The following is a 72,089-nucleotide window of genomic DNA, read 5'->3' on the forward strand; positions in this document are numbered from 1 at the left end:
GTCTCTCGAACCCTCACTTTAGAGCTGGGGCTTGTTTATTTGCGGTGGGGAGAGGATGTGTGTATTTGTGGTTTCGATATCTGTTTTCCAAAAGGAAATCTATGCTACACCAAATAATCTTTTTGTGGACTTTGATCTGACCCTTTCGAGATAAATGTACAATGAAAAATTCCACGGAAAGATTAGAAAGACACCTGAGACTAATACCCACCTGATGTCGTGGGGCCACACCTCCTGGTTACAACCGGGAGGGAGGAAGCAAACTGTCATATTGATGTGGTTCTAAACAACAACTTGTGTAAAGGCCCAGGGGCACTCCGGCATTGACCAAGAGGAAACACATGTTGCACAATGATATGATCTTGTTGGTACAATTGTCAGAGAAGGAAACTCCCACAGCAAAGGGCATAAAACCATCAGGGCAGTCTGAGGCAGCTCAGTTCTGTGGTGCCAGGGAGTGGAGCAGAGCCCAGCCCTGCCCCAAACGCAGATGGGACCATGAACTCCAGCCACAGCTTCAGGCAGACCACCTTGGCCTCCTTCCATGGTACCGGCAGTGGCTGGGGTCAGGCCAGGTGCTTCCCCCGGGCTCCCAGCGTCCACGGCGGCGCAGGGGGCGTCCGCATCTCCCTTTCCCACACCACGCCAAGCTGCCTGCCCCATGGAGGGGCTTGGGGGCCTGGAAGAGGCAGTTCCCTCCTGAGCGGGAATGGGAAGGCCACCATGCAGAACCTCAACGACCGCCTGGCCTCCTACCTGGACAAGGTGCGCGCCCTGGAAGAGGCTAACGAGAAGCTTGAAAGCCGCATCCTGAAGTGGCATCAGCAGAGAGACCCTGGCAGTAGGAAAGATTACTCCCAATATGAGGAAAACATCAGCCGCTTGCAGGAGCAGGTAAGATGCTGGGTGACCCTGGAGCTCGAGATGGGGCTGCATTGCCAGAGGACCCTCAGGAGGAAAAATCAGTACAAAAGACAGTTTCCAGGAAAATGGCCAAAGAGCCTAAAGTAATTGTGCACAAAGGTTTTTAAGGATATTTTCTTATTACACCTTAAATTTGGACTTGGGAAACTCCATTTTGTATAACGAATCTCCTATACATGAATTATGTAGAAAAAGAAAGCAGCAAAAATTACAAAAGTACTATATATTATTTTTAAAATGAGACTGCCTGATTTTTCATACAGCGAAAAAAAAAATCTAAAACATGTGAGCAACCAGCTGCTGTTCAGTATCACTTATGACCCAACAACGTCAGAGTAATGACAGGGGCTGGTATGCGTGTTGCATGCTCCGTGCAGCACAAGGCCAAGAGACTGTTTACTTTCTCATTACATCAGTTCTGCTCCACCTCAAAGTCCTGGCGACAGTGAGGTTATCCATCAACAAAAGGCTCAGTTATACCATTCTGGAGATTATACCTGAAAGCTTTCACTCTACCAGCAGGTTGATCATTGTGACATCCTTCAATGTTTCTTTCTGGGGGCTGCTAGAAGACAAAGTTGCTCAGGGTTCTGGCAATGGCATATTGCTAGAACAAATAATAATAAAATGAGCATAATTTTTAGAATCTTAGAGTTGGGATGGGCTTCAGAGACCTTCTTCACAAAGAAATAACTTTTTAACCAAATATCAAAAAAAGCTAAGCACATCCCTTCTGGGCTATTTCGTAACATTAGCTAGAAGTAGAAGGATTCCAATCATTTCACAGGTTATTTTCTAAAGCTACCTAACTTCCCTCTTATTTTAAGCAGTCCCAGAAAATTGAAAATTCTTTGTAAGATCATGATTTAACCTACCCCAGAAAGGGCATCACAGGTTTCCAATATTTGGACCATATTATTTCACAACACTCAGTCATCCTTGCTTGAATGTAGGAAGGACCAATCAAGATAATATAAATCTGTCCTTGTAATGAACCCTAATTATTGAATAATCAACCTAATAACTGACTGTGTAATTACCTTAACTATATAGTACATGGTTGGCTTTATGAAAAAAACAAGGTGACTCAACAGTCCTCATCGTGTTTTTTGTTTAATAAAGTTGCTTTGGTTTTAGAATGGAGGGAATAGAAGATTTTGACAACTGGAGATCTAAGAACATGACCGCCAAAAGAAATGTGAGGTTAGACCTGGTCAAATAATTTAGGAGCTAGCAGAAGAAAGGAAGAAAAAAAGAAAGGGAGAAAAGGGTGGGAAACATTTGCTGAGCACTTATTATATGCCCAGGCATCATATTGGGTATTTAATACACATCTCAACGCTGTCCAAGAGCTTTCTGCAATGATGGAAATGTTCTCTATCATCTAACTTAATCCCACAACAACCCTGGAAGGAAACTAAAGCTCAGAAATGTGTAATAGCCATTCAAAGCCACCAACAAGAGGCCAAGGCAGCATTCTAACCCAGGTCTGTTTCCAATGGCCATGTAAATCCCACTACAGTGTGGTGCTGACCAGCCTGCCTCATATAAAAATGATATTCATTATTAATAAAGACAATGCATTACATCGTCATTATTAATCATGCAACATATATTTCGTACATATTATCTCATTTAATTCTCACAGCTCTGTAAAGCAGGTATTTTTATCCCCAATTTACAGATAAGGAGACTGAGGTCGAGTGGTTGTCCAAACTCTTGGGAAAAGAATTGAGGAAACCAAGTGGGTGCAATTCGGGGAGGGGGGTGCCATGCAGCTTGCCCACTCTCCAGATGCTGGGGATTCTGGGATCTGAGCTTAAACAGGAAGCTTCTTTGGTTTCAAATTCCACTCTTTTCTGGATTTTTACTTCAGATGTTTCATTTTCTCTGCATTTGAAGAAAGAAACTCTTTGAAGTTGAGATTGTCCATCTGTCCCAACCTCCCCTATTTGCAGATGAGAAAACAGAGGCCCAAAGAGATCCCACAGTTGCCTGGGGCTGCCCCTTCCCAGGTCTTGATGAAATGCTCTGAGTAGACACAGCTCTCTTCCACTCTTACTCTAGAGACAGTAAATGTTACTCCAAAAGTCAGTAAGAAATTGAGTTCAAAAAGTTAATCCAATCTTCTGAAATACAGACTCATACATAGCCATAGGGCTACCATAAATAAAACTCCTTGAATGAGTCTCAACGGTACTGTATTTGGCATTTTGGTTACAGTCAAAAATTCTATTTTCCTCTCCATGGTAGGAGATCACACTCCCTGGAGCAGCAATACTGCACTAATACATCAACCAGATTTTAAAAGAAGGAACTCAGGGCCTTGGGGAGAATTCAGGTGATTAATCACAACATTCGATGCAAATGCTATGCCTCATATATTATTTTTCAATCCATCTTTATCCAGTTATTACCATGAAGGTTGTCTCAGAAATAGTGGTTATATCATAATACTGTTATCAAGTAAGTCTGAACAGTGGGAGATAGTTTTAAATGTGCTCTGTATCAAGCACATTTCAGAACCCGCATTCACATATTATGAGAACGTTGGTTTGATGTGGGCTTTGCAATGAATTTAACTCAATTTAACTCAGAAATGCCAAATAAGCCCAACGATGGTATTTTTTATTTTCTGATTCTGTGGAGTGTATAGGGGAAGGCTTCTCTGGATGTCAATCAATACCTCATAGTATGTGTCAAATATAGTAACTCGGCACACAAATGAGTAAGGCTTACCCCAGGGTCCCCCAGGCATTCTGGGATGGAGCTACTTTTCATTTTGCATGTACTTAGATAATACAAATAATAAGGGATCTGGAGGCGAAAGTATTGGTAAGGATTCCCCTAAGCAGCATTGTAGAGAGACAGTATCCTTTTTGAGGGCAAAGGAAGAAGTCATAATACCATTTGGAAAATCCCATAAGGAGAAGAAGGAATTTGGGCAGGGGCAGCCAGCCTAACTATTTCCTACCATGAACAGCAAAAGTTTAAGGATGCATCTCAACGTATAAAACCCAGCGATGTAGCCAATGCAGTCATTGGCTCTAATTACAAAAGTGCTAGATTTTTAAAAAAGAAAACTGTATAACGTACACTTTTCTAAACTAATCCAGTTTCAACTAATTTTTCAGAGCACAATATGCCAAGAATATGTTGTTTTACATTATTTCATTTAATCTCTTCTAATTTTCATAACTCTTTGACAAAGTGGCTATTTCTATTGCCATTTTATGGATGAAGACACTGGGACGCAGCCGACCTCACTCAGCCAGTGAGCGCTGCAGCAGGACCCCAGGCCCTGCTCTTCAAGTTCCAGACCCAGTGCTCCTACCATCTCTGCATCCTGCCATTGTGCATTCATGATACCAAATTCCATGTGATCAGTGGAGCTTTAAAGAGGACCAGATTTTTAAAAGGTGCCTTTGTATTGAGTTATAGCTTTGTCCTAAGAAAATCCTTTCTAAATAAAGGAATCAACTGTATAAATACAATGGGAATGTCACAGGATTCTCTGACTCCAACTAAATCACAGAAGTTTAGAGCTAAGACCTCTAAGGTCACCTGTTTCTAGTGCAAACTCCTTATTTAACGAGTGATGAAACTGAAGCCCAGGGAGTGGACTGACTGGCCCAAATCCACACAGATGGTCAGGAACAGAGCCAGACAGAGAAAAGCTCCCAGTTTCTAGTTCAGCTCAATACTTGGTGCAAAAGTATTATCATACTTTTGACACTGAGACATCTTCTACCCCATTTTCCTAAAGACAGTGACATGCATCATATGTGTACTATTTTTCTACATATAACATACCTAGAAGTATTTACAAATCATACACACACACACACACACACACACACACACATTGCTCAGGTAAATACTTTCAACAATATTTTTTTTAGGATAAAAAATTATATAACCATCTGGTGAAAGTCTTTAACTGGAGGCTTTATCACCATTACATCTTATTAAGCAGCTTCATTAGATGGTAAAGAATTATTTCAGTCAGTATTTTAATAGCTATAATTGGAACCTTCTCATCAAAGATAAGTTATAAACATGTACACATACCTACAAGCTACATGTGTGGCTATAGTCACTTTGGGCAAAAAAAATAATTGTGCTATGTGATGACTATTATAAAATACATTGAAAATTAGCTTGTCAATTTTGCTCAGTAACACTGGTTGGAAATGTGAATGCTATCACTAGTAAGAATTATGTTCATCTAAAATAATAATTATCATGCTTTCAGAGAGCTGAACTAATAGTCACAATAAGAAAAGAGTCAGGACCCAAAGTCCTTTTAATATCGTCAGATGTGGATGAACTTAAGCAAAATGCTATGCCATGTTCATAACACTAAAAAGGTAGAAGACATTTTGAACAATTACAAATTCTTCCCCTTCCTAAGCCGTTCTTTCAGCAGTTGAATCAATCCCAGACCGTCAAAACTCAATGTAAAAAAAAAAGACAGTGAAATTGCCTACACATCAGATTCTTACTATAAAATCATTCTGTGCTTTGCATCTAGTATGTGCTCAATAAATATTTATTGATTTGGTTATTATTCATCGTTCCACTACCAGAAAAAGAAATTATCTGTGCTGACAAGTCAAATACCCAGGAAACTAGAGAACAGAAATGTATTTATCATGTGTGGGTGTGTCCACCTGAAATAATTCTTGATGCGTGTTTTACAGATAGTGGATGGTAAGATGAGCAATGCTCAGATGATTCTTCTCATTGACAATGCCAGGATGGCCGTGGACGACTTCAGCCTCAAGTACGTTTCTTCTTCAATGTTGTGTGGGTTTTTGTTTGCTTTAGAAAACAAAAACTCATCTTCCCATTACCCACATCTAAAATCTTATAATTAAAAGGCAAAGCAACAACAAATGTAATGTGTGGTACTCGAATGGACCCTAGTTTAAATAAACCATATATAAAACATATAACATGGCGACACTTCAATGTGAATCAAGAATTAGATGATATTAAAGAGCTATTATTAATTTTAGGTTTGATAAATATTATACTTATTTAGAAAAATGTCTGTTTCTTAAAGCATACATTCTGAAGTATTTAGTGATGAAATGTCATCATAGCTATAATTTTCTTTGAAATACTATAGTCACGAATATAGATGAAGCAAATATGGCAAAATACTAAAGGTTGCTAAATCCAGGTGATGGGTATATGGCTGTTTATTATTCTCTTCTTCCGACTCAATGTAAAAATTGACATGGAGTCACCATCATAGAAAAGCATAGCATGAAACAAACATACAAAAGGTGCCCTGTATGTATTCATTTTCTCTCATTAAACCTAAAAAATAAGGGATTCGCCTCTAAATTAAGGTGAATCCTTTCAAAGACCACGGCCTTCCAACAACGGGTGCACTCTTCTCTTCCTTCTAACCAAAGGTATGAAAATGAGCACTCTTTTAAGAAAGACTTGGAAATTGAACTCGAGGGCCTCCGAAAGACCTTGGACAATCTGACCATCATCACAACAGACTTGGAGCAGGAGGTGGAGGGAATGAGGAAAGAGCTCATCCTCATGAAGAAGCGCCACGAACAGGTAGGACCCCCACCCCCTGCCGCCAGGGGCACCTGGTAATGAGCACAGCTCTTCGCCTGCACATTTCAGGGCAATTCAATAGCTGCAGAAGAAACCACCACCTGGATACCACTCTTAGTGTCTCTCAACCTAAATAATCATAAAAAAATAAATATTTAATTTTTCCAATGTCAAGTTGATTCACATGTCAACCATAACAACCAAAATGCGATTATACTTAATGATAAGTTGTTCAACAGTTTTGTTACACAATGTTTACTTAGATGTATTTGTTAATACAATACTACAAGAAAAAATGTGTGAGACTGAACTTCCTACATTGACCTAATATGCAGCAAATTGGGGAACAATAGAATAAACAGAATCTGCTACAGACCAAGATAAATAAGATTCATGGCAAAAATTAAGAATTCTGAATTCCAGAAGCATTTAGCTGACTTTTAAAAAGTTGCCATCCATCTCAAGTCCCTGAGACTCTGATAAAATGATAGAAAAACAATTCCCATTTTAGGCAAACAAAATTGCTTCTGAACATCAAAGAGCCCAGTTTCTGAATAGCTGGTTAGACAATGATTGTTAATTAAACCTTTCCTGTGGCTGCTTGGTTTTCATGAAATCCTATGGGCGTCAGCCCTGCAGAGTCACAAGGCATTGACAAGATTTTGAAAGCCACTACACTTTCTGGCTTTTGTTGACTGAACTGTTTCCTAAAAGCTGTGGTGTATAACCTGAAATGTTCAACTGCTTAATTCATTGTGTGGTCGTTTCACCAATGAACATTTGGTGAAGAGGACTTTGCACACTGTGCAAGCATAATTCTTTCTGAAATATTTTCAACCAGGGACAAAATCAGTAATCGCAGAGGCTATTCAATTACCTGTCTCGTGCTATTCTTTATTTTGTAAAATTATTAGAGGAAAAAGTGCATATGATGTTTTGTCATCAGAAAGTAATAACTGAGAAACCAAACCAAACCAGCAAAAGTGTAGCAACCACATAAGCTGAATTTTTGAAACATCCATTTACTGCTGCCAATCAACACAACAATCCAGCCTCGTGATTGTCACAGCAGATTTGTTTGCTTTCTCTGTTGTTTAACAGGAAATGGAGGAGCAGCATGTGCCAAATGACTTCAAGGTCAATGTGAAGGTGGATACAACTCCGGGGGAAGATCTGATTAAGATCCTGGAGGATATGAGGCAAGAATATGAGCTTATAATAAAGAAGAAGCACCAAGAATTGGACACTTGGTATAAAGAGCAGGTAAAAGACAGGTTCCCCAACTTGCCAAAGGTTCCATTTCTATGTGGCCCCACTGCTGACACCTGTCTCTCTTGTTCCCACAGTCAGTGGCCATATCCCAGGAGGTGGCCAGTCCAGCAGTTGTTCAGAGAAGCCAAAGTGACATCCATGAACTGAAGCGTACTTTCCAGGCCCTAGAAATTGACCTGCAGGCACAGTACAACAGGGTGAGTTGGGGCTAGGAAAATCCTGGGTCCCACATCACCTCCTCCATAAAGCCTTCCTGGATTTCTCTCCCAGGCCACAATACCCCAGATCCCTTGGGACAATCTCTCACTTTCCACTTTCCATCCAAATTGTTCATGATGAGAATGATAATAAGAGCTATCATGTATTGAGTGTCCAGATGGTGCCAGATGTTGTGTGAAGTGGTTCATTGTATTAAATATCATTAATTCTCACATTGACCTTTCCAGGTAAGTCTTAGTGTGCCCATTTTAGAGATGAGGAGACCAACAGTCCAACAGTCAATTGGCCAAGGTCACATAGCTAATAAGTGATCAATGGTGAAACCAGTGATGTTTTGCGGGAAGGATTCTGGACCCTCATAATCTCTGTCAGTGCCCTCTCCACTTACAACCAGGCTGCCCCTGCAACCCCCAAGATAAAGAAATTCTGGTGTCAACATGGTAGGTGGCAAGTCCAGGCCTGGCTAACTCCAAAGTACTGCTCTAGTCATTATGTATGTGAGTAAGTTCCTATGTCCAAGTCATTTCTATCATCCTCACGGTTTAGGAAAATGCTTTGCATGAGTGTTATAAGCATTTAAAATTTATTAAATAAGGTCTATCATTTGATTCCCTTTATAGCCTATTGAATCTTCTAATCATTCATCAATATAATTCCTGAGTGCTACTCTACCCTTGGTCTTCAGAGGAAACAATGTGTTCATTTTTGTTGCAGATGCACATGGCAAATTACTGTTACGTTTCATGAATTGATGATGGTGAACAGTTATTAAAAATGTGCACTGTGTCTTGGCTGTGAGTCTATTTTAAAAATGTACGCTATATACATTGATAATGAGCAATGATAATGAGCACAGAAATAATTATAGTGCTTTTCAGCTTTCAAAGTATTTTAACATACACTATTTCACAATGACCCTGTGAGGCGGGCAAGGCATTCATACCCGTTTTCATGCACACTGCTGTCTGGCAGTATTCTTAGCACGGAAGATTCAGTAATGAAGGAGTTTATATTCTAGTGGGAATGACAGACCATAAATGTGCAAATCATCAAAATATATGTTAGATGGAGAAAACTGCTGCAAAGAAATGAGGGACGGGAGGAGGTAAGATGTGCCAGAGTGAAGAGCTGCCAGGTGATCGGGAAAGGTTTTACTGTCAGGGTGACAGTGAGCAAAGACTAACAGAGATGAGGAGGTGCTTCTGTGGCTATGGGATGTGTTCCAGGTGGAGGGGACAGCAAATGCAAAAGCTACAAGGCATCAGTATGTCCAGTGAGTTGGAGGGACAACCAACAAGCCAGTGAGGCTGCGGTGAGTGAACAAAGGGAGGAAGAAAGCAGAGAAGAGGAAAGTGGTGGGGAGGAGGGAGGGAGGGTGGGAGGGCAAGGTCATGGGGTCACAGTAGAGTCAGATAGTGTAGGGCTTCCTAGCCTACCTTGGAGGGAGGTCAAGAGGAACTAGAAACAGCAGGTATGGATGACTCTTTGAGGAGCTTTGCTGTAGGTGAAAGAGAACAGAGAAATTGGACGATAGCCAAAGGTAGATATGGCTTCAGGAGGGAAAAATTGTAAGATGGGAGGAATTATTCTATTTGAAATCTGGTGGGAATGATCTGGTAGAGAGGAGAACACTGATGATGCAGGAAGGATAGCAATTGCTGAAATGGCCAGAGCACAGACAGCTCATGCATAATAACTGGAGGGAAGCGAGTACCTGGACACGGATTCAAGTGTGTGGGTGGAAGTAAAGGGGGAGCGAGGGGGAGTCCTCTCCTAACTGCTTTCAGAGGAGAAGGCATAAAATAGCCCTCTGGGAGAATAGGAGAGTGACTAGACCAGGGAAATGTGGTTTAACTGCCAGTCAGCGTCAAGAGCCCCCTGCACTAGCAGCCACCGGGTGAGAGTGTCCAGCACAGATAAGAATTCTCTTTAAGATTAAAGTTATGTGCTCCAGAAACGCAGGTGCTAAATCCAAACAGAACCAGGACTTGAACCCAGTCCTCTGTATCCTAGCCCAGAAACTTCATTCAGCAGCTTTTAGAACTTCTTCAAAAATGACAATGTGTTACCATTGTCATAATCAAAAGGCTTTGCCAGAGACTAGGGCTGCCAGATTTCCCCAATCAAAATATAGGACACTCAGTTTAGTTTGAATTTCAAATAAACAGAAAAGATTTCTTTTAGTATAAGTATGTCCCATGCAATATTGGAACACTATTTGGGACATGCCTAACACCAAAAAATTACTCATTGCTCATCTGAAATTCAACTTTAACTAGATGTCCTCTACTTTTTTTTTTTTTTTTTTTGAGGTCCTTCTCTGAAGATAGAAAGACAGCAGTCTCATTTGCTATCTCCTTCTGGGAGTTGTCAATCTAGCCAGAGATAAAATGTAAACATAAGAGGTGAAGAACGGTTCAGAGCAAGGCAGCAGATTCCTCGTGCCCACATGAGTAGCACAGACAATAAACGCAGCAGGAGTGCCACGGGCTTGGGGCTCCCTGATACAACGGTTTTATGCCCAGAAAATGGGCTTCAAAAGTCCTAACCTGTAAGTCAGCCTACTTGTCATCTTGGTGTCCCCAGCAGCCACCGGGACTCCTAGAAGAATAGCTGGCATATGCTAAGTATACAACAAGCACGTGTTGTTGAATCAATCAAGCCATCAGTCAGCTAACGGAAGAAATATCATTGCCTCTTTCAGAAATCTGCTTTGGAAAACACGTTGTCAGAGACCCAGTCTCGGTACTCCTGCCAGCTGCAGGACATGCAGGAGATCATCTCCCACCACGAGGAGGAACTAATGCAGCTGCGCCATGACCTCGAGCGCCAGAATAATGAATACAGGGTGCTCCTGGGCATCAAAACCCACCTGGAGAAGGAAATCGCCACCTACCGCCAGCTCCTGGAGGGAGAGCGTGAAGGGTAAGGCGAAGTCGTCACAAGAGGAGCAGGCAAAGAGCTCTTGGGTGTGTGTTTCTGTCCCTGATAGGTTCTGTTAGCAGTAGTCACTCTAGAGACAGAAAGATTTATGTTGAATTTCTCCAGAAGATACCTATATCAGGTGGCATTTGATTAAGCAGCAAATGTGAATTAATCAGCTAATACTCCTAGGACACTGAGATTTAGAGTCTGAACAGTTAGAATTAGTGCATTAAAATCTCTAGAAGAAAACAACTAAGAGGTTTTGGCTATTGCATTTCCCAGTGGGAATGCACACAATTTTGGCTCCAAAAAAAGAAGATGAGGAACGTTTCAGCTTAACAGCAGGAAAAGATTCCTAAGAGGTTGAAATGTCTAGATTTTCAGTCTGATATTTCTGACCACCCTAGGAAATGACAATACTTGGCCATATAAAGGGCACATACTTTCTGTGACCCAAGAGGAAGGGTAAGTTAGACGTTTAAAAAAAATACATAAATAAAATGTTATTGGACCAAACCTTGAACAATCTGAGAAGCTCAGGGTTCCTAAGCTTGAGACCTGGACCGTGGAAGGGATCCCAGTGGAGGCAAAGTCCGCAGCTCTGAACGGAGGCGGTGGTTAGTGGACCTCAAGTGATCCCAGGGTTAGTGCGAGGAGGTACTCACGGCCTTCCGGATCCGGGAGCTTCTCCCATTAACTCATGACCTTGAGACTGCTGAGCTCAGATAATTATCCTCATTAAAGAGCTGAGAATTTACAAGCAGGCAAACAAAGTTAGTTCATTCCGAGTCTTTAGGATTGTTGCTAATACTAAGTGCGCTTTAACCTTTATCACTTTTATAGGACAATGGAAGAATCTAAGACGTGCATGAAAGGTAAAAAAAAGACTTTCTTTCATTGTTTGAATCTATTTTTTTTTTTTAACAAATCAGCATGTTTATCCATTCTGTAGCAGTCATAATCCTTAGTGTGCTCCCAAATGTCCTGTGTTCAAAATTTATTTCACTCCCAAATGGTCAGGAATTTTCAGTTAACAAATTAGGTAATACAGAATGCAGTGAGCTCTCATTATTGTCCTCAGTATACATGAAAGCTCTTTACAAGCAGTAAAGAAGATTCAAATAATAATTAATAGTATTATATCTTTATTAACTAACTCCCCTAGGAAATTAAGTGGAAATGATTTCACATCATTTTCCCAACTGTATTCTGTTGAACACCAGTGTTCCATGAGACGTGAATAGAGTTTCATGAAAGATGTGTTCTATGGCCAGATAGGGTTGGAAATACTGTGTACCATGACCCTCTTCTTGAGCAGGTGTGTTGCATTTCAGTGTGTTAAAGATGCAATAAATACTGCTTTGAAGAATAAAAGGAACAAGACAGAGAAAGTAACAATGACGAAAGTTTTACTTTGTTTAACCCAGTATTCCCAGACATCTTTGACCTGGGAAACTTATTTTCTCAGATTTCCCTTTATATCTCACTGGAAAATTCCAGCAGAACAGAGTCTGGGACAAGTGGTACTTTCTGATTCGTTTGTGGTAAACCTGTTCTAAGGCATTAGAGATTGAGATAATCAGATAATCAACACAGCTAGTCTAACTCTATCCCTCTGCAAGATATGACGGAAAGTCTCTGAGCCTCTCCTTAAGCATGTCCAAGGATGGGGACCCATTACTCAATGGGATGACCCAGTCTTCTGTTAGAGAGGTTTGATTTTAACAGAGTTCTCCTTTGTATCTCTGTTAATGGTTTCAATCCTTCCCTGTAGTCTAGGACTGGTTTATTGATGTGTCAACAAGGCACTTATTTGAGTAAGCCATATCTTTGAAAACAGCCATGATAAACATCCCTCGCTACTCACCTATCCCTCACATGGCACGCTTTCTAGATTTTAAAATGAGGTGCCCTGAATGGCATTTAGTGTTCTGTAAGCTCATAGGATCTGTGGTGCAAGTGCTCCAAAGCCCACATGCGCAGAAGGGACTCCTCGAGTGCTTGTGGTCAGAGGCGAGATTCTGAAATCAGGTGCACCAAGGATGAAGGTCTTGACCTCCAGAAGGTGACACTGTTCAGAGACCCTCATTTGCTGGAGAGTGGGAGGAAAAAACCTTCTTTGAGTAGATCCCTTTTCACTGCAGCAGAGCCCACCACATGGCTTGGTGATCATTCTGAAAGGCACAGAGCCTTCAGAGACTGAGGGTAGGAAGCCGACAACTAGTACAGTTCGTATGGTAGAGGGAGCATGGCAGTGACCTTTCCGGTGCTCTTTCCCTCAGTGTCTGCAGCTCCAAAGATCAAGGCCATCACACAGGAGAGCATCAATGGAAGAATAATTCTCTCCCAAGTGAACGAGATCCAAAAGTGTGCATGAGGCCAATGAGAGTTTCTGCCTGTTGTAAAAACTATTTTCCCCCAATGGAAAGTCCCCGCCCAGATACTAATGAGTGAGTCCTAAAAGGTATCCTTGGAGTTATCAAACTCAGAAACTTTTATTTCTGTTCTCCTTAACAATCTCACCAGACTTCCCATAATGCTCTTAATATATTGCACTTTTGAATCTAAGTATGAGCTTATGAATTTAAAGCTCTACTTTCCTACTACAATCTTCAGATTCCCATCATTGTGCATCTGTTTTGTAGCCAATAAAACTCCAGATCAGCTGCATCATGTCTTCTTTTCTATGTCATTAGGCAAGACAGCACCCCAATGTCTCATCCTAACAAGGGTTCCTCAGGGCATTGTCTGTGAAAGATCCAGAGGGATCTTAATGCTTCAAACACATCCACGGCAGCCAAACATGGGGCAGCATTGTCACCACGAAGCCATGCAACCTAGGCATGAGATGTGGTCCATGAGGCTCTCCAGGCTTCTGTCAGAGGGAAGGGAAGGACAGAAACAGAGAAAAGGAAGCCCAGAAAGCCTCTCTGGGAATATGAGATGACCAAAAATTATCCCATCTCACTTTAAAAAAGAAAAAAAAGCTGAAGGGCTTAAAAGAGATTTAAAGCTAGAAAATGAGATTCAGAAAAAAAAAAAATCTTCATTACAGAGGAATGTTAAGACCCTAAAAGAGGAAGTGATTCATCCAAGATCCAAATTGCAAATATTAAGATCCAGAGTGTTATGCTGAGCTCTAGTAGATGCCTAAACCTACTCTGTCGCTCTGCCCTCTGAAGAAGATGCCATGTTCTCACACCCTAGGAGCGTGGTCATTGTTCTGAGGCTGGTACAGAGGAGCTGCCTCAGAGAGAGGAAAGCAGAGATCCACGTATCCATTAAGACATCATCAGAATGTTGTACATGGAATTATAAGATATTAACAACTTAAGAGACCACAGGCACGGAATAGTCAAAACCTCCCATTTCACAAACAAATAAACTGAGGGCCAGAGCAGTGAAGGTATTTACTCAAACACTCACTGACCGGGTGCAGCGGGGTCTACTGACTCCTGCATCAGTCGCTTAACTAAAAGTGGGTGTAATTTAGTGCCCTTGTCATCTAACACATTGGCAATGCCCTGTATATTTTTTTTTTTGTCTCTGTGTTTTAATACTCTCTTGGAAAGGATTGCTTTTGATATTTTCTGTTAAAACTGGATTCATCTTCTCTTTAAGGCAACAGTTGGTGTTTCTGATCCTTAATGCCCAAAGAAGAGAAAACCAGCCCCTGACAATCTGAAATCAGGCAAAAAGAACCCAGGATAACAACCACATCATTGCAAAAACGTATCATTGGTTTGACTAAAACACACGAATCCCCTGGTGTAAAATTATAAATTTATCTTTACTATGTGATTATTTCAAAGAGGCTCAAAAATAATCAATACACAAACATCTTCAATGAGTTTTCTTTGTGCAGTATTTGTACGTGGTGGCTTTTGATGTTATTTTGGGCAAGGATGGATCCATATCAGACTTCATTAGTTCTCTTTTTCTATTTCATTTTACTAAAGAAAATCTCATGTTAATAGGGTACTATAGTCTCAAAGCAGATGTAAAAAATGAATTTTTTCTCTATTTTAGCACCAATTCATTCTGCTATTTTGGACATTACCTCTTTCTTGAAATCTAGAAAATGTGCATAAAATACACATTTTTCTCAAGGTGAAGTTTGAGCACTGCTAGAAAATCTTTTCAAGAATATTCAAAAAGAAAATGACCAACTGAAGAGAAAATTATAATATCAGACCCAGAAAAAAATCACTAACCTTCCATTTATAATCATAGTTTGCATATGATTTGGTAATAGAAAATCATAACATATGAATAATTTTTTACCCAAGGACCTAAAATCTTCTAAAGTCTTATTAATTTTCACAGTATCAATGAAGGTGACCAGCTATTCCAGTTTGCCCTGGAAACTCCCCAGTCCCAGACAAACTGGAGAGGCTGGTTACCCTGTAAATAAGGAATTGCTGCTGTTTCACTAAGAAGAAGGAAGTAGAGAGAAATTAAACCATTCACCTGAATAAAGAGACAATTCCATGATTTGGGGCTCTAGGTAACATAGACCTTTCTCTCACATTGAAATCAGCCCAAAAATCTTTCAAAATTATAAATCAATTAATGCCTGCATGTTCAGGTGAGTTACCAACTAAAGAAGTTTTTGTTTGTATTTGGTTTTGACCAGCGCACACCCAACCCACATCAAGGAGGTGGTAATAAATTCTACTGTTTTCATTCCAGAAACACTTTGAATAAATAGCAATCATCATTCTATTGCCCAAAATCCAACTAAACAGTTGGCTCATCCAAAGAAGTATAAAGTATTAATTTGGAATTTAATATTTATGTCAACATATTTGCCCACAGTATCATAAAAGGGCTGAGTGGATAGATATATCTAATATTGCTCAATCCAATCAAATACATGCCTTTATAGACTCATTTTTCTGTTACTATTTTTACACACCCATCCTGTTGATGATGTGTGAAATTGGGATCTAAACTTTGTAAAAATCCATTATTAAAGAGTGTAGCAACTGCATGGTTGGGGGAGAAGTCATAAAGCCAAGAAGAGAGCAAGGATGTGAATTATGGCAGCAAAACGTGGGTAAGAGAAAGGGACCCAAGAAAGTTTCTTTAGCGTGGACGGTTCCCAAACTTGGCTCACCTCATGATCACCTGGGGAGATATGAAAATTCTAATGTTCAGGCCACATTCTGGACCAATTAAATCAAGATTTTTGAAGGCTGAAACCCAGACATCAATATATTTTAAATATTCCCAAGTAACTACAGTGTCCAGCTTCACTTCTTACTGATATTCAGGTGAGCACTTTATTATTTGTTTGTATGTTCCCCATATTACTAATTGTTGATACTTTCCATAGGAATTAATGACAACTAATAGAAATATAAGAACCTCCTTCATGTCACTCCCAAGTGCTTGTGATTAGAGTTTCATTTTGCAGAACTGTAGAGAACTGCTTCCAGGAACCACAGCTGAATAAAAACTTGGAAGTAAGATGAATGCTTCACTTCAAAAAGTATTTCACAAAACTCTGCATACATATTTAATATTTCCACCTAAGTCTAGTAAACTCTCTTCTAGGTGCTTAATCAAATATTTTTGCCGAAGTGTTAGGCCCCTGTAATAAGTTTCCATGATGAAACTTTGCCGTGTCATTTTAGCCTCCTCATTTCCTTTACCTCTTAGATTTTTTTCTCAGCCAAGTAAAATAGTAACATATGCAAATAAAAGACTCATCAGGAAAACATCTCTAATCCAAGTGACTAAACTGAGACAGAGTCTCACTCTGTTGCCCTGGGTAGAGTGCTGTGGCATCACCACAGCTCACTGCAACCTCGAACTCCTGGGTTCAAGCCATCCTCCTGACTCAGCCTCCTGAGTAGCTGGAACTGTAAGGCACGCTCGGCTAGTTTTTCTATTTTTAGTGAAGACAGGGTCTTAAACTCTTGCTCAGGCTGGTCTTGAACTCCTGAGCTCAAGGGATCCTCCTGCCTCGGCCTCCCAGAGTGCTAGGATTACACGCATGAGCCAAAAACTTAATTTAGGAAACACATAAGCAAGTTTTTCCTTAAAAAATATTGAATTCAAGAGTGCAATGCACACCACCCTAAGGATGGACATATTTGAAACTCGGACTTGGGGTGGGGGACAAGGGCAACATACGTAACCTAAACATCTGTACCCCCATAATATGCTGAAATAAAAAAAATTGAATTGTTTTAATATTTCCCAAATGCAAATTTTATATTTCTCCAATGGCTCATCAAGGCATTACATGTAAATTCAAATCAAAAGACATTAGCATTAGATGAAAACATGGAAATCCATTGATTGAATGTTCTTGTTTGAGAGATGAGGAAGCTAGAGACTAGAAAAATCAGCCGATCCCTCCTGGGACTTAGGTCTTGTTCCTATTCATTCCAGCATCTCTGACATATGGAAACATCAGAATTGAAGAAAACATCATATATGTTTAAAAACTCATAGCAAATTTAAAATAACAATTCTAAGTATATGAACTATGGAAAAGCCAAATTAAGGTAAGCATTCTTAAGCTGGAACCAATATACCTATAAAAATGCTAATAATTGCAAGGAAAAAGTAAGCCAGAGGCAGGTACTAAAGATTGGATTTTTTTGGTTCTCTTTACAAATTATATAACACAGATTATATTTAGAATAGAGACTTTTAAAAGTTTACCCTGTGTGAAATAATATAGCATGCCATTTCTTTGGGATAAAAATAACATAATTCCAACAATACTGTTTGTGGACATTAAGCAATATGATACTCTCGTTACACGTACACCTATTTAGTCTTTCACAAGAGCAAATGGATACTGAATTATGGTATCACTTTCTGAGCATGCTGTAGATATTGGTGGCCCCAATGAGTCCGTACCACCAGCACTCATGCCTTTCTGTAGTGCCTCCCACGCTCACTCTGGGCATGGCTGTATGACTCGATTTGACCAATAGAGCATCAGCAAGCATGACCCAAGCAGGGGCTTAGTAAAGGCTTGCACACTGGGGTTTATCTTCTTGGGATGCCCCCTCTAGAAAGCCAACTACCATGCAAGCAGTTCAGTTCCCCAGAGACCACCATGCTGGGAGGAAGTCTAAGCTAGCCTCATGGGAAGGCCACTCCAAGGAAAGCTGAGGAATCTAGCCAATGGCCTTAACTGAGGCTCTAGACATATCACTCAGGTTGAGCCTTTCCAGTCAGTTCCCAGCCATTCAGCCCAATGCAGCTGAGGCCCCAGACATTGCAGAGCTAAGATAGGCATGAATCCAAAATGCTGACCCACAGAACTGCAAACAGACAAAATAGTTTTTGTTAAACCAGTAAGTTTTGGGGTGGTTTTTCATGTAGCAATGGATAAGTGAAACAGAGTATTTCAAATAGAAGAGTCTACTATTTGCTCAGTGACAACCACTGATTTAAGGAGAACTAATCCATTTGCATGCTACCAAACTTCTACCAGGATTTCAGTTATTTTAACCCTGAAATGGACTTCCACAGAACTCCTGGCCCAATAACCATAGATGAAGCATCAAAGCTTGCAAGAGAAAAGCCAAGGTCTACTCTCTTCAAAGACGGTAGAGAGTAAAGCCATTGCCCATGCAGGGTCCCAGCTGTGGTGATATATATATTGGTTTTCACCCACAGTTCCCAGCACATAGCTCCTTCAGTCCTTGGTATAATGTTGGGGCGCTGTAGGCCTCAGAAGACAGACTGATCTCTCTCTCTGACCTTCTCCTGTCCTCTCTAATCTTATTGTGGGTCAAAAGACCTTCATTCCAGAGAGGGTCCTACCCCACACCCAAGAGGAAAGGATGCTGCACAGAGAGGCCAAGAAGAACCTGAACAGACAGGCCGTGCTGAGTTTAGACCGTGCACTTTTTGTCTAATCACATTTCTACACAGTTGTCAATCTTGCCTATGTCATGAAGCCTCATAAAAACTCAAGAGGACTGGATTCAGGGAGCTTCCGGATAGCTAAATGCATGGAGGTTCCTGGGGAGAGCATGGATGCTCTGAGCCCCTTCCCCTGTACCTCTCCCTACTCATCTCTTCATCTGTATCCTTTGTAATGTCCTTTATAATAAACAAATAAATGTATTTGCCTGAGTTCTGTGAGCTGCTCTAGCAAATTAATCAATCCCAAAGAGGGAGGGGCTCATGGGAACCCCAACTTCAAGCTGGTGAGTCAGAAACTCCAGAGGCCCAGACTTGTGACTGGTGTTGGGGTGGTGGGCAGTTCTGGAGACTGAGCCTCACCCCGTTGATAGATAGTGTCAGACTTGAATTAGAGGACACCCAGCTGGTGTCCACAGCTTGCTGTGTAAGGAAAAGTCCCCACATTTGGTCACAGAAATCGTCTTCTGTGTTGTTAATCATTGATTGTTGTAGAGTTTAGTGGAAAGCATGGTTTGAGCAGTGTTTTTCCGAAAGCACCAGCTCTCCTCCCTGCCCCTGTACAAATGGGGTCCAAGCAGGGTGGCTCCAACCTGGAGAGAGGAACAGTTCCTGCTCCTCACTAGATCATGCCAAGATGCCCAGATAAATTCTTCTCCTTCTTATCTTTGAGTTTCAATTCCTTCTAACTCTATCTTCTAGTTCCTCATTCCAGGGACATTAACAATTTCTCTATAAATATTTATGCTTACAATATCACACAGATCAAGAGTTTCACTGAAAGGTGATCTGTTTTCAAGGTAGGTAAGCAACGTCTCCTTCACCAAGAAAGTAGGAGGCATTTACAGATTAAGATGATCATGATTATTACATAGCTCCTGGTTAGAATGTTTAAGTTCATAAGTTGGTAAGATCCTTTAATATAATTCATTCATCCTTGGCATGATTCTTCACAATGCTATACTTCAAATGCTGTGCTCTTATATAGCCTTTAATCAATAATACTTTTAAAATTTTTGGTGTTTACATAGCCTCTGAAGTGTTTTGTTGATTATTTGTGTATCATGACAACATCGATTTTCCAACTTACTACATACCTGAGTTCATCCCCATGGGTGTGACTCATCCCCCATCTAATTCATTCTATTACAACATCTACCTGTCACTGTCATTCTTAAGAGGATTAGAGAGTTTCTAAAATATATTTGCAGTGAGGTCATGCAAAAAGGAAAAGACAGTGCCTCCGACATACTTAACAACCTGATGACCTAACCATACTTAGGAGTTTTACTTAAGAACACTGTGTGTGTGTGTGTGTGTGTGTGTGTGTGTGTGTGTGTGTGTGTATGTGTGTGTGTGAACATTCCAGTACATGGATTGTCCTACGCACCAAAACTTCTCTTTGAAATTTAAATGAGAATTCATCTAATAAAACTATGAGTCATCTAATGCTAATTCCAAGGTACACATACGCAACAGAGCACCTACACATGTGATATATATGCACATATAGTAGAAGAAATTTTTTAAATAATAACTATGTTTGACTGAACTCTACATTCATGATCTCATTTGTCACAACCCTGCTGGGTGTTATTATCCTCCTTTTACAGTCGAGGAAACTGAGGCTCAGATGGAGTGCATTAACTTGCCTATGGCCACACAGCTATAAAATGGTGGAACCAGAATTTGGACCCAAGGTACTTGCTGTTTGTGTCCCACAAGTCACAAATGGTTGCTAAAGAGTTTTGTAAAACCTCAACGTGGGCAACACATTTTGATGAATACTTGCTGACAGTTTTTATCTAAGGTGAGACTCCAGGGACAAGAAATCTGAATTTTCTATTTTGAAATCAGAACTCATATTTTTCAGAGGGAATTAGTGGTCTGACATCATTTGCATGGTACTAGAACAATATACATGAGTCAGGAGTAGACACTCAGGACCAGAGGACAGGTTTTTATGACCTAGAGCTACCTTCTCATCACCAAAACTTTGAAGTATCCAATCCTCTGTACACAGAGGTGTCCTCTTAACTTGCAACTGCCTTAGCCTAAAACTATACCAGTCAGCACCAGGGAAGCTAATGCTTCCCCGAGAGCTTATCAAGTTCCAAAGCTGGAGGATCTCACACCTTAAATATCTGTCCAGTTAGATCCTACAGTCCTAGTTTCTGTCAAAATCATCTCTCCCCACACACTCAGAAAACATGAACGAATAAGAAGGTCAAAGAGGAGGTAGTGATAATGGACAGGCCACAGTTATACCAAATATCTCCAACTGGAAGTTATCAGCTGGAAATATTTTATCCATAGTCTTATCACAAAAGCATACGGTGAAGATTTCCATGTATCACCCACAGCACCATAGGAGCTGGTCACCACCCAGTCCAAACCACTGCCTAACAGTGCTTCTCAGATCCTCGTGTGCATACAGAAAACCTGGGTTCTTGCTCGAATGCACATTCTGCTCTAGTTGCTCTGGGTTGGGGCCCAAGATTCTGCATTTCTAACAAGCTCCCGGGGGACGCTGAGCTGCAGATCCATGGACCACACCGAGTAAGCAGTAAGATGATAGACGATCTCAATCCATCAGCCATTTGACCCATCCCCGACACCAAATGTCATATCTATAAGCCAGTCTCAGTAGATTCAATACAGATTGACCTAGACGAACAACACAGCAGGAAAGGTGACTCATTAGAGCCCCTCCAGCACAGCCTTGCTCAAGGCAAGCTAACATTGAAAGACCACAGATGACGCTAGGCCTTGAAGGAAGGTGTTGCTCAGGTTTTTGCCAAGAGTAGAAGACAGAATGAAGTCTGGAAATTAAGGAGATCAATCACCTTGTCCCAAATTATTCCTGGACTCAATGCCTAGTACAAGCTATGGGAAGTTCATAGCAAATCGGATCCATTGGACAGGATGAAAAACATCATCCAAGGTTGTCTATTGCATTAGTTAACACAGCACTAGAAAGTATACCTCTATCCACAAATGAGTGAGTATTCACTTATAAAAATCTTCCTAAATTCTCTACAGGGACCATTTATGTATTTGGTGAGCCAAACAATGGCTGAAGTTTTTTGAAAAAAACAACAATAACTCTAACTGTGATATTATATCCTATTCCACACTGAACTAAATCAGCCTGGACTGGTTGCTTTCATGATTGCTATTGATGTCATTATTTCTTTGTTTTCAAAAAATTCATATTGGGATGAATGGAGTTGGAATAAAGAACCAACGCAGAAGTCATTATTAAACACGTTCCTCATGCCTGCTATGGTGCCAGTCGCCACTAGGAAGGCAAAATAAGGAAGTGAAAACTTCAGAGAAGGAAATTAAAGTATGCAAAACAATCCCTTTGCCCAACTGCAATTCCTGTCACCCATAATCATAGTAAGTAATCCTAATAATTACTACCTTTGCTTGTATTATGATAAGGAAATTGATTTGAAAGAGACAAAAAGAAAACCTGTCTCTTCAGTAAAGCTCCTTCCGCCTCCTTGAAATTGCCTCCCACACGCAACGAAAACTTCATAAAGCCACGCGTGACGCTCCTGCCCAGTTCCACCGAGTCAACGCCTGTGACTGGCCTCACACCCTTCTCGAGCATCCAGAGCCTTCCCCAGGAGGACCCAGCTTGTTTTTCCTGAGGGCGGCAGTCATTACCTGAATGGCAGGTTTGCAAGGCAAGCTGCCTTAATGTGTGGCTTTGTAGACATCACAGCTGGGTTGTCATTAGTGTCCTCTGAAAATAATAATCAGCTGGTAGACCGAAAAAGGGCATTCTGAGAAAATTCATTATTACAAATGTTTGGGGAAGCCATGGAAAACATAATTTATTTATTTTTAGTTAATAAAAGAAAGGGTCTGCTTATACACACCACACAAGCATAACAGTCGCCCCAGAGTTTATGAACTGCACTTGGCTACAGCGCTAAGCACTAAGGGGTGCACATAGTAGTTGGCAGCCCTGGCGATGGAGGTAGCATCTCTAATCATTCCTGCACGTGTGGGAGGCTAAGCCGATGGTAATAGGTCTTACTGTGGGAACACGGCCGTTCACGTTTCTCAGTCTCCTGTTCTTCTCCCTACAAGATTAGGTGGTTGGAAATTTCTGGAAGAGATCTCTTGAAAGGAAACAAGCATTGTCTGTCTCTCTCCTCTGTCCCCACCTCAAGTGTGGATGCACCAAAGGGTCGATTGGGCCTAAGAGAGGAGATGACAGAACTCGAGTCTTCTCTCTCCCACCCAACCCACACTACCCGTCAGCCAACCAGAGGTCAGGGTGACCAAGACCCAGCTCTGTCTCAGACCACGCTGGGGCTGCCTTAGAATAGCCGATGTCTAGAGTCAGTCCCCGGCCCCATCACATGAAGGAGAAGGAGGAAATAAGTCCCCTGTGACAAGCATCTGCCTGCTACATGTATTTATGGCAGACACAGGGTTCAAACCACATCCTCCAGGAAGGCAGCCGGAGTCTTCAGGCAAGTGGCCAAGGGAAGCTGAGAGCTGGACGTCTGGGCAAGCCAGAGGCCCATCCTAGTGGTTCAATACTGGCAGGCTGGGCGAGAGGGACCCACAGACCCCACAGTGGGGGAATTATGGGGTGGAGTCTGGGGCTGGGAGCTCATGGCTTTGATCCACTTCCAGAGTCTTCCTGGTATCTGATCCTCCCCACTTTGCCCCACCAAAAATGTGTAAGGAGAAGAATTCATAGCCAACTCCAATAATCCTTTAGAATAAAACTTTTTAATTGCTCTCTGCTATTCTTGGAGGGTCCAAATGATATCTGGAAGGGGCTTGGGCATCGTTTGGGTCCCACAATAGAGGGAGGTTTGGGGGCCTCTCAGATATTTGCTTCCTGACCCCCACCTTTGTTTTGGTGCCTCCAGAGCCTCTGACATTTATATAAAATCATCTCAGTACAAAAGGGACAAAGGTCCAGTCTTCTACTTCCAGAGCTTCTCCTTCTCTTGGTCCCTTCTCATATCCTCCCCTCTGCAGTCAGCCCCAGCAAAATGCTTCTTCTGGGGGAGGAAAAGGAGCAAGTAACCTCCTGCCACCAAAAATGGAGAGAGGACGGGGAACTTTACAATGAGTGAAGAGGAACCAAGACTGCAGGCAGAAATCTTCTCTCTCTCCCCCAAGCCCTCTCCAACATGGAAGAAACACAATCCATGCACTGAAAAAGTACAACAGAAAGAAGTGTTTAGGAAGGCCAGGCAGTAGACAAAAACGTTACAGTTCCTGCCCTTACAATTATCCCTTTTCTAAGTGCTGGCTCCCTTTACAAGACAACTTGTCAGAGTTTATTTCCATATTGGCATTCATATCCTCAAGGCATCCAAGTATCCTGTGGCTCTTTCAACAGATCAAAAGGTGGAAAGAAAAATGTTCTTGGATCAACTCCTAGAAAAATCTTAAACCAGATTTTCCTGGGCTATTTCAGGCCAGTCAGTGCCTGTTATAGATTGTGGTATCTTTCTTTTAAGATATGAATTAAACAATGTGATGAACGAACAGATTAAAAGTTCACAATTCCAGGCACCCTGATTTCTAAACTGCTGTGCTATCTACTTAAGAACTTCTATGGCCTTTGATCATTCTCTCTGCTCTTTGGGGCTACTGCTTTTGTTACAGGGAAGGCAAGAAAGCATGGGCTTTCCAAGCAGAGGGCAATGACTCTTGTCAGGAATGCTACAAAGGAGGACCAGGCATCGAGAAAGGAGTTGAACCAGAGGGACTCTCAGATTTGATTTTCTTCTTAATTAGAAAAGAGTTTTAAGTTTATAAAGAATATAAAATAACAGATATACGGAAGGTATTAACTGTTTTTTGACCACCCATAGATGTCTATAAGTCAGGGGTTGGCCAAATTAGAAATAAACTTGTGTTAGGACACAGTTACGCACATTTGTTTGCATATTGTCTATGGTTGCTCTTGCATAATAACAGAGATTTGAGTAGTTGCAACAGAAGTCTCTCTGCTCACACAGCCTAAAATATTTTCCATCAGGCCTCCACAGGAAAAAAAAAAAAAAATCCAACCTCTGCTATAATATTAGAGCAAGAGAAAATGGGTTGAAATTACAGCAGGAACAGTCAGGCCTATCTTGATCAATATCTTTGCCAATGGAAGGGGACAGGCTATCAAATCTTTAGGAGAGTGGAGAGGGCCTTGGCCTCTTCCCACACAAGCATGAGAAAAACACCTGTATAGTTTAGGGTTAGTGTAATAATTTAAAAGATTGGAAAGTATCTGCTTTTCCCCCCAGATAATTCATGCTTATGGCAAAAATTAAAAATCAGATAAAGAATATATTTTGCTTTTTACTTTTAAATTTTGAATTTTAATTTTAAAATTTAATTTTGAATGTTAAAGAGCTAAATGTTTTTCCTAAATGTTTTTCAAGATGACTGGTCAACTGTTGCTCCCCAAAAAGTAGTGCTGTTCTTTACAAAATGCCAATTTGAACAAAGAAGGATAGTATTGGTGACTCACAAACCAGTTTCTCTGGGAGCCTAGGAGAGGTTGCTTGAGCCTTTTTAGATGTGAAGAGCAAGAGCACCCCCTGCTGGCCCTAGAGGTAATGGCCTGAACTCAATATCCTTTTTCCTGGTCGCGGCTCAGGTTAAACAAAGATCAATACCCACACAGTCTCACAGAGGAATAAAGGAATATCAAACATTCATAATTCATGCCCAAGAGACGGTATCAATTTGAAATTTAAGTAGTTTGTATTACATGTACGGTAGCAAAGAACAACCACAAAAACAGGGGATCACTAGGTTTTCACTTATCTCCCTTAAATCTCCCTCCCCACTAAAAAATTTTTTAAGACTATAGCTTTCTACAACATTTCACTGAACACAAATTCCTGGAACAATGAACAAAGAACTTTATTCCTCCTTTGGAATAGAATGCTGGCCAAGGGTTTTGCTCAAAACAGGTTGCACTATATGAAATTGCCAACATTCCACTCTTCTGACCCACAGTGGTTCAACCTGAGCCTAATCAGTCCATCAACAACTGGCAAAGACATACAGGAGATCCTGAGGTGTGACGCTCGGGGCAGGCGTCCCTTCTTGACCGATGGACACGTGGTTGGAGGCTGGAATATAGGACACAACCTCTCTTGCCTCACAATTTTCCCAGAGCCTCCTCTGAATTCCTCTGCCTGATAAAAGAGGCTGGAATTTTAAAGCATCTTTTTGTCATTTAGGCAACTCCAATTCACTTGATACACAAACTTTTTTAAAAAATATTTTTAACACCAGTGTTCTAATAAAGAAGCTTCAGGAAAGAGGAGGTTTTAAAATCATGGTCTCATCGTTGTCTCCCTCCTTCGAGTTCTGCAGAACAGGAATGTTTGCTAACGGGTGGAATAAAACCCCCATAGACTGTAACCGTGGGTGCCAGGTGGTGACTCTGCTGGGAAGACCAGTGGAGGTTGAGGACTGGGGCCGGGATAGACACAGTGTCAAGAACCAGGTGTAAGAGGACAGGGATTTCTGATTTGAAAGTGGGAGGGTCTGAGATGCAAAAACATTTAAAAGGTAGGAATGCTAAGCAAATGAACATGTGGACTCATTCATACATCTGAGTTTTGCAATAAAATCAATTAGAATCTGGGTTTCATGACTACGGTGGTCCATTTTCCAGTGAAATGTCAGCTACAAAAGTCACAAAAACCGCAAGAGTCATAGGAAGAGTTTGAAGTAAAACAACAATGGAAGAAGGATAGGACAGCAACTCAGTCACACAATTGGCATTAAAAAAAATTAGGCCATACTTTGAAGGCAAATTCTAAGTAGATTGATTTGAAGAATCAAGTGAGAAGAAAGTACGGGTGCCCGTACCCTGAGCTAATCCAATACTTGGACACATTCCTTAAAATGTCCATGGTGATTTAAGGCAACAGTCCTTAGGTTAAAAACATGAGAATCACAGCCTCTGATTTTTCAGATTTGAAAACACTGTGGCCAGAATGTAAGCTGCACATAGTGAAAGCCTGAATTGCACCCTTAGCCTCCAACATTATGCCCCGCAGGAGATCCCGATATGCAGTTTAAGGATAAGAACTACTGGCTGACAGGTTTCTCTTGAATCTAATTATAATTCAGTATAAACTTGGGGGAAGGAAGGAAGGGAGGGAGGGAAGTGAGGAAGGGAGGGAGGAAGGGAAAGATGAGAAGGGAGGAAGGAAGGAAGGGAGGAAGGAAAGCAGGAAGGAAGGAAGGAAGGAAAGGAGGAAGGGAGGAAGGGAGGAAGGAGCCCCAGCAGCTACACGATATATCCAATACAAGAGCAAATCAAAAAGCCAGTCACCCAGCAGAGGGAGCAAGAGCTAAATAAATACTATTTTAAAAGTCATAACACGGATTCTTAAGACTTTAAGACCCAAATTATTTCTTTTATCTTCAATGATATTATTTCCTGAAAGGTCATGGTAACAGTCATCCTATGTCTCTTTACCCTAAATCCTGTGTTCTTTCCCTGAACAAAGCTGACATGAATGATTCTTTTATGTTCATTTACCTACAGAAACATGCAATCACATTTCTTCTTTAAAGAACATGGCAAGATACATTTTAATTAGTAGGAGACATAAAAACAGGAGGAATTAAAAATACAAAGAAATATTTTCCTCTTTAAAACAGATATTGGACTCCTCATATTCATTCATTCATTCACTTAATAACCATCAACTCTGTGTTTACTACGTTAGATGCTGGATCTTCTAAGGTCCGCTTAGAGCCAGCCCTTTATTGAAGCTCTGGATATTTTAGCCCATTCTTCAGATAGCCCGTTTCATGGGATACACACTGGATACTACCGTGCTGTGTTTCCTTACGTGGCTGCGGGTGCTACACTTGTACAATGGGTAAGATGGACAGAATACTTCCAGATGAACCTTCTAGAGCACTGCACCGTAGATGCTTACTTGTTCAACACACAGTTGTTGGCAAAGGTCCAGTCCTCCAACTTCAAGGGTCAGAAATTTGATTCTATCAGTCCACTCCAGGTTGCTCAGCAGCTAAGAGAATGGAGCCTTATCAACCCAGTGAACAAGAGACTTCTCTTCATTTACAATGGAAGTCGTGTTGTTATTGTTGTTGTTTTACTATTATCCAATGCACCTTTGTCTTGGGATCAATATGCCTGAAAACTAAATTAGATATCAGAAAATTGTTTGGTGCTCATGAAATCAGGGTATGAGGCTTGAAAGGCATTTCTACTAAGGATTGTGAAAGCTATTTCAGTACCAAATAAGTCTCCAGTGATAAGAACACCACATCTGCCAGATGGTGTCTGTTGCACAATAACTCATGTCTCTTCTGGTCTCTGCCTTCTCCACTTCAGCTGGGTGTTCCCATTCACGCGCGCCGCAAGCCCTCGGCGAGTCTCTCCACCCAGACTCTGAACCCTCCAGGGGACAATAGACGTGCTCATTTTGTAGCAGGACGATTCCAGGCTCTCAGAATTCCTAACAATTGGATCGCGTGGCTGCATGAACAGAAGGCAACCCCGGCTACTCAGACCCTGCCTGGGTTCTGAGTCCTGAGCTCCCGACACCCATTCGGGAGTGTTAGGGGGTCTCTCTCTGAATCGTGACTAGTTTGTCCTTTCAATTTCTTTGCATTCTGTGCGTGTGTTTTGCCACTGATACTACTTTCTACTCTTAATGATGAAAAGAAAAAGATACATTTAAAAGTGGTGTATTATCTATTCTGTTCACTTAAAATCAGTATTTATAATGCGTGGTCTATATGTCACTTTTTAAAGATGTGGGGAATTGCTCCATGGACAAAGGTCAGCGGCTTCCTACCTCACACAGAGTAAAAAGCCAGAGCCCCGCAGGGCAACCATGTCCGCACCCCCTGCTGTTTACCTCCGCACTAATGGCTTCTTTACTGACCACTCTCCTCCGTCCCTCGGCACCAGCCCTGGGCCCCGCTGCCGCATCCACACTCACACCCCAGACCTTTGCCCCCAGACTGCTATACGGCTCTTTCCTCCCTGTTTTCCATTCAAATATCACATCCTCATCACTCGGTATACGAGGGCCCCTCCCCGGCTCTCCTTTCCTATCCTCCGACACACGCTCTTCACCTCTGGCCCCCTCCCCTGGAACTAAGTCCCACCAGGACAGAAACTGTTGTGTCTCTTCAGTACTGTACCCCAGCGCCTACAATAGCACCTGCCACACACTTACATTTACGCATATTTGTGAATGAATGAATGAGTGAATGAATGAATGGAACGTTAAATACAAGAGTCACACTAAAAAATAGCAGTCCCTCACCTCCCCACTCCTGGATCTTCCTCTCCAAAATCTTTTGAACTATTTCTTCTAGTATAAACCTGCATATTTCTAAAGAATATGCTTCTACTGCTATTCTTTGATTCATCAATTTAAGATAATAAAGACCTAAATTCCTATTGTGGAAGATGACAATATAGTATTCTTACACCACCCCACACCTCCAGTTGCTATTTCTCTACCTTTCTGGTATGATTATATCACATTATCTTATAATGTACATTTTATATATTTACATTATATATATATTTACATTTCGTAGTCTAAATCCCTCTGCTGGCATGAAGCCTCATGAGCAGGAATTGTCTGTTTGCTCACTGAAGAATCCCTACGGCCTAGAGCAGTGCCAGGCTCATGGCAGGTCCTGAGCAAGCATTTGTGGAATGAATGGATGAATTCTCAGATTTATGGACGGTGACTTACCCACAAGTGACTCACCACTGCACTCTCAGATGCACTGGCCAGCCCCAAGCCCCATCTGGTCACCCGGCTAGGGCTCTCCCTTGAACTCTGCTCCAGCTGTTGACACCTTCAGGAAACCTTCAATGACTCTCTTTCATCCAGCTTCACTTGGGCATCCCTCCTCTATATCCCCAAATCTTTTCATTAACATTCATACTGATTTCTAATTCTTGATTTGTCAATCACCTTCTCCAACTAGGCTGCAGCCTCCTTGGCATAATGGACTGTGTCTTGGTGAATTCTGAACCCAACTGTCTATCACAGAATCCGACCCATTGTAATACTGACAGACTCTGGAGCAGTTCTGAATGAAAGACACATGGCCCCACTGGCCACTTTGAGGCAAGAGAGAAACGACTTCTTCCTGTCCCAGGCAAGCCGTTATCACCATTTACAGCACAAAATCTAGCTTGCTTGCTTTTTCTTTCACTTTTCACTTTCCTGGATTAATAAATCCCAGGTCATCTCGTATACTTTATTTTTTTCAATCATTTAGTTTCTTTCTATCCCCTTTCACATTCAAATCTCCCTCAAAACTAAAAATAAATCTCAAAACAGTCAGAACATCATGACTGCTTTCAAAGTTAGAATTATTACCTTATAAAACATGGGATTCAACATTGGGCTCCAGTTGACAAGATAAAGCAACAAAAACTAAAATGCACCATTGATTCGAACACCTTCCTGCACTGCCACTCCTAATACTTTACAGCAATGGTCCTCAAGCTTTGCCATGCATCAGAATCACCTGGAAGGCTTGTTAAGACAGAGCCACAGATTGCTGGGCCCCCATCCCTAGAGTTTCTGATCTAGAGGATCTGAGGTGGGCTCTGCGAATTTGCAGGTGTGTTAACTAACAAGCTCCAGGGTGCTGCTGCTGCTGCAGTTTAGGTACCACGCGTGGAGAACACCTGCATTCCCATAACTCTCCAAAAGGGCTCAGGCACTAAGTTGACTCACCTGTGAACAGGTTCGATTTCCCTCCCGCTTCCTCCCCAGCAACACCAAGACAACCAGCTGTCGAGCACAGGATTATGGCCCATCTCTAACTTTAATACGCCACAAATCACCGGTGGATCTTGTTAAAATGCAGATACTTATTCAGAAAGTCGGGGTGGGAGGGGGTCCCAGAGCTACATTTCTGGCTCCCAGGTGATGCCAATGTTGCTGGTCTATGGACCAAGCTCTGAGTTGAGGACATTACAAATCATACCAAGTAGATTAGTATTGAAATAAAATGACTTTCTGAAGAGTCAAAATTTTGAGTAGGTTCACAGCACTTCATTCAGGTCTGAGCACTAAAACTACTAATATCCTTTTTTTTTCCTCATGAGTCAACTTGAAAATATACTTTTACTCTTTGTTAACAATTCTGACCAACTAGAAACAAGTCAACATTTTAACTTTCACCCATATAAAACTCCCAATATGAATGGGCCCAGCTGACTCGTTGGCACTGCCCAGAGGTACCTGAACTCCCGTTCAAACAGTGCAGATAATCGCGAACCCGCAGAGATGGCTGGAGGGTGGAGCTGTATATACATGTCGATTGAGAAACTTACTCTTTGTCCTGTGCTCAGTGGTATTTTGTTACCTAGTTACAGCATTTATTCTTCCAATGACATCCTGCTTCGCAACATCATTATCTAATGCATTATCGAGCTCAATTCTCCCGAAGGTCTGTGTTATCTCCTTTTTTTTATTTCTTAAGCTGTAAAGAGATTGTGGTGATGGGAAAGTGAAAGAGAAAATTAGTTCCTCATAAAACCTACCTAACCCACGGATTCTATTGTACCTGTAGGTGAATGCTAAGTACACGTTTAGTCCTACATAATTTGCAGGGCCCAGTGCAAAGTGGAAACGCAGGACCTCTTGTTCAAAATCATCAAGAATTTCAACACCGTGACAGCAGAGCATGAATCCACGTGCCAGGCCCTTCTGAAGGCCCATGAAGCCCATGCAGCCGACCCTAGGCGAGAGACTCTGACATAATGAAAAACCCATGAATTTGGAAACTCTCACTCTCTTCCCTTCTTCCCTTCTTTCTCCTTTTTGAAACATATGTCAGAAAAAGAATAGCTATGATGAGAATGGTGGTGTCATTCATGATGTGGCTGAATGAAAACATTCCTGTCTCGTCTCCATCGTGCCTTTCCTTCATTGTTTGCTAAATAGCTCAACCTTCCAATTAAGAAAAACTTAACCAGATGCCATGGATTTCAACAAAGGCTAAACTGAATTCTGCCTTTGGTCTCTGCCTTTGGTCTGGTGGTTTACCAGATCTATAACAAGGAAATGGACTGCACAAATATGACCAGAGAGGTACGTGTGTAGTCTCCTCAAAGAAATTCTCCAAGCCCTTCTCAAACTTTGGAAACTCACCACGGATGGTGTTAAAAGGCTGATTCTGAGTCAGGAGGCATGGACGGGACCCAGGGCACACTTACATGGTGAGGCCACAAGGCCAAGGACCACACTTCGAGTAGCAGAGCTCTGCAACTGCCCTGTCATTTAAGGTAGACACTAACAACAGGGACCTACTAAGCACTTGAAATGTGGCTTTTCCGAATGAAGTTGTGCTGAGAGTGTAAAATGCACACCAAATTTTGAAGACATAGTCCAAAAAATAAAATAAAATATCCCATTAAGAAATTTATATTGATTCTACATTTTGGACATATTGGGTTAAACAAAATATAGTATTAAAATTAATTTCATTTGTTTCTTTTTACTTTTTTAAACTGGCTAATAGAAAATTTAAAATTACATGTGTGGATCACTGTTGGACAGCACTGTTCTAGGAGGTGAGTTGGAGCTTTACTTATCCATCTTCTCCATTTGATTATAAACTCCCTGGGGCAGGACCAGCCCTAGACTTCACCGAGGGAGGGGACAACTTGATAGCTGAGTTCATCTGTCAAGGTCTTACCACCCCAACGCACACATGGGGGTGGAGTAGGCAGGAGGACGGGACCTGGTCTTATGCATCTTGCTGTCCTCAATGTCCAGCATAGAGTCTATTATGTAAGTGATGCAGGGATATCTGATAGGTGGATGTTTTATGTGAATCTTTCATAGCTCCTCCCACTTATGGTGCTTCTGGGTCACATGGGCACAATGAGCATCAGTGGCACAGTGCCACTGGCCCAGTGCAGATGGAAGGGTAAATGGTAGCGGCCCTTTTCTTGCCGCCATCATCACGTTTAGGATGACCGTACCTGTGCAACAACCATGGCCGCCACTAGAGCTTCAACTCACTAGGTGCTGACTACATATCAGGTATTGCGCTATGCCTTTCAAACATGGCATTGCATTTAATCCTCACAAGATACTATGCTGAGCGTTAGTACCATCCCCCACTTTTTATAGGAGGAAAGTGAGTTCAGAGAGGTTATGACCCTTGCCCAAGTTCACACAGCAAGCAAGTAGCAGAGACAGGATTCAAATTTAGATCTCTAAAGTCTGTGCTTTCCATCCTGGGTGTCCACATTTACTAACAGAGTGTTCAGAACCGTCAGTGCAGCAAAGAGGCAAATGAGAAGTGGGACGGTTTGAGTCATGTCCACACCAAGAGAGACATTCTTTAATATTTTTCCCTAGTCTGCTTTTAAATGTACATATATAGTATTTCTCAATAAATTAAAAAATAGAAAAGATAAGTCATCAACCTATTTTTGTCTGAATTAAGGAACATGTAGATCTGACGCATGCTTTATACCAGAATGTTGTAAACACTCGTCTATGTATATGTGTGTGTGTACACATATGGTGTATTGCAGTTCTTAATACTGAGGGCAAATACATTCACAGGGAAAAAAATAGAAAAATAATTCAAAATCAATTACCAATGAATTGTTTTATAACAAAGGCACAAGGCACACGTTTTGGAATGATTGTTGAAAGATTTAAAATTTTTGAATCAGGATCAGGTTTGAAGTCTTTTTTTTTTTCTAATTGACTTTATTCTTTCCTCCTCAAAAGAGATGGTTCATCCCAAAAGGAAGGTTTTACGGCAGCGGTTTTACTTTGGGATTACCACCTCTCTATATAAATATTTCAGTACAATTTCAAAACTCCAATATGCTGAAATAAAATAAATAAATAAATAAATAAAGTTTTTAAAAACAGAAAAAAAAAAAAAACTCCAGAGCTTTGAAATAACAAACTACTTGCAAAGTCCATTTTGATAGAACCATAAAGAATACAATCTTTGAAAGATTTCTTGTACTTCTACCAAAAGAGATTTCATTCACATTTCTCCGTTTTAAAATGTTGGATAAAATTTCTGAACTACTAAGATGCAAATGACAGAGACAAAACAACCATAACCATAAAAAATCAGATTAAGAACCATGATTTAAATACAAGAGTTTGACAAGCCAGAATAACTGGTTTCCATTTTTAATCTTTGATTAATTGGTAATTGCTTCTAGGGTCAAATTTGCAGTATAGTTTTTCAGTTTTAACAATGTTAAAGCACAATGTTAGTGTTATCTAGGGGACGGGGAAAGAGTGTGAACTAGAGATTAAAACCCTGAATTCGGTCGAATGCCATACTTATTACGTCCAATAAACATAAATAGCAAATGAACACACACTGCAGTAAACACTGTGCTCTTAAAAAGTCACCGGATAAATCTTTAACAAAGCCTCAAATGACTTAGGAACAAAATAAGTCCTGTAGTCAGGAATAAAATGAATTATTGGTAAAGATCAAATTGCCCAGAAATATCGTCTGTCAACGTTTTTGTCAGTTTCTCAGAACCAATATATTGTTCCTTAATTACTCTAGGCTTCCAACCCTTGGTCCTCCTGACAGCTCATTTCACAGAAATGTATTTATTTTGAAAAAGTGTATGTAGCTACCAGCCTGTCCACTCTATCAACATAAGACTTGGCCATAAAATCCTATTATATTTGGCCTTGGGCAGCAATTATTCAATAATCCTCAACATGTGTGTCAAACACATAAGAAATTGTTCCAGGCTTTTCTACCTTTTCATTGCTTAAAAAAAAAAAGTAGAAAACACCAAACAAGACCTTTGTGGAACCTGAGGCGTCAAAAATCTGAGTTGCATTGTGAGAGTCGAACGGTAACAATTCATTCTTTAAAAGAAAAAAAATTAATAAACCAAGTCTCCACTGACACCTAGTAAGTCCCCAGAAAGGTATAAAGACCCTGATTCATAAAACTAGGAAACATATCACAGGAATAAAACCCCAAACAGCACGTAGGAGTACTCTCTGCAACAGTTATTGTCACTGGGGAGTCTGGTTTTGATCCTGCTGGTTCTCTGCTTTCACTTTTTAAAATCAGGTAAAATGGGGGGTGGGGGGTCCTCACAGAGGGGTTGCTGCTTGTGACCTGGACCCCTGAGCCTGCAGATGGACTCACCCACTTCTTGACCTGCAGGGTCCCCTCGGTCTCACTGTTCTGTTCTCACATCATCTTTCTTACTTACCCACACTGAAATGGTGCCGATCTTTATTCGGAGTACTCTGCCTGCTTCAGAGTTGTTAAGACATAAAGAGATTTAATGAATGGGACCTTTCGGGCCTCGTTTCCTCCCTTCTCCACTCACTGTTTCCTTTCCAGCCCCCTCTGCTCCTTGTCCTCCCTCAGGGCCCTCCCTCACGCCCCGCGAGCCAGCGCTTCCCAGCCAGGCACAGATCACACCCCCGGAAAGGTCTGGGGTGAGTATGTCCCCGCCGGCGCCCCCTCCTCAGCCTCTCTAGCATTCCAAATCCTATTCATACCTCACATCTCACGCTGATCGCCAGCCCTCCACAAAGCCTTGCATGGTTTCTTTGGCTGAAAGACCTCACGTCCTCTGATTTTTCACAGTATCTTCTCAGGACTGAGGCTTCCTCCTTTTATATGTGCCCATGTCAGTGTCTCCGGTGCCAGACCATGATCCTCCAGGCTGCGTCTGACCACCCAGGAAGCGTTCCACAAACACTCGTGGAAGAATAAATAATGTGAGGCCGGTGCGGTGGCTCACACCTGTAATCCTAGCACTCTGTGAGGCCGAGGAGGCGGGATCACTTGAGCTCAGGAGTTAGAAACCAGCCTGAGCAAGAGTGAGACCCTGTCTCTACTAAAAATAGAAAAATTAGCCAGGCGGAGTTGTGCTTGCCTGTAGTCCCAACTACTCGGGAGGCTGACGCAGGAGGATCGCTTGAGCCCAGGAGTTTGAGGTTGCTGTGAGCTAGCCTGATGCCATGGCACTCTAGCCTGGGTGACAGAGTGAGACACTTTCTCAAAAAACAAAACAAAAGAATAAATAATGTGATTAATTTACCTGGATATTTTTCTTTTTAAAAAATCAATTGTCGACTAGGTGTGGCAGCTCCTGCCTGTAATTCCAGCAGTTTGGGAGGCTGAGGCAGGAGGATCACTTGAGCCCAGAAGTTCAAGGCTGCAGTGAGCTATGATGATGCCACTGTACTCTAGCCTGGGTGACAGAGCAAGACCCTGCCTCTAAAAAAAAAGAAAGAAAAGAAATAAAACAATTGCCGAAACTTTATTTTATCTTTTGCCAATTGCCCTGTTCAGAAGATGTTGATCTTTATAGACAGTTTTCCTAAAACCTGTTTACAACTCTTCCTTCAAAAATTAGATATTACGAAAAGCCTGCAATCTCTCTCTCTCTCTCTCTCTCTCTCTCTCTCTCTCATCCTCATTTCAAGCTCCATCCTCTTACCCTGCAAATTTTCAATATGAAGCTTCTCTTTTTATCAGTATGATGTTTTGTATAGCTTGTGTGGTTTTTTTTAACTTAAATGTGTGCACATTAAAAAGTAATGACATAACACCCTACTGAGCTAAAATGTGAACACATCTGTCGTTTGTGTTCTAAAAAACTAATTAATAATATTTCTCTTCATCTAGTTTGATGTATCCGTATACACTGTGCCTTGCTCTAGTATTTTGGAGCCAATGATCACTGCCATATCTTAGAGCGTCTGTTTCAATTTTGTGCCATTAGGAGCAAATGAAGGAACATATTGAAAGAGTTAGGTCTCTAGCCCCAGGGTGGAAACTAGAATGTGTTGAGCATAGACCTTATATTAGCTTTCAAGCAGTAATTCAATTGACGAGAGTTTTGTTTATACATCAAGGTGGTGTTTGCAAGACAGTTTTCCTCGCTCATGCAAACATACTGAAAATCAATTTAGAGAGCAAATATTATGTTGCTTAATTTCAACTTTCTATATTTGTATTGTTGCAATAGGCAAGCCATTAGCCTAGGTACGCCTCAGCTCTCTCATTTGTAACATAAGGATGGCCTACATGATTTTCAAGGTCTTCCAGATTTGAGAGCCTATATAGTTCTCTGTGTTTAAAAACAAGTATCATGAAGAATAAAAACAAGATGACTTGCCTCTTGCTTATTTGTTTTCAAAAATAATAAGTTTGGGTTGTTTAAATAACATAAAAGTATATCATAAAACCGAATCACTGATCATTTCTTCTCTTAAAATATAGTCCAAAAAAGTTCAATGTTAACTAGTTATTATCACTTAGCTAAATGATAATATTTCGCCAACAACATTTTAGCCTATAGCTATGCAATATTTTATGTAGTCTTCAAAAATTGAACTCAAGCACCATAAACACTACATTTTTAGGTTATCACAATGAACAAAATGCTCAATAACGTGACAATGCAGCAGTCTAGAGAAAGAGAAAAACTCCAGGCAGCAACGAGGTCTATGCAACGTGGCTTCTCCCGGGAACTCGTGGTCTGTCTGTGCAGAGATTTGACTCCAGAGTTTTGGAAGACACAGTGAACTAGAATTATGGTGTAATAATTTATATATAAGGAATAAATGTGAGAATCAACAAGATGGGAGGAAACCTTTCCTATATACTTTATTATGCACTCCTGGCCTGGTCTCCAGATCAGAAAATTCAACAGTCTTACTCATACAGGCGTTCTCCACTCAGGTCCAACACAGGTTCCATCCACAATTCAGCGTGACCACAAATGAACACGTCACGTAGCCCTTTGCCATGACCCCTCCCCAAACCCTGTCCTAGTGGGCCCCTGCTTATAGCCAATATTCATTTAGATTTGGCCACATATGTAGCACTCTATTTCTTCATCAACCCGTTTTGCATCTCAGAACTTCCAACTGACCGGCACCCAGTGAGTATTACTACCATGTAAGCTTGGGCGAGGAAAACACATTTCATGTAACCAAAATGTTTGTGCCCCCATGATATCTTGAATTAAAAAAAAAAAAAAAAAAAGAACTTCCTACTGAAATCACCTTCCTTCTGCTAAAATACATTCTTTCAGATAGCTTTTTTTTTTTTTTTCCAGCGTATTATGGGGGTACAGATATTTATGTTACTTATGTTGCCCTTGCCCCCCCCCCAAGTCCGAGTTTCAAATATGTCCATCCTTCGGGTGGTGCGCATTGCACTCTTTGTGTATGAAAATACCCGTCCCCTCCTCCCCCCTCCCCCCCCCCCCCCACCCAACATCCAATAGATGTTATTCTTATATGTGCATTTATGTGTTGATCAGTTAATACCAGTTTGATGGTGAGTACATGTGGTGCTTGTCTTTCCATTCTTGGGATACCTCACTTAGTAGAAATCTAGAAGCTGATGGCAAACTCAGTTTCTGTTATCCTGAAAATGTCTTTATTTTACACTCCCTCAAAGATAATGTCACTGAGTAGGAAAATTTCAGAATGGCAGTACTTCCTCCAGCACACTGCAGATAATGTTTCGTTCCCAGTGTCCACTGTCGCTCTCCAGGAGTTAGCTATCCGTCCAACCACCGCTCCTTTGCTGGTGAGCTTTCTTTTCTCCCTACCTGCCTGTAAGATCCTCTCTTTATTATTTGGTTTTCTGCTCTGATGTGTGTAGTTGTGATTTATTGTTATTCACTTTGCCTGGAATTCATTAGGTCTCCTTAATGGAGAACTTGTTTCTTTAAACAATTCTAGAAAATTCTCAATTTTTATCTTGTTGAATGTTTTCTTATTCTCTCTCGTATTCCTCTGGAACTCTGATTAGACATAATTAGACTTTCTAACTCTAGCCTTCATGCCTCTTGGCTCCCCCTTTGTCACTTACCTGCATTCTGAATAATTTCCTTAGAGCTATCTTTTTGTTCAATATATTCTCTATTTGGCCTTGCTTAATCTGTTGGTGGGCCCAACCACTGAACTTTTAATTTTAATTACACTATTTATTTCTTCTAGCTTATTTTTCAAATCTTCCTGGTACTTGCTCCAATTTTCAAGTTTATCTTTTATTTTCTAAAAACACTTTATATTTATATTCTCCCTCCAATAATTCCATAGCCACCATGAGACAACAAATCCACTAACTCATTGAAGCACAGCTGAAAACTACCAAATTAAGTAGAAACGAAAACCTAAATATGCCCGATTAACTATGCAAAATATAATAGTATAAGTTTACTATATTGACCTCCTTGTACTCATCCCCCAGCTTCAGCAAATCACTCATGGCCAAACTTCCTTCGTCTATACTTACACCTTCTTTCTCCCTGTCTGAAGAAGACAATCACTCCAGAGATTACAGACTCTAGTCTATCATATCCAAGCTGCAATCTCTTGCCTGTGATGGAAAAAAAGGAAAAAAAGTTGAAAGTCCTTTGAAAACTACAGTGCTTATAATAGCTCCCCAACTACTGGCCCTGCTTAATATTAATCATTAACATCCTCCGTAGAGTCTGTCCTAGAGGTCAAAACGCACCTCCTATTAAAACAAGGAAGTTGGGATCTAGTAAGTATTTATTTATAGATGCAGTCATCCAACAGCCTGAAATATCAGGAGCTCTAAATTCGTGACTTTGTATACGAACAAGGGTCAACAAAGGATGTTTATTCAATCCTCAGGTATAATTCAGAAAAATGAATTGCTGGGAAATACTAGCTTGATTTCTTGTGGTCACATTATAAAACAAAATAACCTGACCAAAGCATAAAATTGCATAGAGGAGCTGGCAAATTCTCCTGCCCTTACATAAACAGGTGGAAGCTTTTCCAAGAGGAATTTTTCTGCCTCAGCAAATTAGTAGATTGGATGACTGTGCCTCATAATCATAGCCCCATTGTATCGTATTTTATTTTAAATTTAAAACTTCAAAAGCCTACAAAATCTAGCCAAAAATCAGTAGGATAACACGTAGACAAAGTTATATCTCCGAAAAATTAAAAATGGGATTTTAACTCTTTGACTTAAACATAATAGATCTAGCCATAAGGAAGAAATGTGCTAAAAAAGAGAATAAAAATTATCATGTTTAACAACTACATTTATCTTCCTTTCCAGTTACAAAGCTAACTGTTGACTTAAATAATGCTTGTACACACCTTGATCATATGTGTTAGCATATAAAACCCTTAGCTGAGACTAACTCACTGCAAAACTTGTGTAAATAGTATAATTGTCCAGTGACTTTAATCAAGCAACCTCTTCCTACCCCCTTAATCAACACCAACAACCACATTCATTTTGTGAATATATGTATAAAGAACATGGCTCATGGGTTTATAAAAAGTTCTTCTTTATTATAGATTTTAGGTGTGACATCTCTTAACAAAGTGACTTATAACTTTAATAAATAGCAATTTCTGCTTTTGACATGTTCAGTCACTGGTGTGAGCCCTCAGTATTGGCTGATGAATATATGAATGGATAAAAATATAAGAGCTGTCCACACATACACCATAAAATGCATGAAGTAGGTTTAACTTTACATCTCGATTTTTACTCTTGTGATATAACTGAGATAAAATCTAACACAACATATTATTTGAAAGTATACTGTCTATAAGACAGAAATAATATGATCTGATCTTACTTTGGAGGAAAGGTGTTTGTAGAAGAAACTTAAACTCGAAAGTAAAAAGCCACGGTTTCTAAAGAATCAAATCTTTTATTTTTAAGTGACTGGCTTTCAGAGCAACAACAGCAACAACAAATGAGCCACTAAAACAAGACAAGTAAATTCCACATTCCATGTTTTTCATTTTTTGTTTGTGTTTGCTTCCTCGCTTGCTTTAAGGCTATACAGATCTCAATTCCATTAAAATATCAGGATGATAATGAATGACTTTTTGGTGACTTTTCCAATCTCTTCTAATTAATTTGATTAAGGAAGCAATTTAAATGCTTCAAGGGAGGTGTGAATTTTCGGCCGGGGGTTTGAATGAAGAGAAGCAAGTGAATAAAGCATTTATTGGGTACCTACGATCAGATCCCCACTGGTGAGATGGAGCCCTTGTGTCTGGAGGTCCACACGCACACAGTGGCCTCCCGCTCGACCCTGGAAGCTGGGTGTAGCCTCAAGGCACTCCCCATGCTGTGATTGTGGGGACATATATGGAAGACCAGGGGTCCGGGGAAGCTTCTGCTACTGAAATCCTTTAGGGAATTCTCTCTTGCAGGGAGCACCTGTAGCTTCAGAATGGATAAAACAGAGTCTGTCTCCTGGCACCTGTTGAGCTGACCTTCCTCGAGAAAGAAAGACCCTCCATGCACCATGCCCGGGACAAAGCACTATGTGATTTTATTCTAAGATTCTTGGTAACAGGACCTAAAGTCGAGCAGTGACTGAAAAATTAAAATGCATTATCTAGTCATAGAACATTAGAAACAGAAGAGACAAACCTCCAAAATCATCTAGTCTACCACTTACCTAAATTCATTTGATTCGTTTTCCCAACCTACATCTCCAGATGTATAAATATTTCATTCCTCTTTTAAATATTCAAGGTTTTGTGTTTGTACAAAATATTTTAGTAGCCTTATAAAGTAAGATGTCCAAACAGGCATAAACTTGAAAGCAAAAGAAAAAAGCATAAAACAGCAGTTCTGAAAACTAATTCATCAGTACAAATAAATCATTGTCCTTTATCGCCAGTGTGACTTTCAATTATGTGCCCACGTCTGTCTTTTTAGATACCTAAATTATACATGAAGATTGCAAATATTCTTTGTGTGTATATTAGGACCAAAAAAAAAAAGCCTGCCGAGACACGTGCAAGGGCTAAAAGAATACCCCTTCCTGTATCCTTTTGTTAGCTCTGTTTGAAAAAGAAATCACCCCTGAGAAAAGCCTCTAAGAAATGCCTCTAGTGGTAATTTCTAGAATTGAATTAAACATATTGCTGTACAACGGGAAAAAAAAAAAAAAGGCAAGGCAAAGTGGACAGTGGTGCCAATCCCAGTGACATGTGACATGTCAGCGGAGGAGGAGTTTCTTTTCTGTGGACTCCATAAAAGGCCGGCTCAACACCCACCACTAGACAGACTCTGCTGCAACCATCCTGAAGCAACATTTCCTTCGTCCTAGAATCCCCCAATGATTTTAGTCGCAGAAGCTTCCACGGAAGCCTGAGTTCCTCCTTGCAGGGCTCTGCACTCAGCCCAAGCACGAGGGGCATGCTGCGCCTCGGGGCTGCACCCAGTGTCTATGGGGGTGCCGGGGGTCGCGGCACCCGCATCTCCACCCGCAGACACATGGTGAGTTATGCGAGCAATTTCACCGGCGGCGGGGACCTGTTTCTTGGTAATGAGAAAACGATCATGCAGAACCTAAATGACCGTCTAGCAAGCTACCTAGAGACGGTGCGGTCCCTGGAGCAGTCCAACTTCAAACTTGAAGCGCAGATCAAGCAGTGGTATGAGACCCACGCGCCCAGCACTGGCCGGGACTACAGCGCATATTACAATCAAATCAAAGAGCTGCAAAACCAGGTGAGGGATGATGCCTGTGTTTCTACTCTACTGTTCAGCTTCATGATAGATCAAGAGGGCATTTGTATTAGGTGGGTCCAAATGGCCTTGGTAAAGCAAGTTAGGCTGAAATGCTACATCTGCAAACGTTCTTTCATCTACCCTTAGTGCCGGAGTACCTGACTCTATAATGGGATGACTTTAAATCATATGTTTTAAATTTTTTAATCTAACTACATACAAAATATGAAAATTTTATCCTCCAGTCTCATAATCTGTATCTTTGTTAACAGCTTACCACATCAGGGCTAAACAGGTAGTAAACGATTTTTCTGAAAAGACCTAAAAATTTTTTATGTGATTAATCTTTCTTAGTTTTTCACCTAGTCCTCATCAACTTTTGAAACCCCAGTCAATTCAGAGATTTTTCTCCTTTTGTTTATTTAAATGTTATAATATGAGTATTTGAATGCTGTATTATAGATTAAATAATTAAGGGATTCAGGGTGGAAACAGGGCACAGGGGTCTGGGTGTGAACGGTACATGGGTTTCTAAATGCTCTGTTTAATAATATGATCATCGTCACCAAGCAGTTCAGAAACTACTTCTACAGTAATAAAATGTTCTATTGCCCTCAAGTCACATTTATTTCAATCATATCATCACCTGCTCCCACGTCATTCAAAAAAAGTGGAGGTCTCCATTTTACCAGTTGCACGAATAAAAGCAGAAGACTTTGCTCCCAATTGGAGATTTCAGATATGACACAGAGCACTTACTTTGCTTTACTGTTCTTATCTAACAAGAAACCTGTCCTTTCATTTTCATTTCTATTTTAAGATTCATATTCCTTTAGAGTAAAGCTACTTACTTACCAACAAATCTCTTTTTCTTGAGTTGTATTGGACGTCAGTGCGATTTGATTCAGAGACTCTACAGGAAGTTATTTTGGGATTTCAGGAACTATAAGCATGTAAAGCAGTGGTATTTAAATTGTCCTTCCTGCCAACAGCCTACCCTCCTCAGACTCTCACCGAAAATGTTCAAAATAATCCAACCTGTCTCTGATACCTATCTCATGTTTCTGACTCTACTTTGGATCATCTCGAATACACAGGCACAGCCACCTGTTTCCTTTAGCTGGGCAGACCCACCATATGAAGGCAGCCCTCTCTAGGACCAGATCCGTTGAAAGAGACATGTCATTTTAACGTCTTCTACAAGTAAATTTTTGATCTATTTGCATCTTGGAAAAATCACCCATTAGTTAACCACTTCTTAAGATCCAGGCCTCATCTGTCCTGATATTCCTACTGCCTAACACAACTCCCATCATATAGCAAGTGTTCATTCATTCAGCAACACTTAGTGAATAACTAGGTGCTCGGCACCACGCTGGGCCCTGGGGAATATGGTGGTGAACATAACGTGATTTAGGAGAATACAAGCATCAACAAAGGCAACTACCACACAGAGGGATAGTGAGAGCACAGGCGGATCACCCAGCTCAGTTTTGAGAACATCATTCAAGGCTCCCTTGAAGCAATGTCGTTTAAACCGAGGTGTAAGGGAGGAGTGGGAGTTCACCAGGTGAAAGGAGCTAACAGGAATATTATTCCTGTTATTCCTAATATTCTAAGTAGGAATAACATCAAAGGCAAAGCACTTAATAGAGTTTGATGACTCAAGTTTAGTTAAATTCTCCTTTTGTAAAATCACAAGAAAGTAGACCAAACCCTGGGGTCTAGAGTTGCATTTTACAACCCTATTATGTTAAATACTATGTCATTATTCTGTCTATTTTCATGTGGAAATTCTTGAAATGAACATCATTTTTGACCTAAGAGTGGTTGTATCTGAGGATAAACTCGGTCTTTGTAAAAACTCCTATCCAGTTAAAAGCGTCCTTCTCTCTTATGTATTTTCCAGATTAAGGATGCTCACCTGCAAAATGCGCAATGTGTCCTGAAAATTGACAACGCCAAACTGGCTGCTGAGGACTTCAAACTGAAGTAGGTTCTCTAAGACATGGCAAAACTTTCTGAAAAAGAATTCTTTTTAGTGTGCTTTGTGACACTCAGCTTTCCATATTATTGTTGGTAAAGGAACTACCATTAAGTATTTTGGGAATCTTAAGGTGGAAAGACATTAGAAACCATGTGGTGTAGCCCAGCACTCAGGGATGGACTTCTCTCTCCCACAACCCTAAGATTTGATCACCCAGCATGTAACTGAACACCTTCAGTAACTACCGCTGTTCTGGTTGGTTAGTTCTGGTTGCTAAAATGTTCTTTTTTAGTAACCTGGCATCTACCTTTTTACCTACTGAACCTAATTCTGCCCTTTGGTGTAATAACAAGGCGATTTATAACTCCCCTTCTGCCTAAGCGCCGTTCTGTTATCTAAAGACAGCCTATGTCTACACTTAGTAATTCTCCAAGCAGTCAAGCGATTACAGGTGTATGACCCAAGCTCCAGGGGTGACTTCTGATGCTTTCTAGTTCACCTGTGTTTTACGGTATGGTCTGACCATCAAAGAAACAGACCAATCTATGGTTAATACGCTTCAAATTGTGTTTACTTTTTTTGTAGTCGTCACACCGCAGTTGATCAGAGCTGTTACTCGTAAATTGCTTCCATGTTAGGGCTTCCTCATCCTAAATTTATATAATGCATTAACACCAAAAAGTCCTCTGTGGTTAAAAGGGTAGCATTTTAATGCTACCAGGGATTAAAAAGAAGCAAATGGGAAAACAGATCTGAAGATTAAAGCAGTAAAATTCATTAATTCCGATTTTACTAAGTCAGCATCTGAGTGTCCCATTGCATTATTATTTTTTGAAGTTTGCTGTTTTAGAACAATGAGTGTATATAAGATTGTAGACTAGAATGTATGACTGTCTGAGATAGTTCACTTTGGATGTATCGGATTACAAAGTAATAAAAATAAATCAATCATAGACATTTCGTTAAGTAAAACTAACCGTCATGTACTATCAATCATAACCCTTTGCTAACACAGTAATTAAAACAATTTTTAAAATTTCTTTTTAAATATATTCTAGAATTTAGAAACTTTTAAAGTTATTTCAAATTGCCTTTTACCAGTCACTCCAAATCACAGGGATGATATTATGAAACAAATTATCTGACTCTAGGTTCTTATGCACATTTCATGAATGTATAAAGGAAGACATTATAAAGTGTTGAAATATCTCCTGATATAGAACATAAAAATATATCTAATTATATTAGATTACCTCTCCTATAATCTCTTCGGAAGGACTGTTATCTCTGCATGCCAATTACTTCGCAGGTATGAGACCGAGAGGGGCATGCGCCTGACACTGGAAGCCGACCTCCAAGGCCTGAATAAGATCTTTGATGATGTAACCCTACTCAAAACAGACTTGGAGCTTCAAATTGAGAATCTGAATAGAGACCTGGCTCTCCTCAAGAAGGAGCATGAGGAGGTGAGGAAATACTCAGAAGTGGTATTGGGAATGAGGCTCTAATAATAATGAGGAAGAGGAGGAGGAACAGGACGAGGAAGAAGAGTTGGTGGTGGTGACAGAGATGATGAAGATGACAGTAATAATGATGTAAGCCTTAACTTCTTTTCATAAAGTTGCTTTAGGTTAAATAAATAACTTAGAGCAGAACCTGGACCACAGTAAAGCCCTATATGGGTTCTTATTTTCTTTCTTTTTTACTTATTCCCCATGAAAGAAGCCAGAAAATTTCTTATGTCTTTTCTGCCCAGCCTTATCTGAAAATGTGTTTCAGACTAAAATCAGTCAGGATTTTCACTCCTATAGGAAGTCGATAGCCTGCGCAGGCACCTGGGCAACACTGTCAACGTGGAGGTGGATGCTGCTCCCGGCCTGAACCTCAGCGCCATCATGGATGACATGAGACAGAAGTACGAAGTCATGGTCCAGAAGAACATTCAGGATGCCAAAGAACACTTTGAGAGACAGGTAAAAGCATAATTCTAAAGTGTCAGAGGATACAGAAAAGCTGTCCTCTAGAAAGTGATAACTCATTTTCCCTCCCTTCCTTCCTTCTTTCCTTCATTACTCATTTATTTTTTTTTTCATTCTTGGAATTTTAGACTAAAACTCTACAGCAACAAGTCCAAGTGAACACCGAAGAGTTAAAAGGAACTGAGTCTCAACTGAGGGAGCTGAGACACACCTCCCAGAGCCTAGAGATAGAACTCCAGTCCCATCTCAGCATGGTAAAGCACATCTAACCTCCATGTCTCAATCCAGTGTGTGTTTACTAAGTGTCTGTGTTAGGAACTCTGCAAATGCAAAAACCAATAAGAAATAAACTTTGCCCTTGCAGAGCTGGCAGGGAAACAGGTCAAACAACTGATCACAATTAAAACACAGAGAAAAATCAAGAGAAGGGCAATGCACTACACAAAGGCAGAGGAAAGAGAACTGGGAGATTTCACAGGGAAGGTGGCATTTAAACTAGATCTTAAAATTTGAGATGAATTTTTAAGCTGAAGAGTAGGAGTAGAGGCATTCCAGGCCAAGCAAATCAGTCATGATAACCTCAAGTCGCAGTGGCCCACGGCAACTCTACATCCCTCATGAGTTGGCTGCAGCTGTGCTCCCGGACATTTCCACTCCCAGGGGGAGGCTAAAGGACTAGATCCTATCTGGGACATGCCAGTGTTGTGGCAGAAAGAAAGAGCAATGGCGGGACCACATGATAGCTCTTAAAGCTTCTCAGAAAAGGCATTTTTCAGGTCCACCTGCATTTCATTAGCCAAAGAGAGTCACATGCCCAAGCCTGGTGTCAATGGGCTGAGGAAGTCTAGTCCTCCACTACAGAAACACCACAAATCACATGGCCACTCCTGAGGAAGGAGCTGGAGGTATAACCCCCTCACAATGTAGGGGAGCAAATATCAAGAACAGTAACGTGCCACCCTGAGAGAACAGTGGGTGCAGGGCTAAAGACAGACAAAGAAATACTCCCAAGAGCTGGCTGGCTGAGGTTGCCTCATGGGAAGAGTGGGAGATGGAGCTAGAAATACACACGAGGCCCACAGTGACTGGCTGCAGAAACTCTTCTTAAAGAAATTAAAATTAACCCACCTCTTAAATCAAGTCCTTAAATAAGAAACTCCCTCTTCTTCTTGTGCTCACAGAAAGAATCTTTGAAGCACACACTAGAGGAGACCAACGCTCGTTTTAGGGGCCAGTTGGACAACCTCCAGGCTCTGCTGCAATCTCTAGAGGCACAACTGATGCAGATTCGGAGCAACACGGAAAGCCAGAATGCTGAATACACCATTCTTCTTGACTTAAAGATCCGGCTTGAGCAGGAAATTGCTACTTACCGCCGCCTTCTGGAAGGAGAAGATGTAAAGTAAGGCTCTTAGCTTTAAGGGATATATGCCAATGTCTGTATGCTCTCCTATTTCAATGTCCCTGTCACTTGTCACCCAAAAGTCATTACACACACACACTACCATCAACAATAATAACAATAAGACAACAAAAATAAGCCAAAAAGTACACACACACCCAAAATATCAAGCACAGCCTTGAGGTCATGTGGTAGGACTGAGTTAGAAGATGGCTATCTAAATGATACAGATTATGCTTATGTTAATTTTTATGATTAATATATAATTGAAAGAACAACTTTTTGGAAATTGTCATTGAGAGCTCATGAGTTCAATAATAGGCCACAGAGATCCGTGGGAGCCAGTTTGAGAACCATCAGTGTGGTAGTAGCAACTGTTCTCAGATACCACATGCAAGAACATCAACAAGGTAACACGAGATTTAAACTTGCATTATTTTAATTATAAAAACTTCTAGCATGTGTGAAACCAGTCCATTCTGAAGCTGTGTATTTTTCAAGTTAAAAAGTAAGACACTCAAGTTTGCAATAGCAAGCATTGTAAAAGGGAAAGAAATAGAAAACAGTATAAAAACACACAAAGACTTTGCTTTGAAACATTAAAGTCAGGAAGGCACTCCATTTTCAAAATGGCAATAACACATTTTTCTGTTTTTTTCTTTTTTTATTTAAAAAAAAAAAAACCAGAACTACAGAATATCAGTTAAACACCCTGGAAGAAAGAGGTAAGTTTCTCAATGTTTGCACATTTTTTGTAATATTCAGCAGCTGTTCATCAACCATGTGCCATTGGTGAAAAGTAAAGGGAGGCTGTCTTAGTCTGTTTTCTGCTTCTGTAACAGAATACTTGAGACTGGGTAATTTATAAGTAATAGAAGTTTATTTGGCTTACGGCTCTGGGGGCTGGGAAGTCCAATATCATTAAGGTGCTGCCATCTGGTGAGGGCCTTCTTGGTATGTCATCTCGTGGCAGAAGAGAGTGTATGCGAGAGCCAGAGAGCAAGAGTGGGCTGAACTTTCTTTTATAATCCTACTCTCATGATTATTAACCTCTCCTGAGATAATGACATTAATCCATTAATTCACCTCTTATTAGGCCCCACCTCCCAAAGCTGTTGCATCAGAGATAAGTTTCCAACATATGAACTTTGGGGAACCATAGCAGAGGCCAATTCTCAAGTGAGCAGATATGACACCAGGGCTTCTAAAAATCGAATACATAGCATAAAGAAACCCTCTCGGTGGGAATTTTGGCACACCCCCATAAAAGGGTGATTTTCTTGGCCTGTGCTATTGCTGTCCTGAGACATCCTGAGAGCCTGAAAAAGAAAAATAAGACTAAAATGTGAATTTTGCTTAATTCAAGATTGCAGATCTATGTTTAAGGGTGGGGAAAGTAGGAAATTTGTAAATTTGGGGAGAGTGGCACATTTTCCACATTTATTTATAAAATGGACTTAAGATTATTTAAGAAAGAAAATGGTTCAACTCTTTTTCCTAAAAGAAGGAAATAAGTACAAACTAATAATTTAAAGTTGAGTTTTATAAATCCACAGAGTCATGCGTCTGAATTAACATTTAATGTTTAATGTGAATTCAGATATAAAGAAAACCAGGAAGATTAAGACAGTCGTGCAAGAAGTAGTGGATGGCAAGGTTGTGTCATCTGAAGTCAAAGAGGTGGAAGAACAGCTAGCTATAAACAGCTGCCACAAAAAGATGCTGCTGAAGTTTTGAAAGAAATGTGGCCATAATTTTTGCTCCCTACAAGAAAGGGGCCATCAGAAAGCACTATTAATACTTTGTAGTGATTAGGAGGAGGAAAGTCTATTTATCAGACCTTGTAATTAAATATAAATGTTTTACTCAGAGGAGCTGAAAATTGCCTACAAAAATGAAATCCAGTGAACACTAGAATATTGAAAATATCATTACTGCCATCTGCATCATGAAGCACATTAATTGTAAGCTATAGACCACCTAATATCAATTTGTAGGTAATGTCCCTGAAAATTGCAGTACGTTGCCATTATAGTAAACCTCACATAGCAGAGCAGTCTATGCAAATTACACATAAACCTTTCTCTAATTTTTTCCTGTTTCTGAATTGCAAAGCTCCCTTTTGGGAGCCCCTGGATTCTTAATTGTACCAATTTCTTGGTTAATCTCATTGAATTTCCAATATCAGTACAATTCTGCTACCTTTGAGCTATATCTGCCTTTTTCCATTGTTCCTGCTGCCTTTTAAAACTCAACTCAGCTCTTTGAATAATTTGAGAGTCAAATTCCAATCACAAATGCTGAGCAAAATAAGAAGGAAGTACAATGCTTGAAATGGGAGTAGATTGAAACCAAAATTAGAGAAAGCCTTCTCAAGGCAGAATGTGTCTCCTTTTGATGATAAACTGTATAAACCTTCAGGTGCTCTCTTTCTTTATGTAGCAAATGTATAGAATGAAATGTTTCTCACTGTTTTTTCAATAACAGCTTTATTGAGATACAATTCAAACACCAGGAAACACCCTTACAATGTGTACAAATTCAATGATCTTCAGTATATTTATGAGGTTGTGCAACCGTCACCACTACCTAATTTCAGAACATTTCATCGCCCCAAAAAGAAACTTCATACCAATTAGTAGCCACTCCCGTTCCCCTTCCCCTCGGTCCCTGACAACCACTAATCTGTTACTACTTCCTCTCCCTATGGATTTTCCTATTCTGGACATTTCATACAAATTGAATCATACAATGTGTTCTTTTGTACGCAAATGTTCAGAGCAGCATTATTCATAATAGCCCCACAGTAGAAACAGCCCAAACATCCATCAACTGACAATCAATAAACAAAATGTAATATATCCATACAATAGAATATTATTTGGTAATAAAAAGGAATGAAGTACTGACACATGTTACAATACAGATGAACCTCGAAAACATTTCGCTAAGTGAAAGAAGCCAGATACAAAAACATACGTATTGTATCCTCACCATTTTTTCATTTCAGTGAGCAATAACTACATGTGAGGCCGGGCGCGGTGGCTCACGCCTGTAATCCTAGCACTCTGGGAGGCCGAGGAGGGTGGATCGTTTGAGCTCAGGAGTTCGAGACCAGCCTGAGCAAGAGCGAGACCCCGTCTCTACTAAAAATACAAAGAAATTAATTGGACAACTAAAAATATATAGAAAAAATTAGCCGGGCATGGTGGCGCATGCCTGTAGTCCCAGGTACTCGGGAGGCTGAGGCAGAAGGTTTGCTTGAGCCCAGGAGTTTGAGGTTGCTGTGAGCTAGGCTGATGCCACGGCACTCTAGCCCAGGCAAAAGAGTGAGACTCTGCCTCAAAAAAATAAAAAAATAAAAAAATAACTGCACGTGAGTGTTTATGGGAAAAATAAATTTGCCCTATATCATTGTATTCTAGTAAATATAATGATACGATAGATTGGACTTACAATTTGACAACGTAAGTTGTAAATATTTTGAGTTTGCTTATTATATAGAAAGTAATTATGTGATTCACTTAAGAATAATATTGATAATATCTACCATTTATTGAGCACCTACTATGAGCAAGTATTCCAAGCATTTCACATATTTCTCATTTAATTCTCACAATAATCCTATGAGGTGGAAGCCATTAGGTTGAATCATACGACCTTGCCAACATATGATAATTTCAGACCTTCAAAAATAATGATTTCATGTGCTTCAACCTTATTGTATTATCCTCATTTTACATATAAAGATAAATGAGGATTATATACGAAGACATGAGATAAATACTTTCTCAAAGCCACACAGTTACCAAGTAGTGGCATGAGACTGACCTTGGGTCTGTTTGTCTAAAGCTAATACCCTCTTAAGCAACTAATTACACAACAAAACAATATGTGATTCATACTTGAAATAGGCATTTGCCTGCCCTTAGTTGTTTTGTTGTTTTCTAATTGTCATTTTCATTAGCCAGACACAACAGCCAATTGTGGCAAATGTCCACCTTTGTTAGTTAACATCACACGTGACTTGATTGAGCACAACTTTTGTCAGAAAAGATATTTTCACCCATTTTCATTGCTTTCCTTTTCAAAGAAGTGAAGAAGTTTCGCACTTATTTTTTTCTTAATTTCCTTTCAAGTCATGCCAGCTAGTAAATTGCTTTTAAAGATGTTAACTTTTACAAGTGAATGCTTTCTCACCTACCCAGACACACTCCAGAATGGTCTGAAACTCTGACATGCAAATACCAGAGACTGTAAGTCTGACGAATAAAAAACCTAAGTGGATGGGTTTGGAATTGATTAGGCATGACCACTGTCAGATGGCAATAACAACACTTGTTCAAAGAGGTGGGATTATTACTCTTGACTCGGTTTCATATCACAAAAATGAATATTTTTCTCCCATGCTTTCTGGTCTATTTCTAGTTTCTTCCAAGTAATTTTTTAAAGAAAGTAGGTGAAACCACACATACAAGTGGAACCAGACGGTGGGGTTCTACTTCCCGTTCTGCCAGTAGTTGCTGTGTGAAAGTGAAGCATTAATCTTTGCATCTATCTATACTTCTTACGTGAGGTAAGAACCAGAACAGCATGATCTTATTTCTGACAGTGTATACAGATGCAGAGAAGATTTGTAGTCCTTAAATATAGGCCTCTTTGTCACACATTAGATTTATCATCAGTGTATTTCCTCACTTTATATGAAATCATCAGTACAGAAGTAGAGCTATCAAACTCAGAGAGAATCCCTAGCGGTGAGGTTAGGATGGAGAGAACTATTTTTTCTGGGCTCTAAGGATTATTTCTATACAGAGTCCTGCAACATCTGAAAAGGAAAAAGACATGCGGTGATATAAAACCAAAACATGGCCAATGAGTTCCCCTGCACACCCTGTGTTCTCAGTCTCACTCACTCAGGGTGATTCTAAGGTACCTCATTATACCCCCAATAGCAATTCCAACTTAAGTCCCAGCTACTTGGGAGGCTGAGGAGGGAAGACTGCTTGAGCCTACGAGTTTGAGGTTGCAGTGAGCTATGATCATGCCACCACACTCCGTCAGCCTGGACAACAGAGCAGTGAGATACTGTCTGTAGAAGAAAAAAAAAATCCAACTTGAAGCATTGGTTAGTGATTTCTATTTTTGAATTTCCCTTCAAATATCTCTGTTTTCTCTCCCCTAGGCTCACTTCCAAGATTCCCCTTAACCAGGGTATTATTTTATCTTCCTCCTCTCTCTGACCACATACCACTTCCAAAATCCTCCCCCGTTTTCCAGAACCATCAAGCTCTGAAGTCCAGAAGTCAGCCTCCCTCATGCCTCCTTGGGGGTCCTTGTTTAACCCTCATCTCAAAAGCACAATAAATAAAATGTAGGCAACCCAACATTATCTCACCCACTCACAGGATCTTAAAATCTTACTCAAAGCAAAAGGTATGATGGATGGAGCAGTCAGTGAGTTGCAGGAAGTGCCAAGGCTATCTCTAAGGGAAAGAACTCAGGTGGAAAATCCTGCAAAGACCAGGAAACTACCCAACCTAACTTGAAAGAATGAGTGCATGCTTTACTTAATAAAAATCTAAAGATTTACAAATACCACGTAAAGAATTTTCTCCATTCTGAATATTCCCTAAACTCTACAAAAATGGAAGACATAATTCTTTTGAACAGTTTGCCCTGGCTCCAGTCATTTTCCTCTGTGCCTCAACTTATGTGATCACTTTGCCAACAAGCCCAAGACTGTTTCTTTCTTTTTTTTCTTTACATTCCCCTCCACCTATACATTTTACGCAGCTGTCAAAAAAAATTATTTTCACTTCTAAAAACTCTAAAGCAGAGGCTTGATTATTTACTTAGCCTCCCCCTTCCAAAAAAGGCCACTGAAGAAGAAATATTTCTCTTTTCAACTTCCGAAGTTGCTCCCCATTCATAACTGAATTCAGAATAAATCTTGGTCAAAGCATACCAGTAAATTAGGACATAGTCATTTTCAAATGAAATGAATCTTAAGTGACACATTTAAACACATTAAGAATTAAGTTCTTTCAAGTGAAATAACTCCAGGAGTGCAGTGATGAAGTTCAGCCAAACACTAGGCTAGGACTCAGGATAAAAAAATAAGTCAGATATAGTCTCCCTACCCGAGAAGCTCAGTCTCGGATAATATATAATATGCATAGAAACATTAACATATGATGTATAAACAAAATGTATAGATGATGAGCAATTGCTTAAAATTTGCATATAGACATTACAGTTGGAAAGTATACATTTCAGCACAAAATTGGTTCCAAGTTCAAAAATACATGTGAATCATATTCCCATATTATGTGACCATGTCACTGAGGTACAATTTTTTAATTTGGCACACTCCCTTTAACTCTGTAAGCAAGTAATAGCTTCTGTTTTCATTTCTAAGGCAGCAAAATGGAATCCCTGTCTTGGGGGTAGGGAGCTGGGGGTGCGGAGGGAGCTCTGCTTGTGAGTAAATAGTTAACAACCATAATGTCAAGTTCCCATGTGGGGAGTACAAGCTTAACCTGTGCTTTATAAGATCTCTGGAGATGTGGTTACAGGTCAAAGCTGTAACTAAGAATATATTTGCCTATATGTTTGCAGAATTTCATGTGTGGCCTCTTTTCTTATAAGCCATGAAATGTCATTCTCTGGGTCTCAGCCCATACACTGAGAAATTCAAAGAGAAAGGTTGTTTTTTTTTTTAAAGGGAAAAAGCTGGCCAGGCTTGGTGGCTCACACCTGTAATCCTAGCACATTGAGAGGTTAACGCAGGAGGATTGCTTGAGGCCAGGAGTTCAAGACCAGTCTGAGCAAGTGCAAGATTCCTGTCTCTACGAAAAAAATAAATAAATAAATTCAAAAAATTAGCCAGGCGTGGTGGGGAGACACCTGCAGTCCCAGCTACTTGGGAGGCTGAGGCAGGAGGATCACTGGAGACCATGAGTTGGAAGTTGCAGTGAGCTATAAAGATGCCACTGCCCTTTAGCCCAGGCGACAGAGCAAGTCCCTATCTCAAAAAATAAATAAATGAAAAAGCCAAAGCTACTGGTTGATGTGCAAGGCAGGAGCTCAGTCTCACAGAGGAGCCAGAGTGATCCTGTGTCCTTTTTGTCGTCACCGTCAGCAGCAGCGGAGTTTTGGTGTCTATAGAAGGCACTACCGACCTGAGTCCTACCTCATTTCACATCTTGACTCTCAAAGTCCTCATCTGTAAAATGGGATGAAAGCACCACCTTAATAGATTATCACAAAGGTTAAAAAACAATGTCTGTAATTCACCTGGCCCAGTGCCTACACAGCGGTAAGTACACAATAGCTAATAGCGATTCAAACAAGGACAAGCTCAGCCAAAATGCTTATGATATGGATGGAAGGAATCCTTGGTAAAAATCTCCATATGAAGCTGAAGTCCCTGACATTCCCACTTAACACATTTCCATTCTCTCAAGAAACAAATGGATTACGGCCTCTCTCATCAAGCCGAGTCTGCCCTGGGTTGCTGCGTCCTTCCCACATCTATAGCAAATGTGGAATTTCTGCAAATCTCTTGCTTAAGACCTCTTTATTTAGGAATCCTGCTTGCTTGCTGTTTGTGATGTGGATAGGTTGGGGGAAAAATGTGTCCCTTCACCTTTGTCCCTTATGTAATAAAAGAAAATTGTCATTGGATTTCACCATTTCTGCCATTGGAACATGATTTTAAAAAAATTTAAAAAGTCAAAACAGTCCTTCCATCTGCCAGAATCGATCCAGGGTAGTCCTCGTGGAGTTTGCTGTGGACTTAGGTGTGACCCCTGCGCCTCTGTCCCCAACTCCTCAGTGGAAACAGCCAGCTGTGGCTCAGGACTGTTACGATGGAAGAACCTCGTCTTCAGGGAGGTTGGAATCGGAGCAGATAATATCTGGAGTTTCAGGTGGGAAGGAGGCGGCACTGAACTAGAGGAATCCAGGTTGCAGGTCTAGAACTCCTCCAGAGTCAGTCCGTACACCACAAAGGCAAAACAAGTGTTGAGCATTGTGAGACTAACCCTGAAGAGATGAAGGCCAGAGAAATAAGCATTCTCTGGAAAAAGGGCTCCCAGGGAAGGTGAAGCTGTGGGGGCTGCAGAATCTCCCTTTGCAGGGAGCATCTATCTGCACACCAGCACCAAGCAAGGACATCTGAGTGCATGTTATGGGGTGCATGTGTGCATGTGTTACCATTAGAACGAGAGTAACACCTGAATGTGTCTACACTGGGTGTCGGAACCCACTAATACTTAAATTAATATACCAAGTAACTTGCCTCTATATCAACACTCTCTTTTTAAATTTTTGGAAAATTTTCCTCATACATAACATACATTTATGACCCAGCAGCTTGATTTATCAAGAGAGAAATCAATTCAATGAGCATTCATTGAATGCTGACTTTGTATAAGACACTGGGTAAATGGACTAGAAATTGCAGATGGAGCTGACAGCAGACCCAGTACTTGAATCCTTTCAAGTGGGCTTGATTGAAATACTGGATTTAATTTTCCAAAAGGACCAAACCATTTTGACATAATTCAAGTTGGGTAACAGTAACAGCTTACTCCTTTTATTATTTCTGCTATTGAAGGAAAATGTCCAAAAGACATCAAGTTATTGTTTTAGTTAAGAGAAATAAAAGTGCTGTATGTGCTTATGGCAAAATCTTAAACAATGGCCAAGTATTTGCTAAATATTTTGATTGTGTGTATTGAATAAGGAACCTCTCAATGATCTCACAGGTACCCAATAATATTGTGGAGAAATTCATCTTTACTACATAGATTCAATCTCCACTTTAAAATGCTTAGAAAGTCTTCTAAAAGTCTTCTTTGTTAGGAAAGGTATGTGTTATTAAATCAAATAAGAATTCAATTTTATTTAAAAAAATCTAAAATACTAGTGATATTTTAAAAAGTGTTCCTTAGGATAAAATAAAACACAGAATCTAAGTACAGCAAATTGAAGAGGAGTTTTAGTAGCCATCAATGAGAAAACAAAGGTCCCTTTTGGAGAACCAAAAGTCCCTATTTCCCAAGATGTGGGAACTGTATCTTTATAATGATTTTTAATGTATCTTATTTCAATAAATCCATTCTAGTCAAAACACAGTCCTCCATAACACATACAGTCAATGTATAACATTAAGGAAATTCAGTATAAATGTCTTTGCAAAAAAACCTATTATTTATACCCAGAAATTTTATTTCCTATCATCAAATACACAGCAAACTGAATTCAGAAATCTGAATCCAACAAAGGATTTCCAAGAATCTACAATCCATGCTCTATACCCAACCAACTATTAAAGTTTACGTGATAGTTAATTATATAATCTTAAGAGGGGAAAGCAGATTATAAAACCTTATATTGTAAAAATTATGTTCAGAAATATATACGATATACTTGTATGTACATAAGTCTTCTTTATATCTTCTGCATCTTCCAAATTTGTACAATAAATACATAGAGAGCTATGTTTTTAAAAGCCCACAATAGAATTATTTTACAACGAATTATGTGGAAGCTTGGACCACCATCTCAAAGAAAACACGTGCAAGAAAAATCCTTACTCCTTTTTATTCAAATCAAAATGCCTGTAATTTAAATTCCCCAGGGAATTCCACTACCCTGGAATTGTAGTAAAAGGTTTCCAGGCTTCTACAACTCTCTAAAAGCAGGCTTCCTTCAAGGTAATGCATTTCTCATCTGAACGTTATTGTTTCATGCCTCGTATGGGAGCCACATCAATTTCAAAGGCAAATAATATATTAAAGAAGAAAGTATTATAAGGACTTTATTTTTAAAAAATAGACACTGGATACAACTCCTTGAAGCATGCTTTGTAAAGCTTTAACAAAACTTTAAAAGATAACACTTCAATTTGCTCTATATTGCAAAATTTATCTCTTTTCATCATAGCAGTCAACTGAAATGGTTCACTGGATTCTCAAACCTGGGGATTTAATCACTTATTAATTTGAACAGTGTTTCCTCTTTCTCCTTGGTGGTAATGGCAATTATTGATTTGAAGTTTTTACACAATCCATTCATCTAGTCAACACATTTCTTGAGCAACTATTACAGGGAATGTCTGTTGAAGGAATATACATAATAAATGCTAGAGGGAGAGGACTGACCAATGAGAAAAGGCCCCTGATTTCATGGAGTTTACTAAGAAGGTCAATTCTTATGTAAAGAAAAAACTGCTGAAAGGACTATACTATTCCACTCAAAAATAGCAATTTTCAGTGTTTAAGAGGTCTCCTCTGAATTGGGAAAAAGAAACCGTGCCATAGCCTAATGACAAGGTTTTCAAATCCTCGAAAATTCAAATTCCAGGATCAATCTGGAAGATGAATTTATTCCTCACCTCCTCCAGTGCATCTCACAGATGCTTCTGAAACCACATTCCACTAGAAGTTACACTAGATCACGACTGGATGGCTTATATTGGATTTTCTAAAGGAAACAAATAGGAAAAATAAGTGAAGAACTTCAAAAAGTTTAAGGCTCAGGACGAAGTATTTATTAATTTCTCCACTCCACAATCACTCATTGCTTTCCTACTGTGTGTAAGACACTGGGCAGTGCCGCGAAGACAGGCAATAGAGTAATTCAGAGAAGAAAAATTCCTTATGACAACCTAACTCTACTCCACCCAGCTTTCTTTTCAGTATAATAAATATTTAATGGAAATGATTATTCAATTATTTCTATATCAGTGAATTTTCATTAGACATAAATCATTTACTCGTCAAGCTGGCCAAAAAGGGAGTAGGGGAGGCACCTCATTTTGAGTGGAGAAAGTGAACTTTTCAACTGCAACGCCCATCTCACAGCCTATAAAAGGTTACCTTTTTGGCTTACTGACACCGCTTCCTCTCCAGCGGTGGCCTCCTTCCCCAGGCTATGGATCTCCCAAGCAACAGCATTTCGCTCTCAGTGCGCAACTCCGGACTGTCCCGGCGGCTGTCCTCGCAGAGTGGGATAGCGGGCAGACCCAGGGTCATGTCTGCTTCCAGTGCTGGAAGTGGCTATGGGGGAAGTGCCTTTGGCTTTGGAGCCAGCCATGGGGGAGGCTTTTCTGCGGCTTCCATGTTTGGTTCTAGTGCTGGCTTTGGTGGTGGCTCTGGAAGTTCCTGGGCAGGAGGACTGGGAAGTTCCTTGGCGGGAGGACTGGGCACTGGTTATGGAAGAGCCATGGGGGGAGGTGGCTTTGGAGGACTGGGGATTGGATTTGGGGGAAGCTCAGGAAATGCCTCTCTAGCTATTATCTCTGGCAATGATGGAGGCCTTCTTTCTGGATCAGAGAAAGAAACCATGCAAAATCTTAATGATAGATTAGCTTCTTACCTGGATAAGGTTCGAGCTCTAGAAGAAGCTAATACTGAGCTAGAAAACAAAATTCGAGAATGGTATGAAACACGAGGAACTGGGACTGGAGACCCTGCGTCACAGAGTGATTACAGTAAATATTACCCACTGATCGAAGACCTCAGGAATAAGGTAAGAAGATGATTTTGGAGGGGATTTGGGAATTATTTTTCTTTTTTTACTATTACAGTATTTTATGGTGATAATCACCTACAACTTAGATATGTTTTTCGATTCGACTATACTTGGTGCGATTTGTTTAGTTGCATTTTATCATTTACCATGAAGTGATTGTATTTCCACTATCTTTCTGTAGGAAATGTATGTTTCTTAATTTTTCAATATTACTTGATAAATATATTTTCTTAGAAAAGTGACAAACTTTTAATAAAACAGCATTCGAACACCACCACTGTAAGCTTTGTGTCAAAAATATATTTGTATAATACTAGTATTTTAGGATTTCACTTTGTGTGTCTTCCCCCGATTTTGCCAGATCATTTCTGCCAACATTGGAAATGCCCAGCTCCTCCTGCAGATTGACAATGCAAGACTGGCTGCGGAGGACTTCCGGATGAAGTGAGCAGAACAGACTGATGATCACTGACACACTCCTCTATTTCTTCTCACTCCTTATTGTCTTGCCTTTGTTGATAGCAAACATTTCAAATCTCCTAAAGTTCACCTGCTCCGTGCATTTAGTGTTTTGGTAAATTCAACATACAGTATTCTAGGAAGTAATTAGAATCAAACACAATTTGCATTAAGTGTCCTTAAATTATAAGTTTTTTAAACCTAGGACTATGGATCACCATATTTGTAATGTGCTATTGACGCAAGATGCCACCGACACCATAATTCCACCAATGTCCTCAACCTCAATTTTCAATGTACCAAAATGAATTAATAATTTCTTGCCAAGGGGTTAAATGAACTGTTGCTTTCCTGATGACACATACAACTGAAAGATGAACCATGTGCTTATTTCTATATTCCTACCTCCTTTCCCACGCCTCATCCTCACAGAAATCAGGAAGAAATACTAATTTCCTTTTCGACTCACAAAATTTCCACACAGGAAGTTGCAGTAGTGATGGTCTTAAGCCTGTAAAATCTTGGTGAAAACCACTAAAGAAGTATCAGTGTTTTAAATTAAATCGTGAGCAATGTTAAGTAAAAATAGTAACTATTATTTTATGTTCAATTGCTTTCAGAACGCCGTTAGAAACTCCACCTAGACAAGGGCTGCAGCTATTCATAGCCACGGCAGCCAGCAAAGGCCGGGGGGGGGATGTTCCTTTGGCATGCAGTGCTATTGGGGTTCATTGCTGGCAGAAAAGCATTGCCTCATAATTTTTTCACTTTTCTTCTCCTTTCCAACTGAGCAGTAAAATAGGGGGGAAACAAAGAGAGGGAAAAGTTACAAAAACAAAAACTGCCTCATATACTGCAATGCTGCTATTATTAAATAGTCACAGTACGAACAACATAACCCTGAATATGGCAGGGGCCTTGTTCGAATCGTGTTGATTCCCTAAGCTAAGCTGCTTTGCACTTGGTTTTCAGGTATGAGAACGAGCTGGCCCTGCGCCAGACCGTGGAGGCCGACATCAACGGCCTGCGCCGCGTGCTGGACGAGCTGGCCCTGTCCAAGACCGACCTGGAGATGCAGATCGAGAGCCTGAACGAGGAGCTGGCCTACATGAAGAAGAACCACGAGGAGGTCAGTCCTAGGACAGCCAGGCTAAGCTGCCTTTTTTTCTTTCTCCCAGAGCCAAAAATACAATTTCAAATTTACAAACCTGGAATTAGGACAAATATGAAGGATACATTATCTCCCTGTTAAATGGCCATTTCTTTTGGATTTCTGTGTGCATGCGTGTGCGGTACACAGTGTAATACACACACACACAGAACTCTGATGTGCTACAGTGTGTATCGCAGGCTGGTGTGAATGGACACTGACAATAGGCTTCCAAAGAAGTGTCCACTGGGTTTTCAACAACTGTGGTCCAGACGGTGTGCAAACCTAGGGACTGTTTGCAGCCTGCGGTGGCAGCTGTAGGTGAAACCCCACGGGACTGTACTGCAGGCCTTCTTTCATGTAAAGGCTGTGGCCCCTCGAGAAGCAGAGCCAACTCAGCCAGCAGGCACAGCAGGCACAGCCCCTAGGGCCCGTGATAATTTTAGGGACCCATAGAGTATGTCTTAAGGTGTAAAATCAGAAGAAAAATATGAATTTTTAGGTAAAAAATGTTTTAATATATTGTATTAATATATTTATCTTTATACCAACGCAGTCATAAAATAGAATCTTTAATATATTTTTGTGGAGAAAGAGGCCCAGGATGGCAGAAGTACCTAGGGGCCATGAAAAGTCACAATGGGCTCCTGAACGCCCCCCTCTCTCTCACGTGCTGTCCCCAGGAGCTCCAAAGCTTCCGAGTGGGGGGCCCAGGTGAGGTCAGCGTCGAAATGGACGCTGCCCCAGGAGTGGACCTCACCAGGCTCCTCAATGACATGAGGGCGCAGTACGAAACCATCGCTGAGCAGAATCGGAAGGACGCGGAAGCCTGGTTCATTGAAAAGGTAAGACAAACAAAAGCAGAAGGCTTTGATAACGTGCGCAGAAAGAGCCGTGAGCGAGCGCGGCGCTCGCGTCCCCTCGGCCCCGTTTGCTGTTGCAGAGCGGGGAGCTCAGGAAGGAGATCAGCACCAACACCGAGCAGCTTCAGTCCAGCAAGAGCGAGGTCACCGACCTGCGGCGCGCTGTGCAAAACCTGGAGATCGAGCTCCAGTCCCAGCTCGCCATGGTAGGCTCGCGCGCACAAAGACGCGGCATCATTCCAACTTCCCAAAAAAAAGTCGCATCCAAATGATGTTAGGCCGTTGGCTGCCTCCTCTTTTCAATCCCCTCCATTGTTATGTCCGTGTCATTTCCCTCCCGCGTGCAGAAGAAATCCCTGGAGGACTCGTTGGCCGAAGCCGAGGGCGATTACTGCGGCCAGCTGTCCCAGGTGCAGCAGCTCATCGGCAGCCTGGAGGCGCAGCTGCTCCAGGTGCGCGCGGACGCGGAGCGCCAGAACGCCGACCACCAGCGGCTGCTGGACGTCAAGGCCCGCCTGGAGCTGGAGATTGAGACCTACCGCCGCCTGCTGGACGGGGAGGCCCAAGGGTGAATAGACAATTAGGTTGACAATACCTTCCGGGGCTGACGGACAATGGACACCAGATGCAGGTTTTGCTGCAATAGAAGGAACGGTTCTTCAGTTGACAGAAAACCACAAATCTAGTAAAGATATGCCTGGGCTTTGCTAACTGCTCTACACTTTGCAAAGTATTTTTACCTATTATCTTACTTAATAATTCATAAACCACTGCAGTGAGCAAAGGTGCCACGGTTAGAGGAATATTGTAAAGGAGTATTTCCATGTACTAGGAAAATCACCCATTCGATTTCTGGTATCAGTGACCCCACGCAAAGAATGACACATGGAATAGTAGCCACCTGAACCACCTACTCTAGCAAACTTTCTAAAAGGACTATCAGTCTGGACTAGCGGGAAGAACTCGGGACTGTAAATTGGGAAATCTAATTTCTGAGACCAGATCTTGCATTAATTGCCGGCTGCGTCACTTTCTAATATCATCTCCTTTGTTTTCTTACAGTGATGGTTTGGATGAGAGTCTTCTATTTGTGACAGATTCCAAATCTCAAGCACAGTCAATCGATTCCTCTAAAGGTACGCAGAGTCCCTAAGAATCACTTAGAGTAAGTCAGAATCATATTTATTAAGAATTAAAACCGTAAGATCTCATTGACTATTGCAGTATTCTTAAGAATTTAAATTTAAAGTATATTCATATTCTGAGCCAAGGAAAAACATGTATACATTCCTGCAGCAAAATGAGTAGTCTGTACTGTATTTAAAACTTTCAGCAAGCCTAGAAGGGAAAAAAAACTACTCAGCAACAAGATATTATGAGCACCATAACCAGCTTTAAAATGCTTAAAAAGAAAAATATTTTCATTTCTGCACAACACTAAACACATTTTATTTTCATTGGATAAAACACATTTTTTAAGAATGTAAAACTTACTTTTGAAAGTTTAAATTTGATGGATTGTATCAGCCAATACCTAATTTAGAAGCTTAAACAACAGCCAATTTTGGATTAATATTTGAAACACTAACTTTTGCCCCCTTTATTCCATTTTTACCTTTAGACCCAACCAAAAAACGAAAAATCAAGACAGTTGTGCAGGAGATGGTGAACGGTGAGGTGGTCTCATCCCAAGTTCAGGAAATTGAAGAACTAATGTAAAATTTCATGAGATCTGCCGTATAATTGGTTCATTAGGAATAAGAAATAAGCACATAGAAAATATTCCTTTCAGAGTGAGATGCTATATTCATTCAACATCTATTTTTTCTGTCTCATTTTCTTTGGATTTCCTATTCATGTTGAGTCCTTTTTGTCCTTCTGAAACAATTTACAATCATAAGTCATTGTTGCTACATTTATCTTTATAACCAACGAAAATTACCCTACATCTTTCTGGACCTGGAGTAGTCTTTTAATGAACTTTCTTCTGGTGACCTGGAACAATTTTTTAATCACAGAGTTTTGATCAAGTAGTGTTGTTTTAAGAGTTAATTTTAATAAAAGATGAATGGCAATGGTGTGAAATGTGTGCCTTCTTACTTCCAACAATAATGTCAAGGGCATAGAGAGAGGTTTTTTGCGGGGAACGTGGCCAGTGTTCCCTGCAAAAAAGCGGGTCCCTTTGGTAGAGTTGCAAGGGATAAGAAAATAATAGAGAGAAATGGAAAATGGAAGAAATAAAAGAATACACTGAGACAAAGATATAGTTTTGTAAGTTTATAAAGATTATAGGCAAAGCAGGAGCTCAGGGGGCTCGGACCTCTCCGTTGGTCTCAAAAAGCCCCGAATGAGGTCTTACATTGGTAACTTATAGGAAATAGTGAACAATTGTCAGGGGTAACAGATTTACATAACAACAGGTAGTTCCTCTCAGGTTAACAGATTTTCAAAAGGCTGTTACAGAAGGCTTTTACAGATCCTTTAACTAATTCTATTTACGTGAGCAAACGGTTACAAAGTCTTTCAAAGGTTAATTTCTAAATTCTAAGGTAAGTTTATCATTTAAACAGAGATATGTAAGCTCCATGTTTATTAGGTTATCGTGAATGGAGACAGGTAGTCTAGAGTGGTTTAAACAAAAGCTTTGCTTTTAACCATTCAGGAAGCTGTCGTTTCCGGGAAGCTGTTTGTTCCGGAGGGCACTCCATTGTCAGCTCTCAGCCTATAGTTTTTAACAGATTCGCTTGTGCTTTACAAAGCAAATCCAATTCTTTAGGTCTGAGAAACGCGGCGCCTCCTGGGATACAGCCGCTACTGCCTTTCAGAGACGCCCTTCCGAGTGTAACAGCATTCTAAATGCAAACCAACACGTTCACATATTCTTTCAGGGCAAAGCTCTGTAAAACTCTTAAGACAAACCCTGTCCCAAAACACGTTTAATACTAATTCATGGAGCGACAGTTTTTGATATTCTAATAATAAAGTAGATAAACACTGGGACAAAGATGTCAGGGTGGGAGATTAGGAAGATTCTTTTAGAAGTTCTACCCTTTTTACATCAGCCCATCAAGCCTGTAGCAAAATTGTATTGTCCACTAGAGGGGATTTTCTAGCACCTTCCTTCGTGCAGTCAAGAAACATTCATTGGCTGGGCGCGGTGGCTCACGCCTATAATCCTAGCACTCTGGGAGGCCAAGGCGGGTGGATTGCTCAAGGTCAGGAGTTCGAGACCAGCCTAAGCAAGAACGAGACCCCATCTCTACTAAAAATAGAAAGAAATTATGTGGACAATTAAAAATATATATATAGAAAAAATTAGCCAGGCATGGTGGCGCATGCCTGTAGTCCCAGCTGCTTGGGAGGCTGAGGCAGTAGGATCGCTCGAGCCCAGGAGTTTGAGGTTGCTGTGAGCTGGGCTGAAGCCACAGCACTCTAGCCCGGGCAACAGAGTGAGACTCTGTCTCAAAAAAAAGAAAACACTTATTGAGCCCCTACAGTATGCTGGATCGGAGACTCAATGAAGAATAAGATGTTCTTTGCCTGAGGACACAGTTGAGGGCAGAGGTAGACAGATCTCAGGAATGGAGATACAGTGAAATAGGTCAAATAGAAGTTCAAAGGACACATGGAGGAGGAAGTGAACAATCTGTCAGGTGGCAATGAAATGCTTCACACAGAAACCAGCCAGGCAGACGAGGGAGAAAGGGAACAGGGCAAATACGTGTGAAAAGACACAGGAGTATGAACAAATATTGGCTTGTTCCGCTTTCTCCTATTTGGCAGCAGTGAGGCCCAGGGTGCGATTTCTACTGGGGACGGGTGGGGTCAGACCCACAAATCAATAACAGAAGTCAGAGTCTGTGTTGGCGCAGAAGGGAGTGAAAGCCTCAGCCTGAGGAGATGGTTCAATCTGGATTGCCAAATTGAAAACCCTAAAAGGAAAACAAGAATAGGATTTAATGATTAACAGCCTGTGCTCTGACACCAGACTGAGTTCAAACCCCGGCTCCGTTACTTAATAGCAAGTAACTTAACCTCTGTGTGCCTCAGTTTCTTAAAGTGGAAATGACAGTGATGATAGTACCTGCTTCATTGCATGGGTCTTGTGAAGATTAAATGAGGTAATATAAGAAAACACTAGGAACTTAGAAGGTACTGGCTCTAGAAAGTATTCAATATTCATGTCCTATTATTTACTGTGTGGAACCAAAATGGGATGAAGAAACCAGGGGAACTGGTGAGCAAGGAGTGTCGAAGGAGCAGAAGGGAGAGGGAGGAGTCCTGCCTGGAGGAATCCAGAGCTGGGTGCAAAACCCAGTGGAGGGCTATCATGCCGTTTTAAGCTGACTTGCCTCAGTATACAGCTTTCTCAAGTCACTCTTCCTTTTAGTATATTTTTTTAATGGTGTCAGGTACTCCACTCATCTCACTTCATTATGCATTCAGCTATCTGGTTAGCCCTCGCCTTCCAGCACACCTCCCTGGAGACCTTTACCTTTCAAACCCAAAGAGATTATCACGGTCTTTTACTAAAAAGGTCCAAAGCCCCCAAGTAATAAATGATGCCACTTGTGTGGTACTCAAAAGTGCCTGTAAATAGTAACTGTTTTAAATAACATCTGTTTTCCCTAGCACTACATCTGAATGGTGCAAGACTCAATGCAGACAGGGCTTTGCATAAGTATAAATGCAGTGGTCATTTCTTGGCTAGTATCTTGGTTTCTCAGCATCTCCTTCTTTTGGAAATACTTTTTCCATTGGGGCTCCCAGAGACGCCATTGCACTGGAAGTTTTTTCTCAGACTTCTCTCTGTGACTTCTGAATGTTGGCTCAGTCTTCTTGTCTTCTCTCTATACTCCCTCCCCAGGTAAATTCATCTAATCCTATGGCTTTAAATACCATCTACACGTTGATTACTTCTTGTGGTAGCCTCCAAAATGGTCCCAGTCGTCCTCATGCCCTTGTGTAGTTCCCTCCCAAAATGAACAGACAGCAGGCCTATTGAAGAAGTGACAGTGTATGACTTCCAAGGACAGGTCACAAAAGGCTTTTGGTTCTGCCTTGGCCTCTTGGCTTATATGCTCTGGGGGAAGTCAGCTGCCATATCTTGGGGGAAAAAGACTCCTCAGAAAAAATTAGTGACTTTACAAAATTTTCTACTGAAGCTCCAAGAGATAGGATTTCATGGAACAGCCAGCAAGACCCAAATAACAGTCCTTTTCTGATGCTATCTCAGTGAGAATATCCAATAGTCTTCACTTGACAAAGGAAGTATTAGATTTCCTATTATGTAAGTTCACTTGGCCCTATTCTCACTGGCAAGAAATGCCATTAGCACAGCATCTACCTTAGTCTCTTCAGGCTGCTATAACAAAATACCATAGACTAACTAGGTGGCTTATAAATGACAGAAATTTATTTCTCACAGTTGTGGAGGCAGGTTCGATGTCTGGTAAGGGCCTGCTTTCTGCCTCATACATAGTACCTTCTCACTGTATCCTCCCATGGTGCAAGGGGCAAAGCAACTCTCTGGGGCCTCTTTTATAAGGACATTAATCCCATTCACCGGGGCTCTGCCCTCATGAACTAATCACCTCTCAAAGTCCCCACCTCCTGACACCATCGCATTGGTGATTAGGTTTCAATATACAAATTTTGGGGGGACACATTCAGACCACAGTAACATCCTTATGAGATTCCAGCCCTCACTCACTAGGCTACAAACCCTAATTCAACACAGATGTGTAAGGCTCCATTGGACGCAGCAAGTAATGAATTGCAGAAGTGGAAGGCCTATCTTTAAGGAGGAGAACGCACAAGAAAAATCTGATAAAGGATCAGACAGCAAAAGACATAAATATTATTTATAATTATTTTAAAATATAACATTTTATAAATTTAAAATTTTACTTTTATATGCATATGTTATGTGTATAAGCTAGAGAAAGCTCTGGAAAATACTGTATATATGCTAAACTGTTACAGTGGTCATCTCTTGGGGATTAGCAAAGGGTTTGGAGCGTATTTTATTTTTTCTCTTGCACATTTTTAAAAACATTCAACAAACAGCATATATGGCTCTGATTATCAGGAAAAAAAACAAACTTTATTATCTAAAACAAATAGATTTATAAATAGGTCACAGTAGGAAGGAATCACCTAGAAAAACAACTATAGGTTACCAAGGAAATACTTCTTTAGGCTTTGCAAGAGTGCCATCTGCTGGAATTTTAAGAAATGAACTTTTAAAAATCAGCCCTGCTTTTTCAAGCCACTTGAGATGTGTTCAATATTAGAAAGTTTATTTAAAAAAAAAAAAGGAGAAAGCAAATCTTTTTAAATTATCAACTTAATAAATTAAAATTGTCTTATTTAACTAATAATTAGTTTCCAGAAAGTCCACCAGTAAGAAGGCAGTTTTCTACAAAGCATAAAGTAAAGAAGAAAGTACTTATTTGGAGTTTAGAGCACCAGACAGCCAATCTGAACTACTCAGGCTTTAAAAAATATACTCAAATATCAAATGAAAGTGAAAATTTATTCATATAGCTGAGTAAATGCCTTTGTGTGGGGTACTAAATGTTTCTTAAATCTTGGAACTGAATCTAAGATTTAAATGTCATTGTTTAATATTAGCATCATAAACTCAAAATCAAACTTAAAAAGTAAGAGTTTTAACTGAATGTATCCTCTTCATCACTACAGCTTTTTGTAAAAGCTAAGCTGCAACATTCAGCTACATATCTATAAAAGGATTTATGAAGACCAGACTTTGTAATTGAAAAATATCTTGATTGTGGTGATGATTACATGGGTGTATCCATTTATCAAGAGTCTTCAAACTGTACACTTAAAATAAGTACATTCCATTATATGTAAATTATAACTCAATCGAGTCAATTTTAAAATTATAATAATTGAATAGCCTGTCTTTGCGATGATACTGCCTAATAGCACAGAGAGGTCCTGTAGGATCAGCAGTGGTGTGCTAGGGCAAGCTGGCACCTAAGCAGTGATTGGTAAATAGTCAGGAATTTTCCAAACTGGCTATTCAACCATTGGTAGCTTAAAATTGGCCATAATGGGGATATTTATGCCATGGAATGTGGGCTTTTTTGATGGACTTCCCTGGAAAGCTGTTTTATCCCAGCACACCACTAATCATAGCAGTTAAGAACACACACTGAGAGGCCAGTTGCTTGAGTTTGGGTCCCAGCTCTGCCACTTTCTAGTGGTTTTATTTACCCCTCTGTTCTTCAGTTCTCTGGTCTCTAAAATCAGGGCAAAATAGTACCTACTGATACATAACACCATAGTTATGAGGATTCCATGAGTCAGTTCACACTTGGCACATAGCACTAACTAAATATTAGCTGTTATTACTATAGAAAGAAAAAACAAAAACACTTTACAGTTAAAGAAATGAACTAATTTGCATATTTCCCCCAGACTTATTTACTCTTTTCCTTCTCTTCATCCACGCTCCTGAACAATTTCAGTTTTGAAAAAGAAACGTGCAATTTTCTTTTTCATCTGAAATATTTCTCCTTGCTGACTGCTAAGGGATCAAGTTTTCTCACCTGACATATGAGGAGGGGGGAATAATATTTATCCTCCCTATATCACCTGCATTCATCAATAAGCCAATTTCTGTGAAAGAACTTTGCGAGCCGTAAAGCACTTCAGAACTATAAGATGCTAATATTAATATAGCTGATCAAATTAAAGGAGAGAATTCTACAAGTAAATATAGAATATATAAAACATATTGAGGGTCAGGCACTGTGGCTCATGCCTGTAATCCCAGCACTTTGGGAGACCAAAGTGGGAGGATCACTTAAGGCCAGAAGTTTGAGACCAGCCTGGGCAACATGACAAGACCCCATCTCTAAAAAAAAAAATTTTTTTAATCAGCCAGGCATGGTGGTACATGCCTGTAGCCCTAGCTACTTGGGAGACCATGGCAGGAGGATCACTTAAGGAGTTTGAGGTTACAGTGAGCTATGATGTGCCACTGCATTCCACCCTGGACGACAAAGTGAGACTGTGTCTCAAACAAAAACAAAAACCATATTGAGGAAAACCTTAGCACTTTTGTGATTATCATTCAGAATTTTAGGGTTTTTTCTTAAACTAGCATAGTATAACTTGTAGCAAAATTATGAATAAATGCCATGCTTTACATACATTCAGTAGATTCTTTGCAAAAATTAAAATAGATATTTAAACTTTACAGAATGCATAACATCGCGTATTAATAAGCCTTTCAAAAACAATTTCTGCACTCTGGTCATCCTTAGAATTAAACCGATTATGAATTTCAGTTGCTAAAAGATATCATTGTTAATATTTCACTATGCATATATTCTTAATGAAATGAAACTTTTCCTTCAAAATCATGGAAACAAATATACATTTTAGACGCAGACATTTAAATAAACCATACTGATAAAACCACAGAGAGCAGTAGGGTCTAATAGAATGTAGACAGTATTTCAGGCTTTCTCCGTGAGTCATTATCATACTCAAAACAAGTTACTCGAGATGACTCACCTTTTACAAAAAGACAACAATCATATCACAGATAATCACATTAGCCCAGCATTTTGAAATTGGGGAAAAACACCATAAACACAGGACACTATGACCCTGGTTGGTCAGACTATATTCATTTTAGTTATTGACTTAGACTTGGTCATTGATCTCCTAAAGTTATATACACATGAAGTTTATTCTGAGAAAAGGGTATCCATTTTGAAATATTTATTTACAAATACCATGGGATTTTAAAAAATCACATGTCACTTCATTTTCACATTTCAAATGAACAGAGCTACAGATACAACCTTTTCAACCAGTTAAACTGTAATTTTTATTTTTTAAACAACATTTATTTGTTATATTTATGTATACATGTGGGATATCACATATTCATTTATTTGTACATTCATTTCTTCGACAAATATTTAGCACCAACTATATGTAAGTCTATACTATATGTAAGACTATACATAGTCTATTGAAAACTACCTCAGTTTTTATGAACTAAAGGCAAATACATGATAAAGTTTCACACAGTTTTTTTCTTTACTGCATTGGTACAAATGAAATTAAGTCATCATCATTTTTAATTGGCAAGAGAGTCATTGCCTCACACATAGTATATGCTTATTAACCAAGGAGTGAAGAGAAGTCAACTTCTTTTGGAAGAGATGACACTTCATCATTCATTTTTATTAGTTTTAAAAAGAGCAACTCATACTATCACACAGGTATTTTCAAGGCACATTTTTAAAGTATGATACTCTTAAATACTTAACTGCATTTTATGTCACATTTTACATTATATAAAAGTACCTCTCAAGGGGCTTTATGATGATTTCACTGGGCGCCCATTTTTAACAGCTTCATGTGCCCATTCTAGATGATAGAGTAATTTTAATATTAAACTTCCCTATTTTATCTAATAAGTGACTGAATAGGCTGATAAATAATAAAATAAATTTTTATCATGTTGTTTTAAAAAAAACAAACATACACAATCAGCATCCAATCAAGAGATAAGCCTGGAACAAAAATTGCAGAATTAGACCCAGGCTAATCAGAATTCGTCAGTGGTGTTACAGATAAAGCAGAAAAATGAAGTCTCTTTCCCACTCATTATTCTGAGGCTGGGGATAAGGAAAAGGCCTCCAGGGGGTGATGTGAAGTTGGGAGAATTTGACTCAATTCTCCACTGGAGTGTGCATGGAAGCTCTCTCCCCCTGCGTGACTCTGAAAGGTGTTTTCACAGCTTGTGGAGCTGAAGGAGCCAGAACTGAGTGCGAGCCAGCGGGAGGATGAGAACTGCTCAAGGGGAAGGAAGGTCTCGACAGGGAGGAGAACCCAGTGAATGTTTTAGTCATCATTATTATGATTATCCGTCACCTCCAGGGTACACGGGGAACAGCTGCATGACAGAGGAGATTATTTCTGAGGAGTTAAAGGACAATATAATATTATAATTCCCAAGATACAAAGCTGAAGTGGCAGGTTACACAATTCTTTGTCAATTTGTCCAAATGGAAACTTTTTAGCTGCATTTTCCGAAGTACTGACACTCTGAAAACTTGATCATATAAAACCACATTCCGAGAATGTGTAATATGTATCATAAAACACTTGCTATATACACTTATATCATCATGATAATTTACCTCTGAACCACACAGCTGTTTAGGATCTTTACGGGTCATTTAATTTATGTTTGGTTTGGTAAAAAAAAAAAAAATCACCAAATAAGAAGGCATTATTTTAACAGATTTTTACATTTCAGTCAAGTCGAACTTTAGCTAAACAA

General features: G+C 40.3%; 3 protein-coding genes across 3 annotated transcripts in view; all 3 read left to right on the forward strand.

Annotated features, from left to right (window-relative positions):
- KRT23 (keratin 23, type I) overlaps nucleotides 1-13,593 on the forward strand; it is a 14,080-nt gene extending 487 nt beyond the window's left edge. Inside the window, exons 2-9 of the mRNA XM_012660732.1 lie at nucleotides 151-894; nucleotides 5,628-5,710; nucleotides 6,351-6,507; nucleotides 7,609-7,770; nucleotides 7,854-7,976; nucleotides 10,703-10,923; nucleotides 11,767-11,798; nucleotides 13,206-13,593. Of these exons, the coding sequence (XP_012516186.1) occupies nucleotides 499-894; nucleotides 5,628-5,710; nucleotides 6,351-6,507; nucleotides 7,609-7,770; nucleotides 7,854-7,976; nucleotides 10,703-10,923; nucleotides 11,767-11,798; nucleotides 13,206-13,300 (1,269 nt within the window). The 5' untranslated portion in view covers nucleotides 151-498 and the 3' untranslated portion in view covers nucleotides 13,301-13,593. The remainder of the gene's footprint in view (nucleotides 1-150; nucleotides 895-5,627; nucleotides 5,711-6,350; nucleotides 6,508-7,608; nucleotides 7,771-7,853; nucleotides 7,977-10,702; nucleotides 10,924-11,766; nucleotides 11,799-13,205) is intronic.
- A 28,320-nt stretch (nucleotides 13,594-41,913) lies between these two features.
- On the forward strand, nucleotides 41,914-49,841 carry KRT20 (keratin 20, type I). The gene is made up of 8 exons (XM_012660746.1): nucleotides 41,914-42,366; nucleotides 44,276-44,358; nucleotides 45,663-45,819; nucleotides 46,165-46,326; nucleotides 46,461-46,586; nucleotides 47,514-47,734; nucleotides 48,422-48,459; nucleotides 49,335-49,841. The coding sequence occupies exons 1-8, from the start codon at nucleotides 42,052-42,054 to the stop codon at nucleotides 49,469-49,471; spliced, it is 1,239 nt and encodes a 412-aa protein (XP_012516200.1). The 5' UTR covers nucleotides 41,914-42,051; the 3' UTR covers nucleotides 49,472-49,841.
- Nucleotides 49,842-58,678: 8,837 nt separating this feature from the next.
- KRT12 (keratin 12, type I) lies at nucleotides 58,679-63,469 on the forward strand. Its single transcript, XM_012660767.1, has 8 exons — nucleotides 58,679-59,275; nucleotides 59,640-59,722; nucleotides 60,710-60,866; nucleotides 61,571-61,732; nucleotides 61,831-61,956; nucleotides 62,098-62,318; nucleotides 62,813-62,886; nucleotides 63,372-63,469. Exons 1-8 carry the CDS (start codon nucleotides 58,679-58,681, stop codon nucleotides 63,467-63,469), a joined length of 1,518 nt encoding a protein of 505 aa, XP_012516221.1.
- Nucleotides 63,470-72,089: the final 8,620 nt, after the last annotated feature.

The sequence above is a fragment of the Propithecus coquereli genome, unplaced genomic scaffold, assembly GCF_000956105.1.
Source record: "Propithecus coquereli isolate 6110/MARCELLA unplaced genomic scaffold, Pcoq_1.0 Scaffold119, whole genome shotgun sequence".
Taxonomy (NCBI): domain Eukaryota; kingdom Metazoa; phylum Chordata; class Mammalia; order Primates; family Indriidae; genus Propithecus; species Propithecus coquereli.

Excerpts from the sequence above, each read along its gene's own strand:
- KRT20 (XM_012660746.1), top strand. The coding sequence starts at position 42,052 with ATGCTGCGCCTCGGGGCTGCACCCAGTGTCTATGGGGGTGCCGGGGGT. Across the intron at positions 44,359-45,662 it reads GCTGAGGACTTCAAACTGAA|GTATGAGACCGAGAGGGGCA; the intron begins GTAGGTTCTCTA and ends ATTACTTCGCAG. Across the intron at positions 47,735-48,421 it reads CTGGAAGGAGAAGATGTAAA|AACTACAGAATATCAGTTAA; the intron begins GTAAGGCTCTTA and ends AAAAAAAACCAG.
- KRT12 (XM_012660767.1), top strand. The coding sequence starts at position 58,679 with ATGGATCTCCCAAGCAACAGCATTTCGCTCTCAGTGCGCAACTCCGGA. Across the intron at positions 59,276-59,639 it reads TCGAAGACCTCAGGAATAAG|ATCATTTCTGCCAACATTGG; the intron begins GTAAGAAGATGA and ends CGATTTTGCCAG. Across the intron at positions 62,319-62,812 it reads CTGGACGGGGAGGCCCAAGG|TGATGGTTTGGATGAGAGTC; the intron begins GTGAATAGACAA and ends GTTTTCTTACAG.